This window comes from Erinaceus europaeus, chromosome 18 (genome assembly GCF_950295315.1).
Source record: "Erinaceus europaeus chromosome 18, mEriEur2.1, whole genome shotgun sequence".
Classification (NCBI taxonomy): Eukaryota; Metazoa; Chordata; class Mammalia; order Eulipotyphla; family Erinaceidae; genus Erinaceus; species Erinaceus europaeus.
In genome coordinates, this window is record NC_080179.1 from 47,999,150 (window position 1) to 48,071,238 (window position 72,089).

A 72,089-nucleotide genomic window follows, 5' to 3' on the forward strand; every position below is an offset into this window, starting at 1 on the left:
AATTTAAAAGAAAAATATTTTTTCCCTTTCTTTTTACTCTATTTTCTAATCCAAATTGAGTTATAGTCACCTCCTTTGTGCTACCTCTAGGACCCCTTATAGACTGGCCTACTAATGGCAAAAAATCCTACCGTTTCTAGTAGATGTGTTTGGAGCTCAAAACACCACTAGCAGCTTCTCATTCTGCCATCTTTTGGAATCCCCCATACCTCTCCTTGGTTCAGTTTTGAAAGGGCATATGCTTCTAGGAATTCTTCTTTTCTTCCAGATTTTCTACCTTGGTGGTGTATAGTTCTTCACAGAAGTTTTGCATGATTTTCTGGATTTCTGTGTTGTCAGTTGTGATATCTCCTCTATCATTTACAATTCTATGAATTTCAGTCTTCTCCCTTTTTTGTTTAGTGAGTCTTGCTAGAGGTTTGTCAATTTTGTTTAATTTTTCAAGGAACCAACATTTGGCTTCATTGTTCTTCTGTATGGTTCTCTTCTTTTCGATGTTGTTTATTTCTGCTCTAATTTTAGTGATTTCTGTCCTTCAGGTTGCTTTAGGCTTCCGTTGTTCCTCTTCCTCTAAGTCCTTGAGGTGTGCAGTACGGTCGTTCATTTGAGCTTTTTCTTGTTGTTTAATATGTGATTGTATGACTATAAGTTTCCCTCTCAGTACTGCTTTTGCTGTGTCCCAAATATATATATTTATTATTATTTTTTTTATTTAATAAAGGATAATTTAACAAAACCATAGGGTAGGAGTGATACAAGTCCACACAATTCCCACCACCCAATCTCCATATCCCATCCCCTCCCCTGATAGCTTTCCCATTCTCTATCCCTCTGGGAGCACGGACCCAGGGTCTTTGTGGGTTGCAGAAGGTAGAAGGTCTGGCTTCTGTAATTGCTTCCCCGCTGAACATGGGCATTGACTTGTCAGTCTATACTCCCAGTCTGCCTCTCTCTTTCCCTAGTAGGGTGGGTCTCTGGGGAAGCAGAGCTCCAGGACGCATTGGTGGGGTCTTCAGTCCAGGGAAGCCTGGCCGGCATCCTGATGACATCTGGAACCTGGTGACTGAAAAGAGAGTTAACTACAAAGCCAAACAAATTGTTGAACAATCATTGACCCAAAGTTTGGAATAGTGGAGAGGAAGTGTTAGGGGGGTACTCACTACTAACTCTAGTGTACTTCTGCTTTCAGGTATATATTTTGCAGTAGTCTATGGATACATGTGAACATATGCTCTCTCTCACAGAAACTGGTGTAAATCTAGGTTTTGAAATTTTGTTAGAAAGTGAACCACCTGGAATGGAATTAGAGTATACTATGAAAGGAAAGGTCTCACCCGAGTAATGAAGCTGAAGGGTTGTCATTCCACACGTGAAGTCTCTGGACACAGTCTGAAGTGAAGCATGTTGAGGTGGCAATTGTTGTGTTGATTAGGTTGCGATCAGCAGATGCAACATTATTTGATATGGATTGGGAGAGGCATATGGGATAGTGGGCCCTATCCAAGGGTTCCAGGACTGGGGGAAATAGAGGCTCTTTTTGGTTTGGTGAGTCTGGCTAGTGGTTTGTCAATTTTGTTTAATCTTTCAAAGAACCAACATTTGGCTTCATTGATCTTTTGTATGGTTCTTTTATTTTCAATGTTGTTTATTTCTGCTCTAATTTTAGTGATTTCTGTCCTTCTGGTTGCTTATATTTTTACATTTTAATTTCATGACCCTAATAAATAGTTGTCTGTCATTCTGAAAATACAAACAGCATTTTTAATTGATTTAGTAATGATCAACAAGACTTACGTCGACAGACTCATGTTCTATCAAAAATTGGTCACTGCAAACAGTGGAGTCATTAAGGCAGAAGCTTCAGCAGTAACCCTGTTGTCAGATAAAAAATAAACAGAAAGAAATAAAGCAAGGAAGGAAAGAAGGAACAAACAAAGGAAGGGAGGAAGGAAGAAAGATAAGAAGGAAGAAAGAAAGAGAAAAAGAATAAGAAAGCTCTTCCAATTTGCAGTTTCTTGGTGCAAGGCAACATTTTTTCATCTCCCCTTGCTGGGAACATCTTTCTGTGTTCTTCCTGGTTTCATACTGACCAGTTGTCTCTTCCTGTGGAAATTTCTTTTCTTTTTTTTTATGTCCGTTTTTCTATGCAGGTATTTCCATATACTGACGTAAATTTTGATGTTGGAGTAGGAGGAAAACACAGATCCTCTATTATTATTATTAGTGGGAGTTATTGCTTTATACTGCAGTCACTGATATATGTGTACAGTTTCATTATATACCATGCCCCCCAAATTTTCTTTTACTCTTCTCACTGCCCTACTCCCCAGAGCCCTTTGCTTTGGTTCCATACACCATGTCCATTCCATGTTTTACTTTGTGTTCTCTTTCTTCTGCTCCTTTAATATCCATCTTAATGTGAGATTTTTGACTTGAAAATTTATTTTGACTTTTATTCATTCATCATCCATCATATAGTTATCACTATGAAGACACTAAGTAACAGAACTAGCTAGGCATGCATTCAGAAGCAGCAGACTTTATATCAAACCACATAGGAATTCACACCTCACAACAACTCCTCCATGGAAATTGCTGACATTGTAGCTTTTTCATCTTGAAAATTTAAATATGTTGAGAACATCTCATTCTCTGCATATAAAGCAACCACAGAATCACTGAAATTATCAAGAGATTATCTTGCTTTTTTCTCACAGTATACCTCTACGATAGTAGATACCACCTCATTAACCCAAATATCATCATCGGGAGTTAGTCCTTACTATATTAGAAAATGATGCAGTTAGCTTAACATTGCTAGCATGGTTCTAAGGAAACATATGCTTCACTAAAACACAGTGCTTATGAGAACTAACAAGTATTAAAATTAGGACAGAGTTTTAAAATAATGACTTTTACTTCATCATTTTATAATTGGGAAGAGTGAATGAATGTTCAGACATGATGAAAAAGAGTTTAGCTCAATGGCTAAACTTTTGACAGCAGATATGATAAAATAACTTATTCAGGATTCTGTAATCGTTTAATAGCAGGGAAAGTGTCGGGCAGCCCCCCTGCTCTGCTCCATTGGTGATACAATAGTCTATTTACATAATCACTTTTTTGCCTGAGACCCGCCCTGCCTGCAGGGTATTAATTAATCTTACAGGTTAAAGCCTTCGCAACAGTTGCTATGAAAGCTTTCTATCTTCTACTCTTTCTTTTTCTCCACACCCTTTCCTAGCCATTTCATTTTCCAACTTGCCACTTCTGTTTCAAAAGCTATAAAGACGTTGTCTCTGATCAATAAAGATACATTGCATTCCTGCTCCGCCATGAATTCCTGGTTCCTCTCCCACATTGCTGAGTAAACAGCAGCCCAAATTGGCTCCGGTTGAGTTCTCTCCAACACCGAGAGCACTTGCCCAGGAAGAAACACCCTCATGCTAGCCTGGCAGGAAAGGAATAGCATTTTAATACACAGAACTTAATAAATCAAACATATTCCTCTCTATCCTACTCAAGGTGATGATTAGGTGGGGAGTGAGATGTACTGATGCCTATTGTGGAGGAATGTGAGAATATTCCCTTGTGACACCAAAAGTCTTGTAAGCCAGCATTTCTGTAATAAAATAATATTGAAGTTGAAGTAAAAAAAAAAGTTCTAATAGCCACAACACTATGTTAATTTTCTTTCAATGTCATTTTTCCTGTTCCCATTTTTCAGTTTTTCCTTGTCTTTTGTTTCTTTAAGTAATTAAGTTTTGATAAAGGCAGGAAAAAAATGAGAAGAAGAAGGAGACAGAAAGGGGTAAAACGGAATGCCAGCAGTATTTTTTTGCTGCTGGTAATACTCCCCCTCACCCCATAAGTGAGGGCTAAGTCCTTTAACCTTGGTTCTTGCTAACTCAACCTAGTGTGCCACCACCTGGTCCATTGCCCTCACAGATTTGCAAATAACTTTGTATATTAAGCATTTTAAGGAGATTTGATCTTGAAAATTAAATAAATTTTAAAAATTCAGAATACAGAAGTTACAAAATGAATTTACAAAAGATGTCATTGAAAAAATATTTCAGATAAACAAAAAAGTAAAAAATGTAAAATCTTGAGTGTGGGGGTAGGTAGCATAATGGTTATACAAAGACACTCATGCCTGAGGCTCCAAAGTCCCAGGTTCAATCCCCCCAAACAGCCATAAGCCAGAACTGAGTAGTGCTCTGGTATTAACAATAAAATAAAATAAATCTTAGGTGTAATAAATCCAAAACAGCAGCTTAATTCATCCTTTATGGTAGAAAAATAAAATGATGAAGAATACTCAAGTGACAGATAAAAGGGAAAGTTGATCAGAAGGACTTTTGGAATCTCACACTCTACCTGTCCACCTCCTATAAAAGAATAGATTAAGGTGAATACTGCTTTGGTTATTGCTCATATGGGCTTTCTTACTTTCATTCATTCTCTCTCTCTCTCTCTCTTTCTGTGTGTGTGTGTGTGTGTGTCCAAAGCCTCATACAAAGTTGGTTTCACTACTTTAGGTTACATTTTCATTAATTTGGATAGATGATAAAGAGACTAGATAGGTAGATAGGTAGATAGATAGATAGATAGATAGATAGATAGATAGATACCTTCTATTACCAGAGTTTAAATTTGTGCTGTGTGCACAACTATGTAGGCACACTACTGGGTGAAATATCTCTTTTGCCTTAGTATGTGGTTTCTACTATAGTCTAGATAAAAACAGTAGTGAAATAAAACTTTGCCTTTGGACTTAGTGCGTGAAGTGCAGAGAAACTGAGCCCCTAGCCCTGTCATCCTGTCTAAAAGTTTAATGTGGAAGCAAATGAGCAAAGTCTAGTTGACAAAGCTCAAAAGCACATGAATATAAAGGAAATACAAGTGGTTTGTTTTCAGAATTCTGCTATACTCATGATAACTTGGGGACACTTTTTATCACTCTGAATTATTGCTGATGGTTATAGCAAAGGGAAAATAAAACTATCAAACCAAATGACAACAATAATAAATGTAGCTGCTAGAAAGCTAGGTATATTTTGCTTTAGTTTCAACTAGGTTTTTATAGGTTGGTATATAGTATGTGGACATTAGTATGAGTTTAGGTCTGTATTTTTCCCCTGAAATATTGCATAAGTTAAAGTTTTTTTTTCTGTCTAAGAAAATAAATCTTGAGAAATATGACCAACCAATTTCACATTACAAAAATGAGAAGGAAACAGATCACTGACCTTGTTGGAATATTATGATTGTTTCAAGAGAGTAAGAATCTGTAATGCAGAGATGTCCTTGAAAAAATTTTTGATAAATAATTGGAGAGGTTTAGGTAATTAGAAATCGTTGCTACTGAATAATTAAACCATATGCCAGAAAATAGTTAAGACCGTGCCCTAGAATTCAATAATAATATTAAGACTGCCCTAGAACTTAATAGTATGTTTTATCAGTAATTGAATTTCCCATAAGTCACTGGTTATATTCCATGGCTGTATGTCTATGTTAGAGAACATCTGTGATGATTTTAAAAGAGGAAACTTACCCAAGATGACACTTCTCAAGGTGGCAGCATGTTTTATGCCTGAAATTGGGAACCATCTGGACTTCTTAATTAGAGTACTGATTCTAGCAACTTTTACTTAATTAAACTGTAAGTTATGAATTTCCTGTTTGCATATATCTTTGTCATCAGATATTAAATGTTAGCAGCATATTCAAATTGAACGAAGATTGACACTTCTGTGTTAAAATATATTGTTTGGGATTTAATGAATTTTAGTGACTTTAGTGCTAATAATGAAGGTAGTCTTCAAACCGTTTAAGTAATTTTATTTTTCTCGCTTGATTTTCGGTTGCTTCATAGACAGCTTCTTTGTAGATTTCTCAACTAAGATAACACTAAATTATGGAATATAGAGAACTGAAATACATGAACTTGCAACACATACACACACATACATACACTCACACACACACACACACACACACACACACACACACACACACACACACACAAATAGATGTAAACAAGCTGCCTCTAAGACTTGTAAGAACTATGATGGTTCTCATATAGGGAGTGTGGGAGTACAGAATTATGGTGGTGGGTGAAATATGGAACTGTACCCCATAGTTTTATAATCTTGTAAAGCACTATTAATCACAAATGAAAAAAACATCTGGTAAAATAAATAAGGAAAAAAAAAGGGAGTCGGGCCATAGTGCAGAGGGTTAAGTGCACTTGGTGTGAAGTGCAAGGACCAGAGGAAGGATCCTGGCTCAAGCCCGGGCTCCTCATCTGCAGGGGAGTCAGTTCACAGTAGGTCAAGTAGTTCTGCAGGTGTCTTTCTCTCCCCTTCTCTGTCTTTCCCTCCTCTTTCCATTTCTCTCTGTCCTAACAACAACAACATCAGTAACAATAATAACTACAACAACAATAAAAAACAACAAGGACAACAAAAGGGAAAATAAATAGATCTATAAAAATTTAAAAGAAAAAAAGATAACCTGAAATTAGGTTGAATAATTCTTATTGTTTTTAGTCCCTATATTTATTATATTATAATTGATTCTGTATACATAATCAAGTAAATGATTTAAATACCTACCTAAAAAGAAGTCTTCTATAAGTAAATTTTGTTGGTTGACCTAATATTTTATCTTTGCAATAAAAGAATATATTCAGAAAGAATAGAGAATCTCTAGGAGAAACCACCCAATTAAATTATATTCTCTGGTTAACTTCTTGTATTCACAACTGTTATATGTATGTGTGTATAATACATATATATTAAAAACAAGGTTAAGGGATTTATGCTGATGTAAATTCTTCCCCTTTTTAATTTAACTTAATTACTACTGGTCAGAGACAGAGAGAAATTGAAAGTGCAGGGGAAGACAGAGGGAAAGATATAGAGAGACACCTGTAGCCCTACTTCACCACTCGTAAAGCTTTATCCCTACAGGTGGGGAGCAGAGACTTTCAACCTGGGTCCTTGTACGTTGTAGTGTGTGCACTTAACCAGGAGTAACTACCACCTGGCCTCCAACTGCCAATAAATTTAAAATAACACCAAGGTGACAAATTTAAATATGTATATATGTACATATTATATACATTTAGTAAAGGTAATCATTTTCATTACAATATGTTGATTTATTTATGTTTACAAAATCTACAGTTCATTTGAATTGCTCACAGATTAGCTAAAAGTGATGTAAATTTGTTTGAATGGATGCATAGATTTAAAAGTATTTGGGCAAGTGACCCTTGTCATACTATCTGTGTAGAATCCATTATTCTGATCCAAATAATAGTGTTTATATGTATCCAATATTTCTTAAAGTGAGCAAAACTTTACCTTTACTAGAATTCTAAATTCTTGTAAATTTCTGGAGAATATTAATGACTACTGGATTTCCAACTCAGCAACTCAGATTTAGAACATTTTGTAGAATATTTTGTATTGTAATGATGAGAACTCTAACTTGAAAAGCATCATCAAGGCATTTCATCACCCTGGCAATTAGAATGTGGTATATAAAAACTAAATTATATACTTAGAAACAAAGTGAATACATTGGTTGGGGAATTCTAAAAATGCCTACATATATATCGTTCCTGAATCAACCCTTTCTTTTCTTTTGAATATTCATTCAAATACTTTCCCACGTATTGGAAGTGTTTTACAGTTCTAACATGAGACACCAAAAGGTGTCTGATTACTTCACAAATAGAGTAGATTAGAAATCATTTTACTTGCCATTATTTCTTTAAAATTATATATCTTACCTCTTCCCTATACTTATATATCTTACCTCTTCCCTATACTTTTTAAAAACTATACAAATATATAATGTAGTTCTCTAAAGATTATTATGTTCTGGGGAATCTGTTGAGAATTTGTGGTAATTCCAATTAATAATTTCTGTCTTTAAGTCATCAGTTTTTATCAGAATTTTTGCCACAGATAAAATGTTTTCACATCTGAAGAATGGAGTCACAGGCCTTTTACAAATATAGCATAGGATAAATGTAAAAAGATTTTTGGGATAGAGCTATAGTGACATAGTCAAGAATTTGGCTCTCCTCCAGGAAACAAATAATGAGTCAACACATTTTATCAGAGAATAGGAATTTCTGGTAAAGAAAGAGACATCACTACCTGAAGGTTGGTGATTGTGTGTGGACAGTGGAAATAGGAGAAGAGGGGAGAGTAGGATACAAGTAGAAACATGACACTGCATTGCCAGGAGATACCATACTTGCAACTGTTTCAAATATATATGATATAGCAGGTTTAAAGGGGTCTCACGACACCATTTAGTCACAGAGTGGCTTATTAAAAAGGAGCTTGGGACTGTTGTTTAGAACCGTAGAAATCGCAGACCTCAGAGCAAAACTCAGGGAGCTATTCGGTGAATCGGGGAACTGAAAGTTTTTCTTTCTATTTTTTTTTTCTTTGAACTGAACATTTTACACTTGTCACAGCAAGGAAACCAACCAAACTAAAGTGTCCAGGGGCCTTTAAGACCCCTGTGATAGAGATTAGTCAGACTACCTTGTAGATCTCTTTTTATACTTTCAGGAAATAGTATAGGAAGAAAAGGAGAATTGGAATCACCCCATCCCCAAACTAGGGCTCTGTTTAAAGGACAACGGGTGTCATAATACTACTACATCCTTTTTTTTTTTGTCTTTTGAGAGTATTTATTTTTATTTTTTTATATTTATTTTCTCTTTTGTTGCCCTTATTATTATTGTTGTTGTTGTTGTTGTTATTGATGTTGTCATTGTTAGGACAGAGAAATGGAGAGAGGAGGGTAAGACAGAGGGGGGAGAGAAAGACACCTTCAGACCGGCTTCACTGCCTATGAAGCAACCCACCTGCAGGTGGAGAGCTGGGGGCTGGAACCCGGATCCTCATGCTTTACGACACCTGCACTTAACCCACTGCGCCACTGCCGGACTCCCTTGAGAGTCTTTAAAAGACAGTGTGTACACCAAGATCCACATGTGTATATAAATCACCGCAGTTTGTGGTCAGGGAAGTGGCGCAGTGGATAAAGCATTGGACTCTCAACCTTGAGGTCTTAAATTCAATCCCCGGCAGCACATGTACCAGAATGATGTCTGATTCTTGCTCTCTCCTCCTATATTTCTCATGAACAAATAAATTCTTAAAAAAAAAAAAACTATGTTCTTACATATAATTTAGGTTAAAAAAACTATTAGGAGGGGGTCAGGAAGTGGCACATATTAGTACTGGAGTCGGGCGGTGGCGCAGCTGCGGATTAAGTGCATCTGTCGCAAAGCACAAGGACCCACGTTGGGATCCCTGTTCGCGCTCCCGGCTCCCCACCTGCAGGGGAGTCGCTTCACAGGCGGTGAAGCAGGGCTGCAGGTGTCTATCTTTCTCTCCCCCTCTCTGTCTTCCCCTTCTCTCTCCATTTCTCTCTGTTGTATCTAGAAGCGACCACATCAATAACAACAACAATAATAACTACAACAAGGGCAACAAGAGGGGAAAAAAAAGAACATATAGTACTAAGCACAAGCATCCAGGTTCCAGCCCCCTGCTCCCACGTGCAGGGAGAACACTTCACAAGCAGTGAAGCAGGTCTGCAGGTGTTTCTCTCCCTTACCCCTCAATTTCTCTGTCCTATCCAATAAAATGGGAATAAACAAAAAGGTGGGTAAAGTGTGGTCAAGCAGGAAGTCGGGTGTTATTTTACAGAGCCTTGGTGATGGCACATACAATGGGGTTTGTGACCTCTCCCTGAATAGTTTATCTGAGGATCCCTGTCTTTTGATATCTAAATGATTTTATTTTGAAGTATCCAAGGTATGTCACAACAATTTCCAACTGTTAGCAGGTCTGTAGACAGCATCAAGATATGTGATAGGGGCTGGGCGGGTTAAGTGCACATGGTGCAAAGCGCAAGGATTGGAGTAAGGATCCGGTTTCCAGCCCCCAACTCCCCACCCGAACGGGGGGGGGGGTCCCTTCACAGGCGGTGAAGCAGGTGTCTATCTTCCTCTCCTCCTCTATCTTCCCTTCCTCTCTCCATTTGTTTCTATCCTATCTAACAACGACGACATCAGTAACAATAATTACCATACAATGAAAAACAAGGGCAACAAAAGGGAAAAAAATATATATGAATATTCTCTCCCTCTTAATTTCTCTCTGTATCTATCTTAAATAAGATAATTACAATAAAAAGTTGTGGGGGGGGTCAGGAGGTGATGTACCAGGTTAAGCACACATCGTATGAATCACAAGGACCTGCCAAGGATCCCGATTGAGCCCTGGCTCCCCACCTGCAGAAAGGGGTCACTTCACAAGTGATGAAGCAGGTCTGCAGGTGTTTGTCTTTCTCTCCCCCTCCTCTCAAAATTTATCTGTCCTATCCAATAAAAGTAAAAGATAAGAGATTCAGCTTTTTTTTTATTAGATAAAGACAGAGAGAAATTGAGAAGGGCAGGAGACAGAGAGGGAGACACTATAGCCCTGCTTCACTATCTGTGAAGCTTTTCCCCCCTGCAGGTGGGGAACAGGGACTTGAACCTGGAGGGATCTTGGAGCACTGTAACACATGCACTCAACCAGATGTGCCACTGCCTGCCCCCTCAAACACTGAATTTTTCAAATTCCTTGCATCCATTTCATTTTACAACTGACTATGACTTCTCTCAAGCAACACTGAGCATGGAAACAGCCACCTGCTGAGCTGCTGGTCACGGCAGGAAGCTGGCCTTGATGGCCACCCCTGTTGGTCTCACTGTGCTGGCTTTTAACTTTCCCTCCAGCACCACCAGGAGATCCAGATCCTCCTGATTCACCACAGTCTTACTGCTGGTGACAAATGTGACCACAACGTGCCCTCTCAGAGCAGGTCCACATGAGAACCGCAAGACAGACTCGGATATGTTCTGGTGCAGAGGCCCAAAGGTGTGCATGGGATACAGGGCAGACTGCAGGCGAGGACGAAGGTTGTTCTGTCAGGTTCTGTCTGAGTTGGACAGTGAAGGAAGGTTGCTACCCAGTGCGCAGACTGCCAAGTGCAGAGCAAACAGTCCTGGGGCCTGGATCCCAAGGCCCCCTCAGGAAAAGTGGCTTGCTGGCTAGGGGAGAGAGGAGTGGTTTTTCAGCAATCAGATACATAAGGGAGGCTGGGCCTTAGTACTGAGTGGGCTGGCCTGGGTTTTACTCTAGCTACTGAAAGCCACAGAAGTGTTTAGACAAAGGCACAGTGATACTTGAGAAATAGCTTGACTGGGGCCTAAGGAGCTCCAGGATGCCTGCCAGGAGAACAGGCAGGGCGGGCAGGCCAGGGAGCAGCAGCTCAGGGGCTTCTGGGGGTGGGGGAAGGCAAAGCTGCCCTGCCTGAGCTCCTGTGTGCTTCTGGGGAGGATGAGGAGGGGGAGGAAGAAAGCCTTGAAGGAGGCTGGCAAGCAGCAAACACTGCAGAAGGACCAGCGCCCATGAGGCCCCAGGGTGTGAAGAGTGTGAGCATGACCATGCCTTCTCTACGCACCCCACTTGACCCAGGAAGCATCAGGCAGCCAGGATGGCAAAGTGTCCCCCAGCAGTAACTCTGAGAAAGAGGCAGAGCTCTCCAGGTGCCTGCAGAGGGACTTTGAGCAGAGCACAAACAGGCGACAGTCCTTGAAGAGGGCCACCAAGAAGTCTCAAGGCTGGAGCCAGGGCACCCAGCCTTCCCGGGGAACACGCACCGCAAGGAGGGGCACCGGAAGCCGTGGAGGCAGGCTTCCAAGGGGCAAAGGCAGTGACCACAGGCACGTCATCCCCTGCTGGGCTGGTGACTCCGAGGCCTGGTGGCTTCTTGTGGACAACCCCCAGGCCAGACCTGGGTTTCAGATTCTGTTTGCTTCTGGGGCCTGGCCAAGCGCACAGGTGCTCTGCTACTACATCCTTTATTCACAACTCCTACCCTCTGCCTGCAGCTGACAGAGAGCAGAACCTGGTGTCATTTACAGACACAAAACAGAAGAGTAAAATTAGGAAAACTCCAATACCATGAAATCAAGATGACAATGCATTTAATGATGTGAAATTGAAAGAGAAAGAGTTTAGGAATTACAGTGTCAAGAAATTTGAAGAACTACAAAGTTCTTGATTTAATATGGAGAAATTAATTAAGAAGAAGTCCATGATCTTGAAATCTCATAGGATAGGAAAATGGAAAGCAGAACAGAGAATGTGAAGGACATTTTAAATACATTTCAGTATTAAATAACAAACCAAAGAAGTAGACTTACCCATGTAGAAGAGAGAACATCAAAAACAGAAGACAAAATAAAGTAGGAGAAAAAAAGGTTTAGGAAAATTAAGCAAACCTTTGAGAGTTTGAAGACCCCAGTAGAAAAAGCAAATGTCAGAATTATAGAGGTCTTATAAATAAAGGGAAAAAAAGAAACAATGTCATATTTAAAAAAATAATTCTGTAACACAAATGGGCCTATAAAATGATACATCACTGTGAAATTATGAAAAGTCAAGGACTGCCAGGAACAGTGACAGTGCAAGCATGGAGCTCTGCTGATAAACCTGGTGGGAAAAAAAAAAAAAAAAACAACCACAAGAAAAAAAGAAACAGGCAAAAATAAACAAACAAATAGCATATTTGAAAATAAAAATCAAGGACTGTGGACTGGACCACCAAGTTGAACCACACTGTGACTCAAAGCCCAGATAAAAGCCTTAGCTTCTGGATGTAGCCATAGCTCAGGACCTGTGAATTGTTAGCTCAACACCTGTATTCCAGCCGGCACTTTTTGCACTCATCACACATATTTTATGTAATGCTGGCATGGCACATCACATGCAGTGACTCAACTCACTACTGAACATGTCTAAGCTGATTGTATCAGTGGACATGAAGAAAGGTTCTACTAGAAACAACTGCATTTACACTGCTTGCTCCACTGACATCAGTTCCAAGTGCTTTCTTCCAGCTAGAGCTCTCACTTTATCCAACCCCCTTTCAGTTAATGAAGGCTGACATTTGACAAGGACAAAGAAAAAAAATTTACAAGGTGCCAAAAAATGAGAAAGTGATTACAAAGCCTGCATAGTCATACTCATGCCAGACTTTTCTGTCTTTCTTTCTTTTTTATTGTTACCAGGGTTATCGCTGGAGCTCACTGCCTGAGCTACAAATCCACTTTTTAAAAATTATTCTTTCTGTTACACTTGGTAGGACAGAGAGACATTGGGAGAGGAGAGGAGAGGAGAGGAGAGGAGAGGAGAGGAGAGGAGAGGAGAGGAGAGGAGAGGAGAAGAGAGGAGAAGAGAGGAGAAGAGAGGAGAAGAGAGGAGAAGAGAGGAGAGGAGAGGAGAAGAGAGGAGAGGAGAGGAGAGGAGAGGAGAGGAGAGCAGAGGAGAGGAGAGGAGAGGAGAGGAGAGGAGAGGAGAGGAGAGGGGAGAATAAGATAGACATCTGAAGATCTGCTTCCACTCTTAGGAAGATCCCCATGGAGAGAGGAAGTTTAATCCCAAATCCTTGTGCATGGTTATGTGTGCTTAAACAGGTGTGTCACCACCCCACCATCACATCAGATTTTTCTATGGGAACCAAGGAGGCCAGGAAAGAGCTGAATGATACATTCAATTTTTTAAAAGAAAGCAATAGCCAGCCACCCATACTTTACCCAAAAAGTCTACCATTCAACTATGAAGCAGAAATCAAATTATAACACAAACCAAAGAAGTTTGCCACTATCAGACCAGTTTATCAAGAATTCCTGAAAGGAGTGTGTGCCACAGAGAAAGAGACAAGAAACATTTAACTCTCAATAAGGTGATACACAAAAGCCATAGAAACAGGAGACAAATTTAAGAAAGAAAAGGAATAAAGGATTCAATAAAGACTGGTGAGACAGGAACAATTTAAGAACTCTCTTACATGGGTTTATATAATTATATATAAATTATATGTGTATCATTTTTATGTATAACCCATTTACATACGTATAGTCCTTTATGTCTTGTTAAATGATATCATATTCTATCTAGTAATTTTTCCTACATCTTTCTTTGTGTTTCTTATCCTTATTATTACATATAATATCTTGTAGTTCTTTAAAATTCAAAGCACAGTATCAAATTTCAAATTCATAGAATATAATTTTTGATTTCTAGACATCTACTTTTATGTTCTAGTATATTCATTTTCCCCCTCTTTTTCTATCATTTTATGTGACTAAACTTTTGGAGTCAGGGGATGTTGATATCGGACTTCTTGGTTCATTGGAGTTCATGCAGGGGTGCTGATAACGATGTGTGCTGTCATACATGGTCAAAGATAACTAAAAAGTGTGATATGTGCTGTCATGGTAATTCATTCAAAATTTAGGTTTGTGTGATCATAAGACCTCATATCTGAGTAATGTTTAGAACTACAAATGGTATAAACCGCATTTCAGATCCAAATTGCTCCGAAAATAAATTTCAGCTATATCAACACAATTCACTATATGCACTAGTTTGCCTTCCTTATGTTGCCTTATTGCACTTTTCCTCCTTTGTAAGATGTTTATCAAACTTTTTATTTTGTTTTGCTAAGGGAATTTTTACAGTAGAAAGCTTTCAGCCCAGATATGGTTTACCAGTTCAAGTGTATTCCTTATAAATCATGACTATCAAGGTTCAAGCCATGACACCAAGTGGGAAAACTCTATGGATGGGTGCATTGGTATTATTTATTCTTCCTTTCTGTCTTTCTCTCTGTCTTCTCTCTATTTATTTCTCTGAACTAATGAAAATAAAATTGGCTCAGTGTAGTGGTGCCCCAGATCATATAAAAAGATACTTTCAGAAATTAGGTCAACTACCCAAATTCACCCATACACTAGTTATGGAACAAACATATAATCCAAGAAAAATTGGCTCTCCATTCTTGTTTTGTAACCACAGCATGAAAATTGAACACACTCAGAGCTTCCCTCCTAGCCATATTTGAGATAACTCTTAGTTAATTTAGGGCTATTTAAGTTGTGTCTACAAACTATTTTTTTAGTTTTCCCTCCAGGGTTATTGCTGGGCCTCAGTGCCCACACCACGAATCCACTGCTCCTGGAGGCCATTTTTTTTTCCCTTTTGTTACCCTGGTTGTTTTACCATTGTTGTGGTTATTATTATTGTTGTTATTTATGTCATTGTTGTTGGATAGGACAGAGAGAAATCGAGAGAGGAGGGGAAGACAGAGAGGGGAGAGAAAGACAGACACCTGCAGACCTGCTTTACCGCCTGTGAAGTGACTACCCTGCAGGTGGGGAGCCGGGGGCTCGAAACAGGACCCTCCCTCTGGTTCTTGCACTTTGGCGCCCAACCCACTGCACTACCGCCAGACCCCCTACAAACTATTTTATTTAGAGATGATTTTCAAAAACTCATGAGTGACTTCCGAAGACAAATTCAAACTGCTTTAGTCTTTACTATTCTTTGGTGATCAGAACAGACTCAGCCTGAAAAAAGACACTTCAGATAAAGAATAACTTCTGGATGGAAGAATGTATTTCTTCATTTAGATCTATAAGCTTTTTTTTTTTTTTTACTATGATCTAGGAATGCACTAGTCAATAAGAACTTTAAGACCCCACACTTTTTTTTATTGCTTCAGTACCAAGACACATCAATTGTAGCAATGCAAATAAATGATTCTCAGACAATTACATTCTTTATATTTTTTTATTAATCTTGTTTCTTGATTGAGTGACATTTATGATATAATAAGCATATTGAATTTATTGACTGCCTATTATTAAATTATAATATGAATATATAGATGTATAAAATATTTAATGAATATATAAAGTGAACACATGTATAAATCCTTAAGTTATTAATGAACTGAGAAGGGTATATCAACAGAAAAACTGCAGATCCAAGAAATCCAATAGCAAAATTTTGGTCTGGACCTAAATACTTTAAAATCAGGAAAGCAGAAAGTCTAAGTTGTTATGAAGTCTCAAGGTCATCAAACTAAGAAATGACAGGTGTTGGAGAGGTTGTGGAAAAAAGGGAAATCTGCTATGTTGCTGGTGGGAATGCAAACTGGTACAGCTCCATTTGGAAGACTGCATAGACAGTCTTTAAGCAAATAAATATGGAAGCACTTTATGACCCAGCAATACATTAGGCATTTATCCAGTAGACACTCAAGCACCCATTTGCAAGGACATAGGCATGCCTATGTTTACAGTTGTGTTTTGCATAATAGCCAGTGTGGAGACAGCCTAAAAGCCCACCAACAGATAACTGGTTAAAGATTTATGGGTTACTCTGGGATCAAAAAAGATGGTGTGTCTTTTAGGACACAATAGATGGAACTGGTGGTGATTATGCTTAGCAAAATAAGTAAAGAGATGAAAGACAACTACCAGATGGCTTCACTCCTGTATGGAATCTAGACATGCCCTTGTCAAAAAAAAAAAAAATCCAAAGAAAAAAGAAACAAGCAAACTGTAAGATTTGTGAAAACTCCGGTGGTTATCTTAGGGAGGTTGGGGGGTTGGGATAGAGAACTTCTGTCGTGGGTGTGGTGTGGGTCTATAGATTATAATCTCACAATCTTATAACCTAGTATTAATAACAAGTAATATTACAAGTAAAGAAAGAAAGCAAAAATAAAACATTAGATTTATCTTAAAAAGATAAAATATTAAGATTGAAAATTATCTTAGTTTAGATAAAAGATAAAAGATCATTACTATATAATTTGGAAATCCAAGTTAGAAATTGTTTTCAGTTGATGTTAGTTTTTTTCCAGAACCTCATATAGTAACAAGTAAAACCTTGGAAGTTTGCCCATTTTAAATATTTATTTATTTTCCCTTTTGTTGCCCTTGATTTTTTTAGTTATTACTGTTGTTATTGATGTCATCACTGTTAGATAGGACAGAGAGAAATGGAGAGGAGGGGAAAATAGAGAGGAGGAGAGAAAGACAGACACCTGCAGACCTGCTTCACAACTTGTGAAGTGACTCCCCTGCAGGTGGGGAGGCCAGGGGCTCAAACATGGATCCTTACTCAGGTCTTTGTGCTTCGCGCCATGTGCGCTTAACCCGCTGTGCTACCACCCGACTCCCTCTAGGGAGTCTAATCACACAGACTTTTCCACCAAAGAATATTAAAGGGACTTGATGACCCCCTCACTAGTAAATTTTATGTTTTAATGTCTTAGTGAAAAGGATGTTTTCCTGAAATTTTCACAGAAAGTTCCATTCCAGCATTGTCAAATTTGCAATTCAGTTTACATAGTATGACTACTAAGTTGAAGCATATTGACTCCATTAACTAAATAGGTCATCAATCATTCTAGTTTATTATTTCAAACTATTTTAATAATACGGTTGAAGAACGGGGAGATAACCTAATAGTTATGCAAAAAGACATTCATTCCTGAGTCACCAAAATCCCAAGTATCCCTAGCACCATCATAAGTCAGGGATTAGCAAGCACTCAGATAAAATAGGTAAATAATGAATAAAACAAATAATTAAATAAATAAATTCACTTTGACTGCTATAACAAAAATGTAAACTGGGTTGAATAAATAAAAATATTTTTCACAGATGGGAGGTTGAAACGTCTTTGACTGGGGCTCCATCTTTGTATTATTCTGATAAACTCTTTGTTCTAGACTGCAAAATTCCAGCTTCTCTCTGTGTCTTCATATGACAGAGCAAAGAAACTCTCTCCTGGGATTCTTTAAGAAGGACACTAGCTAATTAATAAAGACTTGACTCTTATGACCTAATTGCTTAATCCTAATTACCTCCTAAAAGCTTTAACTTTCTGATAATATCCCATTAAAAGAAAGAATTTCAACAAGCATTTAAAGGCTATGCAAACATTTAGTCTTCAGCATAACCTAGTATTGCTATAATCAGTAGACCAACTCAATGCTTTTTAAATACTTGGCAAGGATACAATATAAATAAATGTGATTTTAGCCCCATAGTGTTTTATACTTTCTCTTTCTTGATGTAATGCTCACAGAATCTATTTCAGAAATTTATGACAAAACTGATCAGTAGGCTGATTTTTAACTCTTTGTTATATAAAGTACATACTTCCAAATAGATCTGCAGGTAAAAAGGAATTGTAAGTCCTAAGTCTGGAAAAGCATCTTCAATAATTTATGTCATTTAAAAATGCTCTTAGTAGTGCAAGGGTCTGAGTAAGGATCCCGGTTCAAGCCCCCAGCTCCTCACCTGCAGGGGGTTGCTTCACAAGTGGTGAAGCAGGTCTGCATGTGTCTGTCTTTCTCTCCTCCCCTTTCTCTTCCCCTCCTCTCTCCATTTTTCTCTGTCCTATCCAACAACAACTATGACAATAATAGCAATAACAACTACAACAAGGGCAACAAAAAAATGGGGGGGGGGGAAATGGCCTCCAGAAGCTGTGGATTCATGGTGCAGGCACCGAGCCCCAGTGATAACCCTGGAGGCAAAAAAAAAAAAAAAAAACCTACCTTCATAGAGAAAGCATATTTTGAGATGCAAGGTTTCAGCCTTGTTCACATACATCTGAAATTCTATTGAGTGTTGTTCCATTTCTTACTCACTGGTCCTCTCCCTTTAGCCTGTTATAGTTGAGTATTGAAAGAGCTCTGCATGTCTGCATATCTTCCAAGCAGATCTAGGACCTGGGAATCAGCCATATTTGTCTAGCAATTACAGAAAATGATTTGAAAATGCCATAGTAACTTTTTGGTTTTTTTCCCAGTGTATTCTTAACTCTTGTATTATGTCTTCCTTATGTGCATTTTTAAGATATAAGAGGGGCATTCAGGTGATTTCATAATCATTGCTGTTGTGGTAACAACCGAGTGACTTGGAACTTTGATTTCCCACAGGCTTTACATTCTATCTGCATTTCATAACATAAGCGGTAATAATTCCAGAAATCACAATGCCATCACATACCTTAAATTTCTTTCATCCCACCTATGTCCCATTTACACCCTCCTTCACCCAAGGAGACTATCCTGCATTACTCAGATATATGACTAACATAACAACAAGAATTCGAATCTGAGGGCTTCTTTCCTGGGGCTATTTCAGTACAAATTGCTGTATCAGTCAAGGAGCCAGCAGGAAGCAGATGGTACATTCAAATTAGTATAATATGAGGAGAATTTATTTACCAAGTGACTAATTGCAAAGGTATGGGCAAAGAATAGGGAAATCGCAAGAGATAGTTCAAGAATCTGGAGGTAGCTGCAGCAGAATTGCTGTCACCATTAGCTATGAAGAGATAAAGAGAGGCAATAGCTTCAGCCGGCCTAAGGTGGTATCAATTAGAGAGAAACAGAAGGATAAATCCCTTAACTCCATTCTCATCTAGCCAGTGAGTTCCTTCTGGCTGATTCTTTTCAAATATCAGCTCAGAAACTCATCTCCTCATCTCATGAAATACATTTTAATTTTTGGTGTTTCCTGAAAGAATAAACAAGAACTGACAGCTTATGTGAATAGTGAACCTGCTTTGCCAAACACATTATCTAGGTTCTAACCTGACCCATACCACATGGGGGAATCTTTGCTGCTGGTGCTGTCTTTTTCTCTCTCTGTCTTCCCTACCTATTGATATCCCTGTCTGCCTGCTTATCTATCTATCTATCTATCTATCTATCTATCTATCTATCTATCTATCTATCTACCTATCTATCTGTATATTATCTAATTATCTGGGAAAAAGTCAGCCTGGAGTGGAGAAGTCCTGGTGATGAACAATATCATACAAACATAAATAAATAAATAAATAAACCAAGAGAAGCCCAAGAGTTGATATATACTCCTTGTAATTCTTTTATTTACTTGTAATGGGGCCTCAAACATGCATAATTTCACTACTCCAGGCAGACTTTTTTCAAACAGACACACACGCACACACACACACACACACACACACACACACTATGTCACTAGAACTCCTCTAGTTCCCTAGTACACACGTGTCCCAAGATTTCAAACTTTAGCATGACAAGGAGTCAATTTTAGGCACCTGTCACTCTATATTTTTTTCAATTTCTATTTATAAAAAGGAAACATTTACTAAACCATAGGATAAGAGGGGTAAAACTCCACACAGTTACCACCACCAGAAGTCCATATCCCATCCCCTCCCCTGATAGCTTTCCTATTCTTTATCCCTTTGGGAGTACGGACCCAGGGTCATTATGGGGTGCAGAAGCTGGAAGGTCTGGCTTCTGTAATTGCTTCCCCACTGAACATGGGCATTGACAAGTCAATCTATATTCCTAGCCTGTCTCTCCCTTTCCCTAGTGGGGCAGGGATCTGGGAAAGCTGGGCTCCAGGACACATTAGTGGGGTCATCTGCCCAGGGAAGTCTGGTTGGCATCATGCTAGCATCTGGAACCTGGTGGTTGAAAAAAGAGTTAGTATACAAAGCCAAACAAATTGTTGACTAATCATTAACCTAAAGGCTGGAATATGCAGATCTGGTGCCCATATTCAGCTTATGAGCCTATGTAACCTCTGCATCACTGTAGGTTTCAGCTCACATTCTGTGGTCATGAGTAGGAATATTCCAAGATGCCCCAATTTCAGGACCCATCTTCCTCAGGTGGTACATAGAGTATGTTACTCAGCCTCCCTATGGAGGATGGCACATTCTCTACTGTTGTGATCCACATTGAGTGCAGGGTCCCACAAAGGGGTCTATTGTGTTCTTCCTGATGGAGATGACCAGTAACAATGGAGAGAGTGATTTATTTGAGGTCTAGGTCCATCTTATCTGTTTGGGAATCTCAAGACTTCCCAACTAGGGTCCCAGCTCATGGGGCGCCTGATAGTGACTAAAGTGTCATCATTAAAGTATGCCAGTCTCTTTCCCCTATTCAGCTTTATAATCCTTTATAGTCCTTGCTTTGATAAGGTTATCTTTGGAGTGACTGAGGGAAGTGTATTAGGAAGTAGGTGAGGAGGGTAAGTCTAAGCAGAAACTATTTCATTAGGAACTTTATGGTGTCTCTTTAGGCCTTTCTACTTGCTTTATTTATTGACTCATTGAAAACTATTGTGCAATTTTGCTTTCAGGTATATATTTTCCCCTAATTTATGGATACAGCTGTATATCTACCCTATATCATGGGACCTGGTCCACCTCTAGGTTTTGGGACTTTGCTACAAAGTGAACCACCAGAAATGGTATTAGAGAATCCTATTCGAAAGAAAAGGTCTCATCCTAGTAATGAGGCTGAAGGGTTGATAATCTACACCTGATGTCTCTAGACAATGCACACTGAAGCATGTCGAAGTGGTATGCATTGCATTGATTAGGTTGGTTGATTAATATCATTTGGAATTAATTTATTGATTAGTATTTATTGATTGACGTTACTCTTGATCGCACCCTGTCATTTCACAAACATCTCATAAAAGCTGCAGCAAAGGTGGGCGCGAGGAATAATATTATTGCAAGACTGGCCAGCTCCTCATGGGGTGCGAGCGCTTCCACACTACGATCATCATCTCTGGCATTATGCTATTCCACTGGAGAATACTGTGCCCCAGTATGGTTCCGTAGCCCCCATGTCCACTTGGTCGATTACAAATTATATTCCTCCATGAGGATAATTTCTGGAACCATCCATTCCACCCTGGTTCCATGGCTGCCAGTTCTTAACAACATCACCCCGACAGATATTCGTCGGGATGCAGCATCATCTAAGTTCATTTCCCACGTCTACGCTCGACCGGACCTGCCAATATATGCGGATATCTTCGCCCACCCTGTCCAACACTTGATGTCTTGTCACCCAATCTGGTCCCCTATGCCTACACTGAACTTCTCTCTTCCAGATTCTTGGAAACAGAGTTGGCAGTCAGCTGAGGTCAAGAACAAACACCTCATCACCTCATCACAGACCCCTGCAAGCGTCAACCCGGCTTTGACCTAGCACGTCATGATTGGGCCCTCCTCAATCGGTATCGAATCAGGCTATGGCCGGTGCGCCGCTATGTTCCATCGCTGGGGAGCCAGAGATGACCCAATCTGCCCCTGTGGCTACAGACAGACTATGACCCACATAGTCAACGACTGCCACCTCTCCAGATTCAAAGGAGGTCTCGAAACTTTACATCAGGCTCAACCTGACGCTGTTGACTGGCTATGGAAGAAGGGCAAATGCTAGAAGAAGAAGAAGAAGAAGAAGAAGAAGAAGAAGAAGAAGAAGAAGAAGAAGAAGAAGAAGAAGAAGAAGAAGAAGAAGAAGAAGAAGAAGAAGAAGAAGAAGAAGAATTGATTGACTGATTAATTGGTTGGTTGATTAGTATAATTTGGAATTAATTGAGAGAAGCATGCAGGAAAGTGACCCCCACCTTAGAGTTTGCAGGACAGGGGGAAATATGGGCTTTATAGAGGAAGCAGAAGGTTCCTGCTATCTTAGGGTTTAAGAATGCAATAGATAGTTATTGCTATAATCAAATTATTTGGCAATTCAGTTAACTTTGAAGATCTCACTGTTAGGATTTGCTGTATAATACACAACCTCACCATAATTTATGTCCTTTGATTATATATATATATATATATATATATATATATATGTCTTATAAAGTAATGCTGCTGGTTGCTTCTGTTCTCCTTGGTCTAAGCTTTTATTTTATTTTATTTTTTTATTTTTATTTATTTTTAATTTTTTATTTAAGAAAGGATTAATAAACAAAAAACATAAAGTAGGAGGGGTACAACTCCACACAATTCCCACCACCCAATCCCCATAACCCACCCCCTCCCATGATAGCTTTCCCATTCTCTAGCCCTCTGGGAGCATGGACCCAGGGTCGTTGAGGGTTGCAGAAGGTAGAAGGTCTGGCTCCTGTAATTGCTTCCCCACTGAACATGGGCGTTGACTGGTCGGTCCATACTCCCAGTCTGCCTCTCTCTTTCCCAACCAAAAAGAGGTGTGTACTCCTATGTTCATAGCAGCACAATTCATAATAGCTAAAACCTGGAAGCAACCCAGGTTCCCAACAACAGATGAGTGGCTGAGAAAGCTGTGGTATATATACACAATGGAATACTATGCAGCTATCAAAAACAATGAACCCACCTTCTCTGACCCATCTTGGACAGAGCTAGAAGGAATTATGTTAAGTGAACTAGGTCTAAGCTTTTAGAAGAGTCAGCATTTCAAAGGATAACTCATTATTAGAAATGTATTAACAGTTTGAGATCACTATTAAAATTCTGTCTGATTCTATGTTTGAAGTCTTAAGTGCTTAGACTAAAGGAACATATACTCAGCCATAGCTGAATGTCTATTTACACCCTCCACCAAGAGATTTTTATTTTGGTGCCCTACTCCAAACTCATTCAGATAGTGCTTTGAGTTTCCCTTTCTGCTCTTCTTTCTCAACTTCTGTTTATGAGTGCAGACATTCCATACTTGTCTTTGTCTTTCTGACTTAGCTCACTTAACATAATTGCTTCTAGCTCTATCCAAGATGGGTCAGTGAAGGTGGGTTCATTGTTCTTAATAGCTGCATAGAATTCCATTGTGTGAATATACCATAGCTTGCATAACCATTCATCGGTAGTTGGGCACCTGGTTTGCTTCCAGGTTTTAGCTATTACAAATTGTGCTGCTATGAACATAGGTGTACACATATCTTTTTGATTGGGTGTTAAGGTGTCCTAGGGGTATAACCCTAGGAGAGGAATTACTGGTTCATATGGGAGGTCCATGTCTTGTGAGGGTCTTCCAGACTACTCTCCACAGAGGATGGAACAATTTATATTCCCATCAGCAGTGCAGAAGGGTTTCTTTGTCCACACAACCTCTCCAGCATTTGTTGCTGCTATCCTTTTTGATGTATGCCCTTCTCATAGGGGTGAGGTCATATTTTAATGTTTTATTTCCATTTCTCTGACAATATGTGACCTGGAGCAATTTTTATTGTGTTTGTTAGCATTTTGGATCTCTTCTGTAGTCAATGTTCTGTTCTTATCTTCTCTCCATTTTTGGATGGGGTCATTTTTTTGTTGTTGTTGTTGCTAAGTTTGGTGAGCTCTTTATATATTTTAGTTATTAGTCCCTTGTCGGATATATGGCATATGAAAATCTTCTCTCATTCTCTGAGGGGTCTCTTTGTTTGTGTGATGGTTTCTTTGGCTGTGCAGAAGCTTTTCAATTTGATGTAGTCCCAATGATTTGTTTTTGTTTGAGTCTTCCTTGCAATTGGGTTTGTATCATTAAAGATGTCCTTGAGGTGTAGGTGGGAAAGTGTTCCACCAATGTTTTCCTCTAAGTATTTGATAGTTTCTGGTCAAACATCAAAGTCCTTGCTCCATTTGGAGTTGACTTTTGTTTCTGGTGAGATAAAGTGGTTCAGTTTCATTTTTCTGCATGTTTCAACCCAGTTTTCACAGCACCATTTATTGAAGAGAGCCTCCTTTCTGCATTTAATATTTTGGGCCCCCTTATCAAAGATGAGATGTCCATAGATGTGGGGTTTAGTTGTGGGTTTTCGATTATGTTCCACTGGTCAGTGTACCTATTTTTGTTCCAGTACCAGGCTATTTTGATGATGATGGCCTTATATTATAGTTTGAGATCTGGGAGTGTCATGACTCCATTTCTGTTTCATTACCTCAAGATTGTTTTGGTTATTCTAGGTGTTTTATGGTTCCAGATAAATGATTGTAATTTTTGTTCTATTCTCTTAAAGAAGCTTGGTGAAACTTTGATAGGTATCACATTAAATTTGGATATAGTCTATAGCCATTCCAGCCTGAACACACCTGATCTGGTCTGAACTCGGAAGATAATTTATATATAACTCTGGGGAGAATATTCACTTTGATGATATTTATTCTTCCAATCCATGAGCATGGGATGTCTTTCCATTTCTTGGTATAATTTTCTGTTTCTCTGAATAGTGGCTCATAATTTTCAGTATATGGGTCTTTCTCTTTTTTGGTCAGGTTTATAACTACATATTTTATTGATTTTGCTGTGACAGTAAATGGCAGTGAATTCTGGATATCCTCTTCTTTGAATTTAGTATTTGCATAGTGAAATGCCACTGATTTTTGTACATTGATTTTGTAACTGATACCTTGTTATATTGCCTAATAACTTCCAGTAGTTTTCTGCTGGATTCTTTAGATTTTTTTTCTGTGTATACTATCATATCATTTACAAATAGTTACAAATATCATTTACAAATTTACAATATTTCAGCACCTATGTTCATCAGAAATATGGGTCTGTAGTTTTCCTTTTTTGTTGTGTCCCTATCTGCTTTTAGTATCAGGGTGATTTTGGCTTCATAGAATGTGGAAGGGAGTGTTCCTGTTTCTTTGATCTTTTGGAAAAGCTTTAGAAGAAGTATAGGTATTAATCGTTTCCTGAAGGTTTGTAGAATTCGTTTGTAAAGCCATCTGGTCCAGGACTTTTGTTGTTGGGAAGATTCTTAAAAACTGTTGAGATTTTTTTGTCTGTGATTGGTGCATCTGAGTTTTATAGTTCTTCTTTGTTCATTTTTGGAAGTGTATGTTTATAGAAGTTCTTCCATTTCTTCCAGATTCTCTAGCTTGGTGGCATATAGTTGTTCATAAAAGCTTGGCAATATTTTCTGGATTTCTGTGGTTTCAGTTGTGATATCTTCTTTATCATTTACAATTCTATTTATTTGAGTCATCTCCCCTTTTTTAGTGAGTCTGGCTAGGGGTTTATCAATCTTATTTAATTTTTCAAAGAACCAACATTTGTCTTCATTGATCTTTTGTATGGTTCTCTTATTTTCGATGTTGTTTATTTCTGCTCTAGTTTTAGTGAATTCTGTCCTTCTGCTTGCTTTAGGGTTCCATTGTTCCTCTTTTTCTCTGTCCTTAAGGCATACAGTAAGGTCATATATTTGAGCTTTTTCTTGTTTTCTAATATGTGTGTTTTTATGGTTATAAGTTTCCCTCTTAATAATGCTTTAGCTGTGTTCCAAATATTTTGATGGGTGACAAATAGACTGAGTCTTGAAGAATGATTAATATTTTTTCAGAAAGAATAGAGTGGGGAAGTTTAAGGGAAAGATAAAGGAATGGCAGTATATGCAATAAAGTAAGATTGATCTCTTTGTAGGTGGAAAACGTCAGAGAATTATTGTAAAAGTTACAATTTCTGTTTCAAGTGGCCTCATAAATATGACTTTGATTACAAAATAATAATCCAGTTACATAATATATTGGATTGTCAATAAAGTCATGATGTATTTTTTTCTGGTTTTCTTTTATTTATTTTATTTTATTATTTTATTTTTTATTTAAGAAAGGATTAATTAACAAAACCATAGGGTAGGAGGGGTACAATTCCACACAATTCCCACCACCCAATCTCCATATCCCACCCCCTCCCCTGATAGCTTTCCCATTCTCTATCCCTCTGGCAGTATGGACCCAGGGTCATTGTGGGTTGCAGAAGGTAGAAGGTCTGGCTTCTGTAATTGCTTCCCCACTGAACATGGGCATTGTCTGGTCGGTCCATACTCCCACTTTGCCTCTCTCTTTCCCTAGTAGGGTGGGTCTCTGGGGAAGCAGAGCTCCAGGACACAATGGTGGGGTCTAGAGTCTAGGGAAGCCTGGCCAGCATTCTGATGACATCTGGAACCTGGTGACTGAAAACAGAGTTAACATACAAAGCCAAACAAATTGTTGAGCAATCATGGACCCAAATCTTGGAATAGTGGAGAGGAAGTGTTAGGGGGGTTCTCACTGCAAACTCTAGTGTACTTCTGTTTTCAGGTATATATTTTTGCAGTAGTTTACGGATACGTGTGAACATATGCTCTCTCTCACAGAAACTGGTGTATATCTAGGTTTTGGAACTTTGTTAGAAAGTGAACCACCTGAGATGGAATTAGAGGATACTATGAAAGGAAAGGTCTCACCCTAGTAATGAAGCTGAAGGGTTGTCATTCCACACGTGAAGTCTCTGGACACAGTCTGAAATGAAGCATGTTGAGGTGGCAATCATTGTGTTTCTTAGGTTGTGATCGGCAGATGCAATATTATTTGATAAAGATTGGGAGAGGCATACGGGAAAGTGGGCCCTATCCAAGGGTTCCAGGACTAGGGGAAGTAGAGGCTCTATAGTGGAGATGTGAGGTTCCTGCTGTCTTAGGGTTCAAAAAGACAATCTATAGTTAATGTTATCATCACATTATTTGGTAATTGGGTTAACTTTGAAAAGTCCTTTTGTTAGGGTTTGCTGTATAGTACCCAGTATCTTGTATATAGCTGTGCTATTGGTTGCTTCTGATCTGCTTGGTCTAGGCTTTTGAGAGAGTCTGCATATCAATTACACAGCCTATATATTGAAAAGATTCAGTTTGTGTTTTGAAAAACTTCGAGACATACAATTAATTGTCCCACTCTCATATTAATTAACTAGTGATTTATATGACTACATTTTACTAGGAGTGTACATAAATACCATTCCCACAATCAAAAGACTGTGACCCATCCCTCCCACCCACTCCTACCCCCCTCTGTCCCAGGAAGCTGAATGTCCACCCCTCACCACAGCTTTTTTACTTTGGTGCCCTACTTACAATTTGGTCAGGTCCTGTATTTAGTTTCCCTTTCAGATCTTCTTCCTCAACTTCTGTTGATGAGTGGGATCATCCCATACTAATCTTTATCTTTCTGACTTAGCTTACTTAACATAATTCCTTCTAGCTCTGTCCAAGATGGGTCAGAGAAGGTGGGTTCATTGTTCTTGATAGCTGCATAGTATTCCATTGTGTATATATACCACAGCTTTCTCAGCCACTCATCTGTTGTTGGGCACCTGGGTTGCTTCCAGGTTTTAGCTATTATAAATTGTGCTGCTATGAACATAAGAGTACACACTTATTTTTGGTTGGGTGTTATGGAGTCCTTGGGGTATAACCCCAGGAGAGGAATTACTGGATCATATGGAAGGTCCATGTCTAGCCTTGTGAGAGTTTTCCAGACTGCTCTCCACAGAGGCTGTACCAATTTACATTCCCACCAGCAATGTAAAAGGGTTCCTCTGTCCCCACTTCCTCTCCAGCATTTGTTGCTGCTGTCCTTTTTGATGTATGCCATTCTTACAGGAGTGAGGTGGTATCTTAGTGTTGCCTTAATTTGCATTTCTCTGACAATCAGTGACCTAGAGTAGTTTTTCATGTGTTTGTTAGCCTTTTGGATCTCCTCTGAGATGAATGTTTTGTTCATATACTCTGCCCATTTTTGGATGGGGTCATTTGCTTTTTTGGTGCTAAGTTTGCTGAGCTCTTTATATATTTTGATGATTAGTTTCTTGTCTGATATATGGCATGTGAAGATCTTCTCCCATTCTGTGAGGGGTCTCTTTGTTTGTTTAATAGTTTCTTTGGCTGTGCTGAAGCTTTTCAATTTGATGTAGTCCCATTGGTTTGTTTCTGCTTTAGTCTTCCTTGTAATTGGGTTTGATTTATCAAAGATGTCCTTGAGGTTTAGGTGGGAAAGTGTTTTACCAATGTTTTCCTCTAAGTATTTGATTGTTTCTGGTCTGACATCTAGATCTTTGATCCATTTGGAGTTAATTTTTGTTTCTGGTGAGATAAAGTGGTTCAATTTTATTCTTCTGCATGTTACAACCCAGTTTTCCCAGCACCATTTATTGAAGAGAGCCTCCTTTTTCCATTTAATCCTTTGGGCCCCCTTATGAAAGAGTAGATGTCTATAGGTGTGGAGATTTATTTCTGGGCTTTGAATTCTGTCCCACTGGTCTGTGTGCCTATTTTTGTTCCAGTACCATGCTGTTTTGATGATGATGGCTTTATAATATAGTTTAAGGTCTGGGAGTGTGATGCCTCCATTTCTGTTTCTTTTCCTCAAGATGGTTTTGGCAATTTAGGTGTTTTCAGGTTCCAGATAAATGATTGTAGTGTTTGTTCTATTCTCTTCAAGAAGCTTGGTGGAACTTTGAATGGTATTGTGTTAAATTTGTATATGGCTCTGGGGAGAATATTCATTTTGATGATATTTATTCTTCCAATCCATGAGCATGGGATATCTTTCCATTTCTTGGTATCAGTTTCTATTTCCTTGAGTAGCGACTCATAGTTTTCAGTATATAAGTCTTTCACTTCTTTGGTCCACTTTATTCCTAGGTATTTGATTGATTTTGTTGAAACAGTAAATGGGAGTGATTTCTGGATGTCTTCTTCTTCAGATTTAGTGTTTTCATAAAGAAATGCCACTGATTTTTATACATTGATTTTGTAGCCTGATACCTTGCTTATATTGCCTAATAACTTCCAGTAGTTTTCTACTGGATTCTTTAGGTCTTTCTATGTATACTATTATATCATCTGCAAATAGTGAGAGCTTGACTTCTTCCCTTCCAATCTGTATTCCTTTGATTTCTTTCTCTTGACTGATTGCTATGGCAAGAACTTCCAATACTATGTTGAAGAGTAACGGTGACAGTGGGCAGCCCTGTCTAGTCCCTGATCTGAGGGGGAATGCTTTCAGCTTCTGTCCATTGAGTGAGATGTTGGCTGTAGGTTTGCTATATATAGACTCTACTATTTTGAGGAATTTCCCATCTAGTCCCATTTTTTGTAGAGTTTTGATCATGAATGGGTGTTGGATTTTGTCAAAGGTTTTCTCTGCATCTATTGAGATAATTATGTGATTTATGGATTTGCTTTTATTGATGTGGTGAATGACATTGATTGACTTACAGATGTTGAACCAGCCTTGCATTCCTGGGACGAATCCCACTTGGTCGTGATGAACAATCTTTTTGATATGTTGCTTTTTTTCTAGTTTTCTATGCAAAAATGCAGCATAACTTATTAGACAACTCAATATTATAGAAGGTACAAATATTAACTTTTTTAAAAATCAATATATTACTTATATTTTGATATGTGAAGTGGTTGGGACAGGGAGATAACATAATGATTATGCAAAAATATTTTTATGACTGAGAGACTCCAGGAGCCAAGGTTCAATACCCTGTAGCACCTTAAGTCAGAACTGAGCAGTAATTAAATAAGTCATCTCCTTTGCTGCATCTTGAATGGAGCTTGAAGAAATCATGTTAAGTGAAATAAGCCAAAATGAGAAGGATAAGTACTGGATGATCTCTCTCATAGGCGGAGCTAAAGAAACAAATAAAGGGAAAACACAAGGTGAAATTTGGACTTGACTTGATATATTGCAGATCATTTCAATTTAGAGGTGAAGGGAGGAGGCTGGGGACTTTGGAGTCCTAGTGTATGATGGTGGAAAAAATTTCCCAGTTGGGGTTGAAACTGTTTTGCAGACAGCTATCACAGGATGCTGACAGGGTATACCCATGAGTCAACAACTGTAATATCATCTATTAACCCTCACAAAAGTAATCATTTAATTTGAAAAGAAATGTGACATAGTTAAGTTTTTACTTCATATTATAGTCAGTTACATTTGACTTTTTTTTTCCCCTCCCTGAAAAAGTTAAAATTGTATTCAGGTTAAAATTCTTTTCACCTAGTTCTGAAAATGCGACTTCTGCTTCAAGAACTCTAGAAGGATAAAGATCCTTTGAAACAAGAAAATTGCACTGATTTGCAATACAACCATTGTTGACTTGATTCACTTCTGTTCTCTTTCCACTCATTCCTTTATGGAATGGCAGTTTCCAATGTCATGGAAAATGAGCTGTCTTCTTGTGGGATCTTATTACACTGCCTTTACTGTAAATACATTATGATATCACTGATTCTCTTCCTGATTTGCTATTGCTCTTGCTGCTCATAACTCCCCGTGTAATGTCAATTTGAGTACACTTAATGTTGCAAACACACCGGTGTGTGGAGATGATAGAATGTGTGCAGATAAAAAAATGGTTTTCTTTTATGTAAACTCCCACTGACATGCATTACTTTTATGTATTTTATTATTATTTTTTCCTGTTGTACTGTTTAGGAATCTGGCTCTTGTGGCTAGTAAATATAAAAGTTTATAACTTGTTTTCCAGAAACCTAATAACAGCAACAACAAAAAGGAATTTCACTATGGAAGATTTTGGTTGTATTTTTTCTGGGGTGTTTGTATCTTATCAGTTCTATTTGGTACTTTGTGATCTAAAGCAGAACTCAATATTGTAGTAGTTTTCACATGATTATAAAGGATGTGGATAGGAAAATAAATTGATGCAGTAGTTAAGCTTAGTTGACATATACTTTGAGCTGCAGAGAAGCATGTTTTACCTTTTCTGGATGTAACACCATTTTAGGAACATTTCTTTCTTTCTCTCTTCCTTCCTTCCTTCCTTCTTTTCTTCCTTCCTTCCTTCCTTCCTTCCTTCCTTCCTTCCTTCCTTTCTTCTTTTTTTTTTTTTCAATTTCTTTCTTGAGGGATTAATGGTTTATAGTAGACAATAGCTTGTACATGCATAACATTACCCAGTTTTCCACATAACAATACAACCCTCTCTAGGTTCTCCTCTGTCATCATGTTCCAGAACATGAACCCTCACCCCAAACTCAGAGTCTTTTACTTTGGTGCAATACACCAGCTGCAGTCCAAGTTCTGCTTTGTGTTTTCTTGTTTTTCAACTTCTGCCTGTGCATGAGATCATCCCATATTCATACTTCTGTTTCTTTGTTTTAAATTTTTTAAATATTTATTTATTTTCCCTTTGTTGCCCTTGTTTTTTATTGTTGTAGTTGTTACTGTTGTTGTTATTGATGTCATCATTGTTGGATAGGACAGAGAGAAATGGAGAGAGAAGGGGAAGACAGAGAGGAGAGAGAAAGACAGACATCTACAAACCTGCTTCACCACCTGTAAAGCAACTCCCCTGCAGGTGGGGAGCTGGGGACTGAAACTGGGATCCTTACGCTGGTCCTTGAGCTTGGTGCCACATGAGCCTAACTCGCTGTGCTACCGCCTGACTCCCCATCCTTCTGTTTCTGACTTATTTCACTTAACATTTTTTTCAAGCTCCATCCAAGAGTGGCTGGAAATGGTGAATTTACCATTTTTAATAGCTGAGTAGTATACCATTGTGTATTTATACCATGACTTACTCAGCCACTCATCTGTTTTTGGACACCTGGGTTGCTGCCAGGTTTTGGCTACTACAAATTGTGCTACTGTGAACATAGCTATACACAAATCTTTTTGGGTGGGTGTGTTGGGTTCCTTAGGATATATCCCCAGAAGAGGAATTGAAGTATCATAGGGAAGGTCCACTTCTAGCCTTCTGAAAGTTCTCCAACTGCTCTCCACAGGGTTTGGACCAATTTACATTCTCATTAGAAGTGCAGGAGGGTTCCTTTGACCCCACAACCTCTCCAGCATTTGTTGCTGCTATTTAGGAATATTTCTTTAACAACTTGCTTATCTAATTTCTCATTTCCTTCACCAACCAGTTTTCACTGTTCTTGTTTTCATGTTAGTACATAGTTAAAATTTGAATAGCCAACTGGGAATGTATAAGGTGATAACAATCAAATTAAATATTCCAACAATAATTATTCAAATAATGGGGCCAGGTGGTGGTGCAGTGGTACACCTGGTTGGATGGACATGTTAGTCACAATGAGCAAGGAACTGGATTCGAGCCCTTTCACCCCCACGCCCAACTCCCACCCTCACCTGCAAGGAGAAAGGGGATATCTGTGCAAGTGGAGAAGCAGGGCTGCAGATTCTCTCTGTCTCTCTCCCTATCTCCCCCTTCCCTCTTAATTTCTGGCTGTCTCTATGTTATAAATAAATAATTAAATAAAAATAATAAAAATAAATATTCAAATTGTCACATAATTTTGTTCATCATTTCAATCTAATTATACAAGTATAACTAGTTCAATCATTCAAAATGATTGTTTCATGCTGCAGATAATCTGTTAAAAACTTTATGGCTTTTATGTGATTTAATTTTCACAATAGCCCCTTGAAGGAGTATTATTATTCTTACTTCATGGATGAGTCTCCTGAGACCAAGAAAGTATGATTAATAATATATAGCTACCAAATGACAGGTAAAGGAAATAATTAATTTGAAGCCTTTATATTCTGTCTAGTGTATGTTGTCTTTAATTGGAGGTTCAGTTTCAGTATCACAGATGATCACTTCCGGTAATCAATATGACAATAGCCAGGAGACTCAGCCATGCACGCCTGTGTCTCAGACATCTTTTACAAAGTGGATATTAAATTAGGGCTAGAATCATACTAGTAAACTGCTTTTCATACTGACTGAAAAATCCGCTTGGTTAAAACCTAGCACACATATAACAACACAGGGAGTTACTAACCACCTTGAGAAGTAACTCAGCTTAAAAAATTATTTGAAGATAAGTGACGATGTGATAAACATGTCCTAATTCAAATACTTAGGTTGTGTGAAATGTCACTGAAGAAAGGTGTAGCAAAATGAATTTTTTTTTTTTTTTACAAAAATGAAGACTTCATTTGACCTAAAATGGTCTATAAGACTTTTAGAAATTGGGGAGTCAAAGGAGAATTTAAAAAAAATGTTAAGAGACTCCCATGGTGGTGTACCAGGCTAAGTGCACATAGTATGAAACACAGGGACCCACGTAAAAATCCTGCCTGGCTCCCCACCTGAAGGGGGGGTGGCCTCACAAACAGTGAAGCAGGTCTGCTGGTGTCTATATTTTTCTTTCCTTCTCTGTATTCCCCTGCCCTCTCTGTTTCTATCCTATTCAGTCGGGGGGAAAAATAACATCAGGAGTAGTGGATTGATAGTGCAGGCAGAAAACCTTAGCGATAACCTTGGAGGAAAAAAAATGTTAAGAGCATGTAATTATTTCTTTTTTTTAATCAATGTGCTCTTCAGCCACAAAACTTTTTAGACTAGATTTAGCATAAGTGCTTAATGTAGCTAAAACACAACCTTCTTTTTTAAACAATATAACAATTTTTATATACAAATAATATATATTTTTTAAAATGACTGTTTTAAATTGCTGAGACCTCACTCTTTTTTGTTTGTTTGTTTGTTTTTGTTTTATTTTTGCCTGTAAAGAGACAGGCAGTGAGAAACAGAGAAGGCGAGGGAGGAATATCCCAGTACTGAAGCTTTCCTAAGTGATCCTGTGTGGGGGATTGGAGCTCAAACCTGAATTGCACACCTGGCAAAAAGGTCACACATCAAGATGGGCTAGTTTTCTGAACTCTCAAGTAATTTTTTTCAAAATAATATGAGAGATGAGATGAGAGATGAGAGGTGGCACAGTGACTAGAACTTTGGATTTACAGGCATGAGGTCCCATGTCTATCCCTGGATCACATATGCCCAAGAGGTACTCTGATTCTCTTTTCTCTTTTTCTAATGCTAATAAATAAATAAACTTTGTAAAAAAGGAAGTGAAAAAATAATTGGAAATTATTTTAAATTAAATGGGTTTAGAAAACATGAAGACATGTAAAGTTTAATATAAAATAGTCACAGGTAATGTGCACATATATTCACTTGAAATAATATTCTCCATGATTTTGTTTATCATTTTCAGTCTTTTATATATTTATATATTATCTTACTCTTTCCATATGACTATTTCTCTAAAATCATGATTATAATGAGACATAGTCTTTCTTTAGTTACATTTTCACATATAAAACTGCCCAAAATATCTTATTACTTGACCAGTAAGTATTTATAATTTTTGTTTTTGTATATGACTAAGAATAATGAAGTGGGGGCCAGGTGGTGGTGCACCTGGTTGAGAGCACACATTACAGTGTGCAAGGACCTTGGTTCAATTCCATGGTCCCCACCTGCAGGAGGGAAGCTTCACAAATGATGAAACAGTTCTGCAGGTCTGTATCTCTCCCTTTCTGTCTCTCCCTCTTCCACCCCCAATATCCTCCTTCTCTTTCAGTTTTTCTTTGTCTCTACCCAAAATAAAAAATAAATAAAATTTTAAAAAGAATAATTGTGTAAAATATTGTTCTAAAGTAATTTTACATATTTCATTATTCCAAGAGAAACTGAAGAATTACTGGGTAAAGGTATATACATCTTGAAGACTTTTTAATAAATTTTGTCAAGTCAATTTTCATCAAATTAGTGGTATTCTTTTTCCCCATATTATCCCTATAGTACTGAGAACTCCAAAACTTTAAATGACTTAAGAATCCTCCAAATAAGAATGACACTACATTCAAAGCTTTGTGACTAGCATCTAGGTCATCTACATTTTAAATTGCATCACTAGCACATATGGTCTTTTTTATATATATTAACTCTAAAATAAATTACTTTTTGTGTAGGCCATTGTTTATGAGCTATTCAGAAAAGTTAATTTTTAGTTCATATATGAAGGAAGGAGGCCTTCTTAATTTATGTTGTCTTTTGTTATAAATTATCATAGCAACAGAGAGCACCTGAATTAGTAATATTCTAATCATAACAGTAAGATAATAATACTTTAATATGATTTTTGACAATACACAAGACTGAATGCTTTGACATATGAAATAACCATTTGTATATTTATTATATGATTTTCTTGTTAATTTATTTTACTTGCTCCTGTCATTATTTTCCCTTTTACACAGTTGTTTTTTTTTTTTTTTTTTTTTTTTTAGAAAATGTACTTATTTATTTTCATGAGCACTGGAGAGAATTAGAGTTGGAGACAGAACAGAGCTTCAGTCTAGCATCTGTAGAACAGCAGATCAATTTTGGACCTAGTTCATCCCAGTCCTGTGCTCTACAGCTGAGACAGATGTTTTTCTTTCTTTTTTCAAATGTTATTTTAATGGCTTACAGTAGAGCATTTGACACACAGGTGTACAACCTCTCATCTCCTCTTGACTGTTGTCTAGGAGACACAATGGGATCCCAGTGTCTCTTCATCTTTGTCCTTCTCCCTTCTTCCCCTGAGTCCTTTGCTTTGGTGAAATATGTCTCACCCAGTACAAGTTTTACCTTATGTTCTCTCTCTCTCTAATTAATTAATTATTATTATTATTATTATTCAGAGCACTGCTCAGCTCTGGCTTATAGTGGTGCAGGGAATCGAACATTAGACTTGGAGTGTCGGTCATGAGAGTCTTTACATAATCATTATGCTATCTACCCCTTATGTTTTCTCTTGCTGCTTTTTGTTCTTAAGTTCCACTTATAGGAGAGATCATTTGTTACTGGTCTTTCTCTTTCTGACTTGTCTCACTCAACATGATGCCTGACTACAATACTGCAAAGGAGATGGCGTCATTATTTTTAATAGCTGCATACTTTTTAGCTACTCATCTGTTGTTGGGCATCTGGGTTGCTTTCAAGTTTGAGCTATTGCAAACTGGGCTGTTATGAACATTGGTGCACATAGATCTTTTCAGAAAGGTGCTTTTGTCGATTTCTTTGTAACTTTTTCTATTTCCTTGAGAAATGTTTCATAATTTTCAGTATAAATTTCCTTCACTTTCTTTGTTAGTTTTAACTTTAAATATTTGACTTTTTTTTCTGCTGTGGTAAATGGAATTGATTTCTGGATTTCTTCTTCTTCAATTTGGTATTCACATAGAGGAATGCCAAAGGCTTTCTTTGGACCAGGGATAGTTATATTTTTCCATTTTAAGCATGCCATCAATTGACCCTACTTATTTTTTGCCTATGGTAATATTTAAAGTATTTTATTATTTTTATTAAAACAGGTGGTTAGATCTATGAGGAATTTTCTTTATGTGATATCCAAGGGTATTTATATTTATAAAAAAATCCTCAGCTTAAGTACAGTTTTATTTGTGTCCCATATGGCTCACTTCCATTTAATTCTTTAGAACTTGTTTGGATGCTGTAGTAGGAAAGTACAGCAACTCAGGTACTCTGTACCAGAAGACAGGACAGTCTTTAGATGTAAAGTCTCCTCTTTGACTCTGCGACAACTTTGAGAGACATGCAGATGGAGAGGTGATCTATCTGCCTAGCCAGATAGATACAGCTGAATTAAATCTGGAGATCAAGGAGGAGACAGATGTCACAGACAAGTTGCCCTTACATCCATAATTCTTTAATTAGTTTAGATCACATTAATTTGTAACAGGTGGTTTGACTTTTGACATATAATAGACTTAAACATGGATACATTAAACTCTTTCTGTGGTCTTCCCTCCATCTATTTTTGTTCCTTTCCATCCAATCTGAACAGCACAAAGAGAATAATTTTGTCTTTAGACAACCATCTAACATTTAGTTTAGCATGTGGTTACAAACCACAATTCCTAGTCTATAATAATTTTACTATAAAGTCCTCATAGTTTAAAATTTTAATGTGAATCTGATTCATAAGCAGTTAAACAAAATTGTAAAATGACAGTTAAAGAAATGCCATATGACTCTGTTTGGTAAATAGTTAATGAGGTTTCTCATCTGTTGTTAAAGTTCGGAGGCTTCAGCAGGCCGGGCTAGCGTTGTGGCAGTAGACAGAGACAGAGACTCGAGAACACACAGCTGGGCTGAGAAGCTGCAGTTTAATCTTTATTCACGAACAGGCAAATCACCACATCATGTGCTTCCCTATCATTCTTCCTCCAGCTGCTGCTGGGACTCTGGACATCCTTAGCATAGGGGGCGGGGAGAAAAAGGGGCGTGAAACTAGCAAGGGCCAAACCAATTCTCTCAGAGTTGGGGGGAAGGGGAACAAACCAATATGAAACATAGAAACAATTTCCCCTTCTGTTTTTAACTAAATGACCACAGTATCAGGGGTGTGGGGTGAACAGAAACCTATACCGTACAGGCATTTTCAAAAAAGGAACTGGCACAAACATGGAGAAACATGTAAGCGAGTAACAAGAACCAGTGTGCTGCCAAGGGAAGGCCTGAGGGGGCCATTTTTTGTCTCTGGGCAAAACTTATCATCTTAAAAAAAATTTCCTGCCTCTGGGGGACGTACTTGCCTCCACAGGCATTTTCTAGCATGGGGGGAGGGTGAGGCCTAGAGTCCCAAAGCATGGCTGTAGTCAGTCTTTGAGAAACCCAGCAGCATAAGGGAAGCTGCTAGTTTTGTGCAAAGTGCCCTAGGTGTACCAGTGAGTCCAATAGAAGTCCAAAGCAGATGTCCACCAGAGGGTGAATTGTTGTATGTCTGTCTTGATGGGGAATGTCAGCCATCGGAATTCTGCTTTTCTGTAGAGAACTTGACAGCTGCAATTCACTTACTTATGAAACAAAACTTGTAGCAGGTTAGGAGTTTACCACAATTGATACCTCTATCACAATTGGAAGTCTCTTCCAGCACGATTCCAAGGCTATTTAAAGTTCAAACAATAAAATGTGGAAAGGCAAATATGAACCATAGAAAGAAAAAGGCCTCAGGCATGAGAATTATTAGCATAACCATAGCGCAATCTAACATTTCTAATTGAGAAGGAATTTGAGACTTTTACATATCAACAACATCTTTTTAACCTTTTGTTACACCCACTGAAGATGGAGACACACCCTAGGTGTGCACAGGTTTTTTGTTTTTTTTTTAGACCAACTTAGTTAAAATATATTGATTGTTAACTAATTTTTATCTCAGACTTTAAATGTAAGTTAATTTTATCTTTATGAGAACTATGTTGAAAACCTTTTTCATTTAACTCTGTCTGGTAAGAATATAGCCTTAAAGTTATATTTTTAACCTTAAAGTTAATGTTACCAAACTTTAAACACACACATAAACATGGTCTTTAATACACAAGGAGAGAAACCTTTGTAATGAAGACATGTCATTTTATTTTTGTGTTTTATTTATTTATTTATTTATTTTTTCCTCCAGGGTTATTGCTGGGTTCGGTGCCTGCACCATGAATCCACCGCTCCTGGAGGCCATTTTTTCCCCTTTTTGTTGCCCTAGTTGTTGCAGCCTCGTTGCGGTTATTATTGCCATTGTTGACGTTGCTTTGTTGTTGGATAGGACAGAGAGAAATGGAGAGAGGAGGGGAAGACAGAGAGAGAGGGGGAGAGAAAGATATACACCTGCAGACCTGCTTCACCGCCCATGAAGCGACTCCCCTGCAGGTGGGGAGCTGGGGGCTCGAACCGGGATCCTTACACCGGTCCCTGTGCTTTGCGCCACATGCGCATAACCCACTGCGCCACAGCCCGACTCCCGAAGACATGTCATTTTAAACACGAATTTAGATCTGTACTGTCTTAGTTGTTGTTGGGGGGTCACCATCCAGAGGTGGGGCCTCCTGCGCAGCTCCACTTCTAGGAATTGCAGGCTGCAATCTCTGCACGAATCTCTGTGTATTCTAGCTTGTCTGCCCTCAGACCCGAGCTGAGGATCTCGGCCAGGGGGCCCAGTTTCGGCAGGGAGCCCACGATCTCCGGGGGGTCTGGGTTCTGTCCAGACTTCATAGCACGAGGGCAGGCGGATCAGCTGTGCAGAAGGCGCAGGCTGAGGTAACCTGGGGTGGCGGCCATGATAGGCCGCCTTGGCTGTGCCCCATGGCCCTGCCATGTCTGCTGCCTGTTCCCAGTGGCCGAGCAGCGTGGAGGGAGCCCTCGCCCAATGTCGAAAGCCGGCTCATGCGGCCTGGCGTTGGGCTCCTGCAGGCTGGCGTTGGGCAGAAACCACAGAGTGGTCCAGAGATTAATGTTCCAGAAACAGCGTAACAGTCTAGTGAAGAAAGGGCAGAGGCCTTTGGAGATCTCTTCACAAGCCTAAGAGAAGGCCATAGTACATAGGTAGCCAAATTGTCTTCACTTATCTGAGAGATGCGCAGGTCAGGTCCACGTGGGCGCCATTTGTTGTTAAAGTTTGGAGGCTTCAGCAGGCCGGGCTAGCGTTGCGGCAGTAGACAGAGACAGAGACTCAAGAACACACGGCTGGGCTGAGAAGCTGCAGTTTAATCTTTATTCACGAACAGGCAAATCACCACACCATGTGCTTCCCTATCATTCTTCCTCCTCGGCTGCTGCTGGGACTCTGGACGTCCTTAGCATAGGGGGCGGGGAGAAAAAGGGGCATGAAACTAGCAAGGGCCAAACCAATTCTCTCAGAGTTGGGGGGAAGGGGAACAAACCAATATGAAATATAGCAACACTCATCAAACATATTGAGGTGTTCTGAAGAAAGTATTTGATAGAATAGGGGTACCATAGAGGAGTCCAATAAGGAAGGATGAACTTCAGATATTGTGGAATAAATAGGACATAGCTGAATCTAGCTAAATTATAACAAAAGGAATGGTGACAAGTAGTAGTGACTAGTGTTAGTAATATTGGTCATATAAGGGGAAAATCTTTTTGCAAATAACTCTTGTTATTGCCACATACTAGTAGAATATAGTAATAGGAGATGCAAATTAATGCCTCTGTTATACTAGAGATTCACTACATGACATATGAAAATCCACTTCTCTGAGTCCCATTTTATTATTATTAAAATGAAAGAGGAGAGTTAATGACTTTCAAAGTGTTGCTAACGTGTAATTTGTGAGTTCATAATTTTATTAATGGTTGCATTCTAGTCACTTTAAAAAAATGAAGAGAATAGAAAGTTTCTATTCTTTCTCTAGACAGGACAAGCAAGTTATTATTATTTTTTTTGCATTAATCTTACATTCTTACTTTCTGCCCTAGTTTCCTAATCTCATCTGAATTTCTGTTTCTGTATGTGTGTTTCTACACCATGACAAGGGATAGTTTTTCACTAGATATTATTTACTAAGTATACAGGAAGTACTCATTTCACTTATCTTGGGATGTCAGAAAAGTCTTGATGTAATTTTTAAAGTTTTTTCTATGCAAAAATGCGTTATAACTTTTCCAACAGCCCAATACACATTACTTGAATGGAAAAATAATTGAAAACTATCAAGTGTTCTTAATCTGAACCCAGTGTGTATGTACTCTGAGACATTTTTTAATCAATAGGATTAAAATGCAGTTTGGAAAACATTTTTTAATAAACTCTGCTGGTTAGAGTAATCTAAATTTTGTATTTTGTTGAATCAATTTTGCTTCCTATACTTCTCACTAAATTATAATGCCAGCCACACAGTTTTTTTTCTTTTTTGACTGGAGCATTGCCCAGCTCTGGTATATGGTGGAGAATGGAATTGGGGATTGAACCTGAAACTTTAAAGCCCTGGGCATGAAGGTAAATTTGCATAAATAACAGACTGTTTCTCTGACCTCCAGTTCTTAATGTGAAGATGGCTAGGTGTTAACCTATATACTTGGAAATAAATGACTTAGAATCAAAAGTTACTTGCTGCTGCCATCAGTCAAATGAATCTAGATAATTTATTTTACCATCTTTGATTTATTTACTTTGGTAAAGAAAGTTTAATATTCCTTTTTCAAATCTCAGTAATCTAATAATAGGATGTAGTAAGGTAAAAGTACATACATATATTTTTTTTTTTTTTCTAACTCTTCAGTAGGATGAACTGAACCTTCAATATCATAAAATATTTTGGTCAAGTTGAAGAAAACTGCCAAAATCCTCAACTCTATAGTTTCTGATAGCAAGGACAAAAATAAAAATTAATTACTAGGTAAAATGATTTGGGTAACTTTTGTGAGGATATCGTGACAGAAACTCTCAAAAATAATGAGGAGAAAGGAATTGGCAGTAGTGATCAATCAAAAACAAATTCAGTGAACCAAACTCCTCACAGCTATAGGAAAGCAGATGGTATTACCATTTTTTATCTGCATGCTTTTAGTTAGACTAACCTGTATTATAGTGAACTTAAATATTTTTGTTAAATAGGTAATACCCAGAAAAGTCCAATCTATAATCAGAATTTAACAAGTTCTGGAAGAATATTGAGAGACTAGTCTCCATCTACAAAAATAACTAGATACTTATATCTTTCCACCTAACATCAATCAAAACTGTTTCTTTGTCAATAGCAATTCTAACACCATTTTCATCTTCTTGCTTCCTGAATAATTATGAGGTGCTGAATCACCTAATTACTTGAGTTTCCTGTCAAGTCCCAATAACAAGATTATTTTTGTCTCCTAAACCATCTACAAAGGAGAAATACACATAAAAGGGACAAGAATCCATAATATATATACTCCTTCCTAAAAGAATCAATTTTTTGAATTGGGAGAATTGAATGAAATTACTTTTTCAGAGACCTCTGAATTTACCAAAATTATGTAATATTCCAAATATCACATATTAAAGAAAATTAACTATGAGTGAAAATAGCAGGTCATATAACATTTTATTTCTCTATATTTTATTTATTTATTGGATAGAGACAGAGAGAAATTGAGAGGAAAAGGGAAAATGAAAGAGTGAGAAAGACACCTGATACACTGTTTCACCATTCACAAAGATTCCCCCTTGTATGTGGGTACCTACAAAGAACCTGGGTCCTTGAATATTATAATATGTGCACACAACCAAGTGGCCTGGCTCCAGTCATGCAGCGTTTGTTGTTGTTAACAGAGTACTGTTCCGCTCTGGCTTATGGTGATGTGGAGGATTGAACCTGGGACTTTGAAGCCTTGTGCATGAGAGTCTGTTTGCATAACCATCATGCAATCTACCCTCAGCCCTCACACAGCATTTTAATTAGCCCTATTGTTCCACCCCTTTTTCGAATTCTTAATATGGAAACCAACAACCTTAGGACAGGTCTGATGTCTCGCTTTTGCCAGGAGCATACCCCTGGTTTCATGCACAGAATGCATTGTGGAAAGCTTGTTGCTGTGGTGTTTTTCCTACTCTCTCTCTATACCTGTCTCTCTCTCTCTCTTTATATCTTTCTATCTGAAAACACCATCCCATATTAGTGAAGTCTAGAAAATAATGAAAGAAAGAAGAGAAAGAAAGGTAAATAACTATAGCATTATAGCTATATACTATAGCTGTAGCATTATAAATATATGAAAACCATCATTGTTGTCACATTGCAGGCACTAGACTGGATCACCAAAGCCCAGGGAATTTTCAGCATTTGGCCTGTATGGAGGCTCCTTATGAATCCTCATTCAAGGTATTTATCTTGATACAAACTGACCTGGAAACTGTTCAGAATAAACAGTCATTTATTCTTTTCTTTTTTTTCCTTCTCGTTTATCTCTGGGGCTTGGTGAATCCAATGCTCCTGGTGGCCCCCTCCCCCCATTTTTTTCTTATTTTATTAGATAGTACAGAGAGAAATTGAGAGAGGAGGGGTAGATAGAAAGGTAGAAAAAGACACCTCTAGACCTGTGTTATCACTTGTAAAGTGTCCCTGGTGTAGGTAGGGAATGAGAGCTTGAACCCAGGCCCTTAAGCTGGTCCTTCTGAATAGAACTATGTACATTTAACCAGGTGCACCACTGCACGCCCCCTCCCCCCAAACAGTCTTTTTTTTCTAGTACATTGGTCAAAACAAAAGCCTGTGGAAGTTATATAATATTATATCTATCAGATGGTACTAACAGCTGTCAGAAACAAGTAGCAGATCAAAAGCTTAAAAGCAGAAGCTGGGACTAGGTTGTCTGTAGAAGATTTTGAAATGATACACATATACCTGAGAACCTAGAATTCCCTACACATGTGAAGGATTGTAGTTAGACCCAACATATATTTTCTAAGGCCCCAATCTTTGCCTGAATATGATCCCTGAAGCCCTAAACAGGGAATCCTTGGATTCCTCAGTAGATAATATAGGTCTAGACCTCTCTCTACCATCACTGGTCACATCCATTAATTAAAGATAGTTGTGCAGAATTTTTATTTAGTTATTTTATTTATTTATTTTGCCACTTGGCAAAGTACAAGATGATGCTACCTTTTCCCTATGGCTTTTTTTATAAGAGAGGGAGAGAGAGAGAGAGAAAGAGAGAGAGAGAGAGAAGGGGAGAGGAGAGGAGAGGAGAGGAGAGGAGAGGAGAGGAGAGGAGAGGAGAGGAGAGGAGAGGAGAGGAGAGGAGAGGAGAGGAGAGGAGAGGAGAGGAGAGGAGAAGGAAAAAGCACAAAAAGGTGAAGGGGGAGAAGAAGAGGAGGAAAGGAGAGAGAGACCTTTAGGACTGCTCCATCATTGGTGAAGTACCCCTTTCCATCAGTGGGGACTGAGGGCTTGAATCAGGGTTCGTATAAATGATAATATATGTACTATATTGCATAGTCACCACATAGCTCCTCTGCTAAAAATTGTCATCTGGCTTTGTCTTGTCTTTATATTTCATTAATGTAGTTGAATTAATGATTAAATAAAGTTTTTTAACCAATTGGTGCCTAATATAAATGTTAATTAGTTGATTATTACTTTTATTTCTGGAAATATTTTTGTTGTTTCATAGACTTTAGAATTTATGTTCTTTAAGTTTATATCTATAGTGAGGGACCTTAAAGCAAGTAGATTTTATAGCTGATAAAGGACATGTTTTTCTATGTGTTTTGCCTTTGATGGAGGAACTTAGCTTAATTTGTTTATCAGTTGGGTTGAGTTTGAGATAGTTTTGCTGTCAATGCCCTAATTAGGGTCTCTCACCATTTAAATTTTGAATCTAAACTGCATCTTTAGTGAGGCAGCTGTTTTGTAAGAGGATTTCCTCTGGATGTTTCTTCCATGTTGATATAGAAATGTATTTTCTCTCTGTCTCAAAGGAGTTGTTTCTGGTCTTTAGCAATATCTCCTACCTTCTCAACATGGCGACAACTTAGTAAATTCATACATATAGATGATGACTACTTATGTCTGTATGACAAAGTAAGGTCCTATTTGCATCACAACCTGAGGCATTATTATTTTTCTTTCATCACACTTTAAAACTATTTTTTGACTAGCTAAAACAGTGAAAATTTAAAAAAATTGAGAATTTGATTCTAATTAAGTTTTATTCACAAACTAATTTGAGGTAGAATTTAAATAGCTCTAAATAGTAAATGTTCTCATAAAACAGTATTTATACATTTAAATCCTTTTTTATGATCTAAGGTGGCACTTTATAATATATAATAGGTTTACTATTATTTCTTGACTTGTTGGTGCCTTCCTTACACAAGGAAATACTTGATAAGTACTCTTATTGAATATAAAGAGGAAAAAACTAATTAAAACATCACACTTGGTACTGAAATGACAGGCCCAAAACAAGTTGAATGAAAATGAATCATTAAATCAAATGACTGGTGATTTAAAATGTCAATTGCTACTCTTAGGAGAAAATTAGTTGCTGTTTTTCTCCCCTGTATTAGATTTTAGTCTAGACTAGAGCAGAATAAAAATGTTAAAAACAGCTAAAATAGTTTAATTCTATAAGACTATAACATACTTATGCTTTCTTTATATAGGAATTTGATGTGTTAAGTATTTATTATTAAAGTAGTCTGTTTGATATAATTACATATTTTATTTTATTTTTTATTTATTTAAGAAAGGAGACATTAACAAAACCATAGGATAAGAGGGGTACAGTTCCACACAATTCCCACCACCCGATCTCCATAACCCACCCCCTCCCCTGATAGCTTTCCCATTCTCTATCCCTCTGGGATTATGGACCCAGGGTCATTGTGGGTTGCAGAAGGTAGAAGGTCTGGCTTCTGTAATTGCTTCCCCCGCTGAACATGGGCATTGACTGGTCGGTCCATACTCCCAGTCTTCCTCTCTCTTTCCCTAGTAGGGTGGGTCTCTGGGGAAGTGGAGCGCCAGTACACATTGGTGGGGTCATCAGTCCAGGGAAGTCTGGTCGGCATCATGGTAGCATCTGGAACCTGGTGGTTGAAATGACAGTTAACATACAAAGCCTAACAAATTGTTGAACAATCATGGACCTAAAGACTGGAATAGTGCAGATGAAATGTTGGGGGGTATTCCCTGCAGGCTCTTGTGTACTTCTGCTTTCAGGTATATATTTTTCCCTAGTTAATGGGCACATGTGAACATATGCTCTAATCTCAGGGGACCTGGATTATATCTAGGTTTGGGGACTTTATTGGGGAGTGGAATGGAATTAGAGAATACTATGAAAGGAAAGGTCTCACCTGAGTGATGAAGCTGAAGGTTTGTCATTCCACACCTGAAATCTCTGGACACAGTCTGAAGTGAAGCATGCTGGGGTGGCACTCGTTGCACTGATTGGGTTGCGATCTGTGGATGCAATATTATTTGATTTGAATTGAGAGAAACATGCAGGGAAGTGGCAATTCTATGTGTTTTCTGTTTCCAGATAAATGATTGTAGTTTTTGTTCTATTTTCTTAAAGAAGCTTGGTGGAACTTTGATGGGTATCACATTAAGTTTGTATATAGCTCTGGGGAGAATATTCATTTTGATGATATTTATTCTTCCGATCCATGAGCATGGGATGTCTATCCATTTCTTGGTATCAGTTTCTATTTCCTTGAATAGTGACTCAGTTTTCAGTGTACAAGTCTTTCACTTCTTTGGTCAGCTTTACTCCTAGGTATTTGATTGATTTTGCTGCAACAGTGAATGGGAGTGATTTCTGGATGTCTTCTTCAGATTTAGTGTTTGCATAAAGAAATGCCACTAATTTTTGTACATTGATTTTGTAGCCTGACACCTTGATATATTGCCTAATAACTTCCAGTAGTTTTCTACTGGATTCTTTAGGTTTTTCTATGTATACTATCATATCATCTGGAAATAGTGAGAGCTTGACTTCTTCCCTTCCAATCTGTATTCCTTTGATTTCTTTTTCTTGCCTGATTGCTATGGCAAGAACTTCCAATACTATGTTGAAGAGTAATGGTGATAGTGGACAAAACCATCTTAAGGAAAAGAAACAGAATTGGAGGCATCACACTCCCTGATCTCAAACTATATAAGTCCATCATCATCAAAACATCCTGGTACTGGAACAAAAATAGGCACACAGACCATTGGAACATAATTGAAAGCCCACATCTAAACCCCCACACCTATGGACATCTAATCTTTGATAAGGGGGCCCAAAGATTTAAATGGAAGAAGAAGGCTCTGTTCAATAGATGGTGCTGGGAAAACTGGGTTATAACATTCAGAAGAATGAAACTGAACCATCTTATCTCACCAGAAACAAAAATCAACTCCAGGATTTCAGTCCTGGATGTCAGACCGGAAACTATCAAATACTTAGAGGAAAACATTGGTGGAACACTTTCCCACCTAAACCTCAAAGGCATCTTTGATGAAACAAACCCAACTGCAAGGAAGACTAAAGCAGAAACAAACCAATGGGACTAAATTAACTTGAAAAGCTTCTGTACAGCCAAAGAAACACAAGCAAAGAGACCCCTCACAGAATTGCCTATTTTATTACATGACAAATTCTACCATAAATTTCTGTTATTCAGAGATTGTGTTGAAGCCCACAACTCTATTATTCGATTTGTTAACTATTTCTACTGGATTTTAAAATCTCATGTGCACATATATGATATAAGCAACTCTATCTGTGGGGACGAGTATCTATGAACCATAGAGAGAGAAGGGGTTTTGAATGTGGATTGAGTTATAGAAACCTATGGGTTAAAGCTGGAATACTTCTGCTTCCAGCACAGCATTTTAAACTACTGACCTGATGGCATAACATGTATATCGTTATGGACCTCTAACTTCAATATGCTCTAATCTTAAATTTTCCTCTCGTAAACTCAAGGTAAACTCTTCTGACTCCCCATTTATAATATTAGCACCATTTTGACATGTAAGAATTGTGTTTAATTAAATCAATAGCAACAAAAGATTTTGGACAAATATTATAATCCTAGAATAGCAATTACAAGTCACTGAGTATTGTTTTTGCAAAAAAAATAATATATTGCTTTTACTTTTGTTCTTTCAACAGATACTATTAAGCACTCTTTATACAAGGTGTCAGGGAAATAGGAAAACATATGACTGATATTCATCCTGAGCTCAAATATTTGAGAGTCTAGTCACAAAGACTAATATACAAAGCATTATGAATCATTGACACCCAAATATATATACATGCTATTTTACTCTATTTGTCTTGAAATAAAACATCAGAAGCTATCCTCTTACTTAGCTCTGCTCCAGTATCCCTAAAGTGGTGGTATAGACGGCCCATACAAAGACAAGCTTTTAGTAAACGTTAAATCACTTAATACTCTTTATCTTATTATAAGTTCATCAAGGAGTGTTCAACAACAGAAAAATGTGGTGGACTTAAATATGTGTGAAGTATTCATATGAAAAAATATTCAAAATCCTTTCTGCTATGTTTCCCAGCTATTTTCATTGTTTTTATTTTTCATTACCAATAAATTATACATTTGTCATACCGACTTATAATTATTCACTAACATTATGTGACACATGCTCCTATGAAGAAAACAATAAAATCAAGAAAGATGCATGGTAAACAAACTAGAAATTACTCCATTTTTTTCCCCGTTTCCTTTGTGAATGCATGAAAAAAAACAGTACATAGATAGGCATAACATACCTAATGCATTCTGATGACTTATTTTCATGGTGTGGATGTGTGAGCACATTTAGAAGGTATTGAAAGATGACTAAAATGTAAATAAGTTGCATAAACATAGCAAGTAAAATTTTAAAGATTAGAACTTCATTATTTGATTCTGATCCTATTCACTGTACTGATATGGAAATTTAAACTATTAGTCAGTGAGTAAATTCTCCCCATAATATGACAGTGTGCTACCATCAAGGGACATTTCCTGTAAGAGACAAAGTGGCAGAGGTAGGACTCTTCTTTTTTGAAAAAGAAGTTAATGAACTGATGCTTGAAATCCCCATATCTCCAAACTGAAAAATAGTTAAGGTGTATTGGTAGACTTCGAGATAGCAAACCTGTTTTTCTTAAAACGGGGTGTGTTGGGGCCAGGAAACAGCTCAGTAGGGGTAACACAGGACTTGCCTGTGGGCAACCCTGGTCTACACTGGATAGGTACTCTGCTCTCTCTGTCTCTCTCATAAGTAAATCAGTATTTCAGTATTTTCTTTTAAAAACTTAGATGTGTGCTAGTGTCACTAGTAACATAAAGAAAATGGACTAGTTGAATTTCTATTTCCATGGATTAAATGATCCATAGTGAACTAAGACAGCATATTTGGGAAGGTTATAATTTTAAATAATCAAGATAGAGTGGCAAAGCAGTTGGTTAGTAAGATGCAGCTAGTGACTTGTATTTTATTCTTGGTTAACTGCTACTGTTTTGCTTTCCTGAATTCATTTAAGTATAAATCGCACTCACTCATTCAAGGGTACCCTTTTTGTTCACTAACGTCTTTGTTATTGTTGTCAGGATTTTATCACTCCAAACTGGTTTTGAAAGATTGAAAGAGAGACAGGGAGAGAGGGAAAGATACTACAGCACAGAAGTGTCTTCCAGTGTGGTGAGGTCCAGGCTGCAGCCTTGCCCTTTGTGTATGACAAAGCAAGTACAATATTCAGGTGATCTATCTTGTTGACCTTCATTGAGGTCTTAAAATTTGAACAAGCACATATGTGTCTACCAATATGAAAGTTCATAAATAAAGCTTTACTATTCCTCTACTAAACTTTTTTTTTTTTTTTTTGCTACCAAGGCTCAGTGCGAATCAACCACTCCCAGTGAACTTTTTTTTTTTGACAGGAAAGAGAGATATTGAGAGGGGATGGGAGAGATAGAGAGGGAGAAAGATAGACACCTGTTACCCTGCTTCACCACTCATGAAGCGTCCTCTCTGAAGCTGGGGAGCTGGGGCCCAATCCTGGGTCCTTATGCATGGTGATAAGTGCACTTAACCAGATGTGTGTCACCACCTGGCCTCTCCTCTAGTAAACTTTCAATGCTTAGCATTTAACCAATTTACTAAATGACAATTAAGCAAGTTAACTAGATTGACCAAACTTTCACTATGTGCCCATGTAGAAGGAATATTTCAACAAAAATTAACCAAAGTTTGCCCTTAGAATGATATTTGAAATCATGTTTTCTGCTGCCCTTTTAGTCAGAGTCTGGTCAGCACTAGTGAACTTGAGAGATACAGAGACTTCAGCGTGGAGACACAGTGTTTTCTGCCCTGGATAATTAGCATATGTATTGGGATGCATTGGATCGACCTTCTCGTGGTGCATCCCGTGAGTACCCATTCATTGGGAAAACTGACGATCCTTCCTAGCCGACTGAATCCACATGGATCCCAGTCACTTTCAAAGCCAGCAACAAGCAGCTCCTGACAGCTTTCAACCTGACGCTGTTGACTGGCTACGGAAGAAGGGCAAACGCTAGAAGAAGAAGCATATGTATCTTGATCATATCTGCTTGAAGTAGTCAGGGTTTGTCTTTAAATTGTCCTTGACTTGTTTGAATCATTTAACAAAGTCAGTTTAGCAATATTTTCAGTGTATATCAGTGAATAGAGGAGCACTCAGGGGCTGGGGGAATAGCATAATGGTTATGTCACCTATATGTATTAAGACTAGAAAAAGTATCTAACTGGAAATTGATAAATTAGCCAAAACATTTTATTTTATTATTTATTTTGTCACCAGGGTTATCACTGTGGCTTGGTACCAGCACTATGAGTCCACTGCTCCAGGTGACCATAGTCCCTTTTATGTATTTAATTATTTTATTTTTATATTTTATTTTTCTTTCTATTTTTATTTTACAAGACAGAGATAAAATGAGAAAAGAAGAGATAGGGAGAGATAAAGACACCTGCAGACCTGCTTCATTGCTCCTGAAGTGCCCCCACACCATCCCTGCAAGTGGCCAGCCTCAGCAGGTTACTAGGGTCCCCAAATGAGGAGGAGGGGTGTCAGCGCAAATGAGCTGAGAGACATGTTAACTGCTTCAACAGCAGTAGATAGGCATCTCTGCTTTCTCTCTGCAGAGTTCTATTTTTACATGTTTTTCACCCCATACAACATGCATCAGTTCATTATTTTTGCAGAATTCTTTGCACAACTGTTTACCATAAAATTTGTTTCTTTATTTTAGCAGTTAATAATATAAACTCTTATCGTTACTTATTGATCTATAAATTATAACTTATTTTTCTTGACTAAGCTTCTTGGAATATCATGAGTTTTCTAAAAAGCATCTATTGTTTCTAAAAAATCAATTTCTACAAAGAAAATTATCTTGTTTATAGCATCTCGATTAATATCTCGGTCTATTTATGAACTCTTCTTTTCAGGTAAGCGATAGATGTCACGTCCCTGCCTTTCATAGTATTTATTAACCTGCTTAATGATAGCAATTTTCTGTTCCAGGAAAGCAAACATCAAGGGGGGTGGAACCTTGCTAGTCTATTCATAAATGACAGCTTATTAACCTCAACCCATTTGCCCTTAGCGTTTAACCACATGACTACAGTATTTACCATAGATGCTTGTAAACGGAAGAGGGGGGTCAGTAGGTGGGGGTAATAGCTATGGGCCTTTATACTTAAGGGGGAAACCACACTCTACCACCTATTCTATAAGCTACCCAAGGTGGCCCTTGTGCTGTGGGAAGAACCCAGCGCTCTCTGTATTTTCCCCTGATTTTTTCTGCCCAGGGTGTAGTTACTGGGGTGACAAGGGGGGCAAGCAATTCCTTCACAGTAAGATTATCTGATAATTGGCAAATTATTATGTTTTGAACCTCTTTAGTAAAATTACATATCTTTGTACAGTTCTCTGTGTCCATACTTGGTGAGTCCCTGGGTTTTCTGTGACAGCAGTCCTCCCCCAGGGAATTTTTCTCAGGGCCCCCAGGTGAAATTTGGAATGATCCAGTTAATCCAGTGATTAGCAGAAGTACAAGCAAAAAGCTGAGTGGCTATGGTTCAGTCCAGGGACACTCGGGTTTTGGAGTTGCCTACCATGCTCGGACTTTGCCAGACAGTAGGTGTGACATTGCCTTCACTAATATATGTTAACTGGGTGGGTACACCACCGCCCCATCCCCATAACATTTTATCTTCAAGTGTGAGACTAGTAGAATCAATACAAGGAGAATTGAATATGCAAGAGTTAATGATTTTCTTAGTTTGTTGCCAAAGAAATAAGAACACTAGCTCTAAAATGAAAATGAAATGTGATATGTAGTGTTCTAAAGGAAAAGCATGGCAAAAGATCAATATTCAATGGATATCTATATGTCATTTTGTTTTTTGTATTTTTTTGGAATGGATCTACTGAGTAGGCAAATTTCTTTCCAGTTTTCAAGTAAAGCCCTGATTCTGTTGTGGGTGGGAGATGAGAGAAATAGTATGGAAACCCAGTAAGGCATCACAGGTGAGAGCCATGAAGTGGGAACATCACAGGTTTCCTGAGAGTGGGGAGATATTGAAAGCACTAGGAACATCCAAGGGCACAGAACAAGAAGTAAGTTAGTCTTGATCTGCAGGTACAGGTCAAGTGGCATCTTCGAGCTTTTGTTTATTACAGGAATGGAGATCAGGGGTGGAGGAAGATGACTACAAAATATGCAAGACCTAGTGTAATTCTTTGGCATCCCAAGACTGAAAGAAAAGTGTTCAACCCAACACGGACCATGATTTGTGCAGGGCTCTATACAGCCAAACATACAAAGGGACCCTGGGGGACAGGAGAAGGCAAAGTCTCCTTATGAAGGAGTTCTTTCATCTTTATGAGAATAAGCTACAGCAACCATGTTATTGATTGACATTATTACATCGAAGTTATATAGATAGGCTTTATATAAGTCACAAGCTCTAGTGCCATATGGTAAGAAAATGCACAGGTAACATTACCTCATGTAACCAGGTTGAACTGTCTTCGAGTAATTGTTGAGTGCAAATGAGTGCTTTCACAATACATTTTATTTTATTTATGATATAGCCCTTACTTTGTCCTCTAACTTGTAGTCTGTTTTAATCCTCAGTTTGTCTAGTAATGAAAAGGATGCTTTCATTCAAATTTAGGGTCACAGTGATATTTTAAGCAGTGATTAGATTGTGTTATTATCATGCACATGACTGTCAGTGAATCAATTGAATAGTATCTATATTAAAAATTAACAATATGCACATGACTGTAAATTAATCAAGCTTAATTAAAGATAATGCAAATGTACCTACTTATAATAAACTGTCATTAAAGTGTGTGCCTGTGTGAGTTCCTAAGTTTTAAAGAAATTTGTCAAGGGTAGAGAAATCAGGCACTGGACCTTATTTTCTACAAATGCTATTTGTTAAGTAAGTGAAGGAGAAAAAAATTCAACTATCAACGAGGAACAAAAAGCAGGAAAAAAAATCTAATTTATAATTTTCTAATTCCAAGGCTATTAAACCATGTTTGGCAGCTAGATACTTATATGTTTTCAAAATGAATAAAGGTCTTCCCTGGGGTTAATTACAAAGAAATGAAAAAAGGTATCTGTTCTGATCACATCGTAGTTGTCATTTCTCTAACACCATCACATTCCCAAGTAGAGGGGCCAAAGCACAACAGAATTATTGAGGGTCCAGAACCTTTTCAGATTACACTTTCTGTGCCCAGGAAATGACTGTTACGGAAATGTACTCACGAGTTTTGAGATTTAATTTATGCACACATTTTTTCCTTCAAAATGCATTAATAAAACATGTGAATTTGAAAGTCTGTAGCTATATCTCTTCACCCCAGACAGGCATGGTAACACTATAGGGACATTTTTACAAGGACAGATATATAGCTCAGAGATTATCTATCTGCCCAGAAACTGTATTTATTTCAGGAGAGGGTGAGAGAGAGAAAGAGAGAGAGATGGAGAGAGATAGAGAGAGAGATAGATGGAGAGAGAGATGGATATATTATATATATATATATATAATCAGGGCATACTCTAGCACGTTCACTATCCAGTATCGACTCCAGGGCCTGTGCCTAAGTATTCTGAGCTCTACCCACTAAATAAATCCATTGAATGTTCTAGAAATCTTGGCTAACTAATATGAATTTGGGACCACTTTCTGAAATTACTGTTTAGTTTCCTCAAATAATCTCAATGTTCAAAGAAGTTCTTGATGGAGATGATGATAGGAAAGAGAGAAATTGGGAGGAGAAGGGTGAAATAGAGAGAAAGAGATACCTCTATCATTGCTTCATTAATTATGAAGTGAATCCCCCCCTTAGGTGGCCCCTGGGGTCTTGAACTCATGTCTTTGTGCTCTGCAATGTGTACACTGAAATTGGAGTAACCCCCCCCCCCCACAGAGTAGTTCTGAGAACTCATTCTAGCTCTAGATGTGTTTGATTTATATTGTATATTGTCCATTACATAGTAGAGAGAAACTCTGGTGTTCTGATAAGAAGAAAGTGTTTCAAACTCATAAGTTTGACACTACTTCCTGTGTATTTTCTAATATTCTGAACCTAGGGACTGTAGAGGTGGAGAATTGAACCTTCCCATTTGCATTTATTTTGCAGTGGCAAAACCTTATAGGAGTTTAGTCCTGTTATGGGTTCTGGGAGATGTATTATGGAACCTTGGTGAGAGATTCTACCCAGTAAACCTGAACTAAGTAGACAAGAAGTCACTAACAGGGTTACCTGAAAGTATCCAGGAGCTGTACCTTGAGACAGGTTATGGAAAGTCAGAACTTTGCATGGTAACTGTCTCTTGAGTCTGTGCATATTTGAAGTAGAAATAAGAACCCAAGAGGACAGCTTCTGTCTTCTGTGTATGCGACTTACCCTGGTGAGGAGCAAAGTTAACTAAACTGGGTCCCAATTTTAAGATCCAAAAAAATAAAAATAAAAGGAAATTTGGTAGGAGGGGTAAAAGGAAACACTACTGTAAATATCTGCATACAATTGAATAGCACTAAAACGCTGTGTTTATTTTATGATCCTAGTAGCAATAACCACAGATGTGGAGACCCAAAGAACTTGACTTCAAACTTGTACATGAGCTGTGCAACCTTTTTTTTTTTTAAACTTGAATCTTTTCCTCATGATAAACAGCTTGCTACCTGAGAACAAGAACTACATCTTATTATATAGTATAGTATCGAATGCCAGCCTACCTAAGTATACCATAATTGCTTGTGGAAAGATAATGAAGAGACAGTACATCTCTGTCCTATAGCAACAATATATGGCATTCTCTCCTGTTATTGTCATAGCACTGAATTATTCTGAAATGAATACTGGTCAGAAAACATAATTATTTTTCCACTAGGCAAACTATAGTGCATCAAGTTAAAATACATAGGAAAAACATAAGTAACCTGTGAAGAAGTATTTTAAGTAGTTGGTTGCTAAAAAATGAAGTGAAAGTCTGAGCTGAGTAATGCTCTAGTTAGAATAATGTCTAGCTAAGGTCATTTCTGATATAGTCAGAACAGGAAAGGTCAATCTTTAAAGATTTTCTATCAAAGAGCCTTTTTAAAAAAATTTTTTTCTTTATTGAGGGATTAATGATTTAAAGTTGACAGTAAAATGCAAATAGTTTGTACATACACACAATTTCCCAGTTTTCCACAAAACAATTCAACCTCCAGTAGGTCCTCTTCTGCCATCATTACCAGAACCTTGACCCTTCCTCCCACCCCAGAGTATTTTACTTTGGTACAGTACACCAGAGTGTACAATTTTTGACAAGCCACTGTAAGTTTTGTTTGTTTGGTTGGTTGTTGTCTGGGCACTTCTCAGCTCTGGGTTACGTTGTCCAGGAGATTAAACCTGGGACCTCAGGGCCTCAGGCATGAGAGTCTTTTTGCACAACCACTATGCTATCTTCCCCTCCTTTGGCAAGTCACTGATTTCCTACATTCAATTCCCTCACCTGTAAAATGGGGATATTAAAATTACTTAATCCAAGGAGTTATTTGGATGCTTCATTAAGTGAAAATGGGTAAACCTGAGGCCTCATGCATGCAAATCCACATTCTAATATCAGATAGCCTTTGACTTTTCGTAGATTTGTCAGTTCAGTGAAATTAAGGTTGGCTAAAGTAAATATAAAAGAAAACAAGATCTTGCCATTTGTCTAATCCTCTGAGGAACCATTTCTTCAGAACATGCAGTAAACAGCTTTCCCATTATATAATTAGCATTTGAGTTACCAAACTAAACTCAAGACAGATCTTGTTACCCAATAAAAAAATCTTTCTGCTTCACATTCTATAATTTTCCCTGATACTTAAATTTCACATCTGGTAGCAGATTCTATGCTTTTCAGTACATTCACAATTTTCACTTTTTCTGGAAATGAAGACTATTAACCACCTAATTCATACTAATATTATCGCTTTTTGCAGAATTAATGAGATGCTATAATTGCCGACACTGTTTACCTGCTACTCTGGGAGTATATTTCAAAGGCACATGAATTAGCCATCATCGGCTTTATAATCAGAGTGTGACAACTTTAATTCCAATGGCATGTTTAATCAACAGCAACAGATGGAAATGTGACTAGTGCTAAGTCATCCCCTTCACAGCTCCTGATAGCGAGTTTGTCCCCTGGCTCTGAGTTATAAGCTATTTAGCATAGTAAGTGCAAAATTACCAATATTCTTCTCAGTAGTTTTGGACCTTCAGAGCTTCAAAACACAAAAATAATTATGATAGCTAACATGTTGCATCCTTACTTCAGACTAAATACTACACCTGTTTTCACTTAATGAAGCCTCCAAATAACTCCTTGGATTAAGTAATTTTAATATCCCCATCTTAAAGGTGAGGGAATTGAAACATATATATATATATATATAGCAATGGAAGACCAGGTGGTGGCACATCTGGTAGAGTGCTCATGTTAAAATGTACAAGGACCCAGGTTTGAATCCCCAGTTGTCACCTGCAAAAGAAAAGCTTTTAAAGTGGTGAGCAGTGCAGCAGGGGTTTGATGCTCTTCACAGTGCTCCCATATGGTGCTGGGTAACCTTAAAGATAATACCACACACCACACAGATATGTTATCAGATGCCATACTTCCTAGATAATAGAAGACTCTGATCTAATTTTACAGTGAAATAAATGACCCCACTTCATGAATGTATTTGTGTACATAAACCAAGATGAAAGTTTGTGAACAGGGGACCAGGAATTTGAACCCAGGTCCTTACACACTGTAATGTGTGTGCTTAACCAGTTGTGCCACAGCCTGGCCCCAATTTTTATGGGGTGCAGAAGGTGGAAGGTCTGGCTTCTGTAATTGCTTCCCTGGTCAACATGGGAGTTGACAGGTGGATCCATATGCCCAGCCTGCCTGCCTCTCTCTCTTTCCCTGGTGGGGCGGGCCTCTGGGGAAGCAGGGCTCCAGGACACATTGGTAGGGTTGTCTGTCCAGGGAAGTCAGGTTGGCATCACAGTAGCATAAACTTCTGAATTTATGCCTTTTTTTTTTTGTCTCCTTTAGTTTTGCTTGGGTTAGTTTATGAATTTCTATTCTCGTTTTTTTTTTTTTTATTTATTTAAGAAAGGAGACATTAACAAAACTGTAGGATAGGAGGGGTACAACTCCACACAATTCCTGCCACCCAATCTCCATATCCCATCCCCTCCCTAATAGCTTTCCCATTCTCTATCCCTCTGAGAGCATGGACCCAAAGTCATTGTGGGTTGCAGAAGGTGGAAGGTCTGGCTTCTGTAATTGCTTCCCAGATAAACTTACAATTTCTCACCAGGTCGCACCTGCAGGGGCTAAAGCTTTTTGTTTGAGGAGGCAGGTCACACCCTGTTTGTTTGCCTTAGGCCTATATGCAATTCAAGACCAATTACGGAAAGGCTGTCCATATTTGCCCTGTTTTCAGACTCTGGTGTAAGACCAGCATGAACACAGGATAACCTTTTGGAAGGTTCCTGTACACTGCAACTGAGGCTCTTCTGTGTTATCAGTAGGCCTGCTTGGTTGGTTTACTCTGATATCTCAGTCTAGGCACAACACCGAGATTAGAGTAATGCAGGAAATTGTGTTTCATTTACAATAGCCACAAGCAACTCACTGGATTTCACTTCAGTGGAACCTACTATTCACTCCCCCAAATATTCTCTAGGGAGCAAAACTTTTTTTTTTGATGGTCATTTCTCACTCTATCATCCAATCTGAGGTCACACAAAAGTATCGGTCCCCTTATGTATGTATCTCGGTGCACTGCAGCGTTAGTACATCTGTGACTCCCTTTTCTGGTTCAGGCAGTCAAACCAATTTGACAGCTGAATCTGAGGTCTGAATGTCATTTTGCAAGCTTTCTCAGTAGGGGGTGTGGGGATCTGAGGTTTGAAATGTAATGCAAACTTTGTCAGTAAGGGAATACAGCCTCCACAGGCTTGAGTCCTTGTCTTCAAGTATTAGGGCCTGGGTAGAGATGGGAGGAAAAAAAGCCTCATAAATATCCTGTGTTTTCCTTCAGTTTTGTTTTGTTTTCTAAGTCCTCCTGTACAAATATGCCACAGGTTTCTTTCATGGCATTTTTTTTTTTAAATTTCATTTCTATTTCTAAAGCTCCTGGTGTTCTCTGTGATCTTTCTGGACAGATTGACCAGGATTCTAAGATATTTCCCTAGGTGAAGTTCCATAGGCTTGGCTTCTGGTCACCATCTTGGCTCATTAGACAGTTTCATTAAGGTCTTTTTTTTTTTTTTTTTTTTTAAATAAATCCAGTGTCTGAATTTCCTTGGGCACAATTTCTCTTAGTTTCATGAGTGAATAAGCTACACTTTCATAATTTAACATATAAATATTTTAAAAGTTTTCATTGAAAAATAGACATTTTACATTTTGACATGGTAAAGAGGTAAAATGTTTCCTCTTCCTCTTTCTTGTTTTGTTGCTTAGTGACTTTAAAAAAATATTTTATTAAATTCAGCATTTTGTCCTGTCTCTGTTCCTTTAACTTTTGTTCTGCTCCTACTTCTATAGATTTCTTGAATACCAAGAAAAAGAGACAGAAGGCAAAAAATACATTTACTTGGTTACAGTAAACCTTGAATTGTTCTAGGATTCTGAACAAAGTTGTAACAAAAAAGTTATGTTTTGCTTTTTTATTATTCACTGTTTCTGTGGAAGAACATGATACTAAAGCTATCATTTTTATTAGATTCATAACCTTTCCTACTTTTAAATCATGATTGTTTTAAATCTAGATTGCATGCATTTTTAAGTGAACCTGACAAAAACTGGATTCTTTATATATATTCAAAGGAGATTTTAACATTTTATATTTATATTTTTTAATCCTTTTTTTTTTGCCTCCAGGGTTATTGCTGGGGTAGGGTGTCTACACTAGGAAACCACTGCTCCTGGAGGCCATTTTTTCTCATTTTGTTGCCCTTGTTGTTGTTGCATAGAAAATACATTCCCAGAGAGTCAGGCGGGTTAAGCACAGGTGGCGCTAAGCAAAAGGACCCACCTGCGGGGAGTTGCTTCACAGGCAATAAAGCAGTTCTGCAGGTGTCTGTCTTTCTCTCCCCCTCTCTGTCTTCCCCTCCTCTCTGCATTTCTCTGTCCTATCCAACAACAATGGCAATAACTACAACAATAAAACAAGGGCAACAAAAGGAAATAATTAAATAAATATTAATTTTTTAAATTCATTATTGATTTATTACTGTATAGAATGTAATAGAAAGTTCCCTAATATAGCTCAAAAGTAACCAAAGAATGAGACCTGAAGCTGCATGGAGGTCAGGGAGTTATGTTCATTTTATTTTAATGGGTCACAGGCCGATTCCCACCAGACCTGGACTCGCTTATCCTGCAGCACCCAGCTTTTATCAGTTTCAAACTGGGCACAGCACAAGCATATTGGTTACAACTATTGTCTGTCAAGGTGCTGACAATAAAGGTAAGAACCAGTTGGCTACCATCAGAGATCACCACCCACATGCTGGAATGTAGAAGTGGGCGTCCACCAGGTACCTGTAGATTTTTCACTTCAAGAGAAGGGAGAGATATTGACAAGGGAGGATGGACAGAGATAAGGCAATATACAGAGAAATACCTTCAACCCTGTTTCACCACTCATGAAGCTTTCTTCCTGCAGGTTGGGATTAGGGGCTTGAACCTGGGTCCTAGGGCCATTGACCAATGTGTGTGCTTAACCAGGTATGCCACTGCTTGGTTGCTGTGTTGAGTCTCCTGTACCCACCTCTCAGTCACTTGAGTGTTCAGATGATTCTGTCAGTGAAGTCATGGATAGAGGGAGTCTATGTCTATGCTCCAAATCTCCGTCACAGAATCAGTGCATATCATAAAATGATGGCCAATATAACCAATAAATTAAGATAACTTGCTGCTTAGTGAATTGGATTGGCAGACTAGCAATATGGGCATCATCTCATACAATTTAAGAGTTGATTAAGGAAATTAGGATAAAAATACTGCCATAATTTCTGGTAAATAATGAATACTCAACAGTATTAGACTGTTATCCATTAGGTCCAGGAGTTTTTACTCAAATTAATCCTTCAAGGTACATTTCACATCCAATTAGAAAGTAAGAATCACAATTTACCTAGATCATGTAGGTAGAATTTCACCAAGCCTCTTCCAAAAGCCTAAATTTCTGTGATTGTCTTCATATAATAGGTTTAATATAGCAAACCTACTATTAAAAAGTGATTTCTGTAGCTATGTTTCCAACACATCCTTCTGTGTGGTAAACAGGTTGGTCATACAGAAAAGAAAAAAGACACATTTACTATGAATGCATCCATTATGGACTTATTTTGAATAATATTTATTTTAAGTTTAAGAGAAATGCGAGTCTACTTGTGGAAAATACCAGTCTTTTACACATTTCATACACTCAAAGAAAAAAAAGCCTTTGATAATAATTTCACAGTTTATAACCACTTTGCTTCTCCCAGAATAGTAACAATGTAAGAGGTCTATCAGAATATTTCTCTGATGGCCCTTAATCATGCGGTTTATGGAAAGGAAGAATATAATTTTATGAGGTCTGAACTTTCAGGTGCTTGTTACTACTTAATGTGGACATAAGAACTGAAATATAGATAAAGTTTGAAAGATACGGTTTTGTTAAAGTTCACTTCCATATTATGTCCTGAAAAAAGCACTTTGGGAAATAGAATAAGTAATTGAGTCACCGGTATTCACTGGAAGACTATAGTATCCCTCCCAAACAGAACTATATATGAAACAAAATACATCTCATTGAAGTGACTCTGTCTACTAATCATTGAACATTTTCCAGGTGAATTAAGTATGTTAAAGTCAAAGGAGGCAAGCAAGTTCTCTGTGTATTCTGTTTTCTAAAATCTTCTAATCAAATTGTGGAGAAAAGGTGGATATAATAGTGTCAGATTTAATGTGTCATAGAAATAAATGTGAGTTTCTGTAGGAGCTATGTTAGAATTTGGGGAAAAGGACTTTTGAAGAAAGGAATTAGCTATGCACAAAGTAACAGTCACATAGATTTCATGGTGAAAGTTGAACTGTGTATGCATTTTACAGATGGAAAACACTTATATTGTAATTGAAAAGTGTAGAGAAATATCATTCTATTAAGAACTGCACTTGTGAAAAATATCTTAGGAAAAAGCCTTTGCCACCCTTTGCACCTCCAATGTGTCCTAATACCTATACATATGTTAGAACTTAATTATATTAAGATTCATTTATGTGTTTTTCTCTTTCATTGCATCATACATCCTTTGAAAGCAAGAACTAAATCTGATTAGTATTTGTGTATGTGTTACCTTCCATGGACTAAAATGTGCTGCTGCCAGAGACATATTAAAACCTATGGATAATGAAAATTACCTGCCTAAGCTTTTATCCTTAATAGACTACGTACTTTTTATATATTTCTCTAGAAATGCAGCAAAATGATAACTGACCTAAATTACTGCCCTAGTAGAAATCCAAGGATGACTGAATGAAGCAGTACATAGACAGAGACAAGAGACACAGAAATGTTATGTCTTCTTGAAAAAGTGGATAACACAAAATGGTGATAGAAGTTATAGAAGCCGATTGTTCAAAACTCATTCTGAGTTGTACAAAAGAAGGCCAGTATCACAGAAATCATAAGACAGCAGTGCAACACATCTCTGTTGGCTGAATAAAGCAGATAGTGACACCTACTTTCAAAGTTATTCCTAATCCTTGAACAATTTAATAATATTAATAATGATAATTAATATTTTAGCATTTCTTTCTCAGAGCCGTGAGAGAATAACAGTTTGACTCTGGAGCCTACTGTGAGGATAATATCATCAAATATACTCCTCTTCTGCCAGCATTCTCATTCTAGGATTTTTCTGTGCTATTTCTTAGATCCAAATAATTAGTAGTATGGAATCAAGCCAAAGGAGGTCACTTGGTTTGCTTTCCATGTCTAAAAATACTTATTTATGAATTCCTGTAATTGAACAATTTAAATTCAGACACAGGATGTGAGTATACCAGGTCTTCTTCTACTTCCTGAACCCAACCAGTTTTTATAAGGAGATGAACTTGGAAGGGCTATTTTTTTCATGGCTGGTAGAGAATCTAGGAGACATAGTGGTGATTGATTCCTAAGTCATAAATATGAATTCTTCTAAATCCTCCAGTTGTTAATGGTTGATTTTTATTTATTTTATTTATTTTAAATTTTTTTAAATTTTATTTATTTTATTTATTTATTCCCTTTTGTTGCCCTTGTTGTTTTTTTATTGTTGTAGTTATTATTGTTGTTGTCATTGTTGGATAGGACAGAGAGAAATGGAGAGAGGAGGGGAAGACAGAGAGGAGGAGAGAAAGATAGACACCTGCAGACCTGCTTCACCGCCTGTAAAGCGACTCCCCTGCAGGTGGGGAGCTGGGGTTCTAACCGGGATCCTTACGCCAGTCCTTGTGCTTGAATGGTTGATTTTTATAGCTTGGTTCATATAGACTGAAAGATTTGTTATTTTTGACTTTGAAAAAACAAATTGGGAAGGAGAGATAGCATAAAAGTTATGAAAAAGACTTGCATGCCTGAAACTCTAAGGTCCCATTTCAGAGTCCTTAGCACCACCATAAAGCAGTGTTCTAAACACTCTCTGTATCACTCTTTCATAAATAAATATTTCAAAAGAACAAATTTAGATGTTGTGAGATAGCTGACCTGGCAAAACAGTTCTTATACTATCCACTTGACCCACATTTGAGAACAGCTTCTATATTACTGGAGGAAGAGGCTCTTCACTCTGTTTCTCTTTTTCTGTCCGAAAAAAATCAGTGCAGAGAGGTGAAGACCCAATGAGGATGAAAAGCAGATATAAGATATAATGCCCAAAGTCAATGATAACACAAATATAAGAACAATAAGAAACCACTTTACACCCTGAGAATTTCATTTATTATTAGAAAGTACAGTAACAACAAGTTCTTTGCACAACTAATGGGAACATAAATTGGTCCAATCCCTGTGGAAAATAGTTTGGAGAACTCTCAGAAGGCTAGAAATAGATTTATCCTATGACCTGACAACTCCATTTTGCAGACATACTCAAAGGAAAAAATAGAGCCATATGAAGAGTTCTCTGTATATCTATGTTCATAGCAGCACAATTTGTTATAACCCAAACATAGAAGCAGCCTAGATGCCCAATGGCAGATGAGTGACTATGAAAGTTGTGGCATATATACAAAATGGAATATTTGGAATACTATGCAGTTGTTAAAAGGTGATGAAATAATATTCTTTGCCTCATTTTGGAAGCAGGTCAGCAGATGTCTTTCTCTCTTCCTTTCTGTGTTTTCCTCCTCTCTCCATTTCTCTCTGTCCTACCCAACAACAGCATCAGCAACAACAACAATAGAAAATATGGCCTCCAGGAGCAGTGGATTAATAGTGCAAGCAATGAGCCCCAGCAACAACCCTGGAGGCAAAAAAAAAAAGGAAAGAAAAGAAAAGAAAACTTTAGTGTTGTGGGGTCTCTCTCTCTCTCGCTCTCTCTCTCTCTTTCCACTCTGTCTTAATCAAAATTGAAAACAAAAACATTCAAATTCAGTGGCCTAACCTCTTGATATGAAAATAAAATTAATTAGGTTTTTAAAATTACAAAAAGAAAGTATACCTCACTATAAAAAAACCTGTGTTCATGTTTGGGTAGCTAAGCCTGGGGACACACATGCTGTTTCCCAATTAATCACAAGACATGACTTAAATGATTAGTAACTATGACCAGAGAGTCACAGCTTGTTGTTCTTTAATCAGTATAGTCAAACCTCAAGTTTAATGCCATTGAATTGAAACCCATGCCATGAGCTGGTGAGAGAGCTCACCTGGGAAGACACCTGCCTTGCCATGAGTACAAATCATATTTGAGAACCCAGCCCCTATAGTACTTGTGGAAACTTTGAACCTCTGGGTTCTCTCTCTTTCTGTGTAAAAGTGCTGACCCAAAGTATTGAATATTTTGATGAGGAAAAGGAAGGAAGGAAGGAAGGAAGGAAGGAAGGAAGGAAGGAAGGAAGGAAGGAAGGAAGGAAGGAAGGAAATTTGAAGGAGGAAAGGAAGGAAGCAAGAAAGGGGAAGGAAGAGAGGGAGGGAGGAAGGGAGGGAGGGAAATAGGGAAGAATGGATAGAAAAAAAGAGTAGCACGCCAGTCATTCCAACATGACACCCTGATATGACTGTTCTTCAACAGGAATTTTTCAATTTGTCTCCTTGTCTGTTGCAATGTGCAGTATAAGAAAACACATAGGTATATGTCATTAAAGAGATAAAGAGACCGTCATCATTTTCTTGTTACAGATGTTAGGGAAGATGGGTTCATCATATGTGGCCTTTACTGTGGTGAGGTACATTTCTATTACCATTTTAATAAGGATCATTTTAATTTTAAATGGATGTTGAATTTTGGTGAATGCTTTTGAAGCATCCATTTAATACACACACACACACACACACACACACACACACCCAATAGTGTTATCACCAGGGATCAGTGCCTGCACTATGAACCCACTATTCTTGCTAACCATTTTTTTTCTTTTTGGTCTTTATATTTTTATTTGATAGGACAGATAGAAGTTGAGAGAGAAGGAAGAGATAGAGAAGGAAAGAAAAAGAGAGACATTTGTGAAGGATCCCCCCTTGCAGGTGGTGAATGGGGGGCTTGAACCCAGGTCCTTGTGCTTCATAACTGGTACACTCAACTGGGTGTGCCACTGGCCCCCCTCTTAATTTTGATATAACAGAGAATTTTTCTATTGTTGTACTTTATTATTGTTGTTGTTATTAATGTAGTTGTTGGATAGGACAGGGAGAAATAGAGAGAGGAGGGGAAAACAGAGAGGGAGACAGGAAGACAGACACCTGCAGACCTGCTTCACCACTTGTGAAGTGACTCCCCTGCAGGTGGGGAGCTGGGGGCTCGAACCGGGATCATTATGCCGGTCCTTGCACTTTGCACCACCTGCACTTAACCTGCTGTGTTACCGCCTGACTCCCAGAACAGAGAAAATTTAAGAGGGTGGGAAAGTTAGGGAGAAATAGAAACACCTTCAGCATTGTTTCATCTACCATAAAGAGTCTCTTTCTGCAGGTTGGGAGCAGGGGCTTGAACCTGTGTCTTTGAGCATGGTAATGTAATATGTGAACTCAGACAGATGTGCCACTGCCTGGCCCTTACTCGTGTGTTTTTTGTCTTCTTCTTGATGATGTAGTATGCTCAGTTGATTGAGTTAATATGTTTAAATATCTCTGTATCCCTGAATGCACTTGGTCATGGTAAATAATTCTCTTTATGTATTGTCGGATTGTCTGTCAAGATTTTGTTAATAATTTCTGCATTAATGTTTATGAAGGATATAGGTTAATACTACTCTTGGTGTATATTCTGTTATTGTTTTTTAATTTGGAGATCAGTAGCAATGATCTCATAGAATGTGTTCAGAATGTGCCTGCTCCCTTTTGTATGTTGGCAATATTTGAGTAGGATTTGTATTAATACTTCCTTAAAAGTTTTATATTACGGGAGTTGGACGGTAGCACAGAGAGTTAAGCGCAGGTGGTGCAAAGTGCAAGGACTAGCCTGGTTCAAGCCCCTGGCTCCCCACCTGCAGTGGAGTTGCTTCACAGGCGGTGAAGCAGGTCTGCAGGTGTCTCTCTTTCTCTCCCCCTCTCTGTCTTCCCCTCCTCTCTCCATTTCTCTCTGTTCTATCTAACAACAAGGACATCAGTTACAACAACAATGATAACTAAAAAAACAACAAGGGCAACAAAAGGGAAAATAAATAAATATAAAAAATTTTTTAAAATCTTATATTAGATGTTTAAGGGGTCTTTTAGTTTTTCTTTACTTTATACTTTGCCCTATTACTATCTGTCAATTTTTTAATGTGTCCTAGACGGAATCTATCAATTTTGCATATGCAAGTTGGCAGCTCTGTGTGTACATATAAACATCATTTGACAATATCCAGTAATTTTGTTTTTATTTTCTAATGGACCCGGTGTTTGATTTAATCATTATTTCTGGAAAAAAATGATTTCTGTGTAAAAGAATAAATGTGACTGATCAAATAGTAAAAAAGGGAAAAAATGAAACATTGAAGAGTGGTAGGCTCAGATAATCACCAAACTTGTATTAAATCTGCCTTTAGTGGCCAGGACGATAGGTCAGCAAACAGAAAACATGCTTTGCAAGCCTGAGACTATGTAGATATAACAATGTATTAATATATGTAATTTCTGTGGCTTTATAATGCTCAACTGACTTTAACACATACACACACACACACACACACACACACACCTAGAGAAATTAAAAGATACCACAAAATTGAAACTACCTTCAAACACCACAAAACTGAAACTCCTGGTGCAGTAGGTAAGGGTTAAGCTCAAATATAGCTCTGTATATGGAAAAGAAGGCTCATTAGCCAATGAGCTATCTTTTCCAACCCAGACCAAGTTTGTTTTCTGGCACCACAGATGCCTACCTCTTATATTAAACAAAAAAATTTGTATAAAAAATATTTGAATTCATGCTCCCAGAGGGATAGAGAATGGGAAAGCTATCAGGGGAGGGGATGGGATATGGAGATTGGGTGGTGGGAATTGTGTGGAGTTGTACCCCTTCTACCCTATGGTTTTGTTAATTTATCCTTTCTTAAATAAAAAATAAATTTAAAAAATTTGAATTCAACATTAACAAGATGAATTCAGTTTTTGTACCTGACTTGATCTCAAAAGCATATATCTTCAGCTTCAAATAAGGATTGTTAACACACATGTAGTAGAGTTGTTAAGTGAGAAACATATAAAATGTCTAGCACAATTCATGGAGAAGTAAATGGAAGCTATTAAACTATTATGCAGGGTCCATTAGAGGCTCATGGATGATAAGTATCTGTGGGCAATAGATTTGATACCAACTCTCAGCATGAAATAAAGCAAAGGAAAAGAAGTCTTAACTATAAAAGGAGCAAACACATTCAAATATTGAAATATCCTAAGGAAAATCACATTGATTCATTCCCTGAAAGTGTCATTTACATGCCCATTAATAAAGTCACTCATTCAAATACATATTATACAGCAGAATGAAATGCATCTGGGAACAAAACTTAAGGAAGGTCACTATTTTAGTGTTTAGACAGAGTATAAATCTTCAAAGTAAACTAAGAAGGTACAGTTATTAAAAAGGAATAAAATGAAACAAAATGGTTTTTAAAATGAAATGTTTTTCTTTATTTTTCTTTTTCTTTTTTTTTTTTTTTTTTTTTTATTTAAATTTTTAGTTTAAGAAAGGATTAGTGAACAAAAGCATAAGGTAGGAGGGGTACAACTCCACACAATTCCCACCACCCAATCCCCATAACCCACCCTCTCCCATGATAGCCTTCCCATTCTCTAGCCCTCTGGGAGCATGGACCCAGGGTCGTTGAGGGTTGCAGAAGGTAGAGGGTCTGGCTTCTGTAATTGCTTCCCCGCTGAACATGGGCGTTGACTGGTCGGTCCATACTCCCAGTCTGCCTCTCTCTTTCCCTAGTAAGGTGTGTCTCTGGGGAAGCTGAGCTCCAGGACACATTGGTGGGGTCTTCAATCCAGGGAAGCCTAGCCAGCATCCTGGTGGCATCTGGAACCTGGTGATTGAAAAGAGAGTTAACATACAAAGCCAAACAATTTGTTGAGCAAACATGGATCCCAAGATTGGAATAGTGGAGAGGAAGTGTTGGGGAGGTACTCACTGCAAACTCTAGTGTAATCCTGCTTTCAGGTATATATTTTGCAGTAGTTTATGGATACGTGTGCTCATACGCTCTCTCTCACAGAAACTGGTGTATGTCTAGGTTATGGGACTTTGTTAGAAAGTGAACTACCTGAGATGAAATTAGAGTGTACTATAAAAGGAAAGGTCTCACCCGAGTAATGAAGCTGAAGGGTTGTCATTCCACACGTGAAGTCTCTGGATACACTCTGAGGTGAAGCATGTTGAGATGGCAATCGTTGCTTTGGTTAGGTTGTGATCGGCGGATGCAATATTATTTGGTATGGATTGGGAGAAGCATACGGGAAAGTGAGCCCTATCCATGGGTGCCAGGACTGGGGGAAGTAGGGGCTCTATAGTGAAGATGTGAGGTTCCTGCTGTCTTAGGGTTCAAAAAGACAATCAATAGTTAATATTATCATCACATTATTTGTTAATTGGGTTAACTTTGAAAAGTCCCTTTGTTATGGTTTGCTGTACAGTACCCAGTATCTTGTATATAGCTGTGCTATTGGAAGCCTCCAATCTACTTGGTCTAGGCTTTTGAGAGAGTCCGCATATCAAATACGTAGCCTATCTATTAAAAAGATTCAGTTTGTCTCCTGAGAACCTTTGAGACATACAATTGATTTCCCCCTCTCATATTAATTAACTACTGATTTATATGTCTACATTTTGCTAGGAGTGTACATAAACACCATTCCCATCACCAAAGGACCGTGACCCATCCCTCCCGCCCATTCCCACCCCCCACTGGCCCAGAAAGCTACATGTCTACCCCTCACCACTGGGTTTTTTCTTTGGTGCCCTACTTACAATTTGATCAGGTCCTGCTTTTAGTTTCCCTTTCAGATCTTCTAAGTCAGCTTCTGTTGATGAGTGGGATCATCCCATACTCATCTTTAACTTTCTGACTCAGTTCACTTAACATAATTCCTTCTAGCTCTGTCCAAGATGGGTCAGAGAAGGTGGGTTCATTGTTCTTGATAGCTGCATAGTATTCCATTGTGTATATATACCACAGCTTTCTCAGCCATTCATCTGTTGTTGGGCACCTGGGTTGCTTCCAGGTTTTAGCTATTATGAATTGTGCTGCTATGAACATAGGAGTACACACCTCTTTTTGGTTGGGTGTTATGGAGTCCTTGGGGTATAACCCCAGGAGAGGAATTATTGGGTCATATGGAAGGTCCATGTCTAGCCTTCTGAGGGTTTTCCAGACTGCTCTCCACAGAGGCTGTACCAATTTACATTCCCACCAGCAATGTAAAAGGGTTCCTCTGTCCCCACATCCTCTCCAGCATTTGTTGCTGCTGTCCTTTTTGATGTATGCCATTCTTACAGGAGTGAGGTGGTATCTTAGTGTTGTCTTAATTTGCATTTCTCTGACAATCAGTGACCTAGAGCAGTTTTTCATATGTTTGTTAGCCTTTTGGATCTCCTCTGTGGTGAGTGTTTTGTTCATTTCCTCTGCCCATTTTTGGATGGGGTCATTTGCTTTTTTGCGGCTAAGTTTGCTGAGCTCTTTATATATTTTGGTGATTAGTTTCTTGTCTGATGTCTGGCATGTGAAGATCTTCTCCCATTCTGTGAGGGGTCTCTCTGTTTGTTTAATTGTTTCTTTGGATGTGCAGAAGCTTTTCAATTTGATGTAGTCCCATTGGTTTGTTTCTACTTTGGTCTTCCTTGCAATTGGGTTTGATATCAAAGATATCCTTGAGGTGTAGATGGGAAAGTGTTTTACCAATGTTTTCCTCTAAGTATTTGATTGTTTCTGGTCTGACATCTAGGTCTTTGATCCATTTGGAGTTGATTTTTGTTTCTGGTGAGATAAAGTGGTTCAATTTCATTCTTCTGCATGTTTCAACCCAGTTTTCCCAGCACCATTTATTGAAGAGAGCCTCCTTCTTCCATTTAATCCTTTGGGCCCCCTTATCAAAGATTAGATGCCCATAGGTGTTGGGATTTACTTCTGGGCTTTCAATTCTGTTCCACTGGTCTGTGTGCCTATTTTTGTTCCAGTACCATGCTGTTTTGATGATGATGGCTTTATAATATAGTTTAAGGTCTGGGAGTGTGATGCCTCCATTTCTGTTTCTTTTCCTCAAGATGGTTTTGGCAATTCTAGGTGTTTTCAGGTTCCAGATAAATGATTGTAGTGTTTGTTCTATTCTCTTAAAGAAGCTTGGTGGAACTTTGATGGGTATTGCATTAAATTTGTATATGGCTCTGGGGAGAATGTTCATTTTGATGATATTTATTCTTCCAATCCATGAGCATGGGATATCTTTCCATTTCTTGGTATCAGTTTCTATCTCCTTGAGTAGCGACTCATAGTTTTCAGCATACAAGTCTTTCACTTCTTTGGTCAACTTTATTCCTAGGTATTTGATTGATTTTGCTGAAACAGTGAATGGGAGTGATTTCTGGATGTCTTCTTCTTCAGATTTAGTGTTTGCATAAAGAAATGCCACTGATTTTTGTACATTGATTTTGTAGCCTGATACCTTGCTATATTGCCTAACAACTTCCAGTAATTTTCTACTGGATTCTTTAGGTCTTTCTATGTATACTATCATATCATCTGCAAATAGTGAGAGCTTGACTTCTTCCCTTCCAATCTGTATCCCTTTGATTTCTTTCTCTTGCCTGATTGCTATGGCAAGAACTTCCAATACTATGTTGAAGAGTAACGGTGACAGTGGGCAGCCCTGTCTAGTCCCTGATCTGAGGGGGAATGCTTTCAGCTTCTCTCCATTGAGTATGATGTTGGCTGTAGGTTTGCTATATATAGACTCCACTATCTTGAGGAATTTCCCATCTATTCCCATTTTTTGTAGAGTTTTGAGCATGAATGGGTGTTGGATTTTGTCAAAGGCTTTCTCTGCATCTATTGAGATAATCATGTGGTTTTTGGCTTTGCTTTTATTGATGTGATGAATGACATTGATTGATTTACGGATGTTGAACCAGCCTTGCATTCCTGGGATGAATCCCACTTGGTCATGATGAACAATCTTTTTGATGTGTTGCTGTATCCGGTTGGCCAAGATCTTGTTTAATATTTTGGCATCTATGTTCATCAGAGATATTGGTCTGTAGTTTTCCTTTTTTGTTCTGTCCCTATCAGCTTTTGGTATCAGGGTGATGTTGGCTTCATAAAAGGTGGAAGGGAGTATTCCTGTTTCTTCAATCTTATGGAATAGCTTAAGAAGTATGGGTATTAACTGTTTCCTGAAAGTTTTGTAGAATTCGTTTGTGAAGCCATCTGGTCCAGGACTTTTGTTGTTGGGGAGATTCTTAATAACGGTTTCAATTTCTTTGTCTGTGATTGGTGCATTTAGATTTTGTAGTTCTTCTTGGTTCAGTTTTGGAAGTGCATAGGTTTCTAGGAATTGTTCCATTTCTTCCAGATTCTCTAGCTTGGTGGCATATAGTTCTTTATAGAAGTTTCGCAGAATTCTCTGGATTTCTGTGGTGTCAGTTGTGATATCTCCTGTATCGTTGACAATTCTATTAATTTGAGTCTTCTCTCTTTTTTGTTTGGTGAGTCTGGCTAGGGGTTTGTCAATTTTGTTTAATCTTTCAAAGAACCAACATTTGGCTTCATTGATCTTTTGTATGGTTCTTTTATTTTCGATGTTGTTTATTTCTGCTCTAACTTTAGTGATTTCTGTCCTTCTGGTTGCTTTAGGGTTCCTTTGTTCCTCTTCCTCTAAGTCCTTGAGGTGTGTAGTAAGTTCGTTCATTTGGGCTTCTTCTTGGTGTTTAATATGTGATTGTATAGCTATAAGTTTCCCTCTCAGTACTGCTTTAGCTGTGTCCCAAATATTTTGATAGGTTGTGTCTTCATTTTCATTAGTTTCCAGGAACATTTGAATTTCCTGTTTGAGTGAGTGTCTGACCCAGTGGTTCTTAAGGAGCATGTTGTTTAGTTTCCAAATTCTATGTCTTTTAATAATTTTCTGTTTGTTGTTAAAAGTTAGTTTTACTCCACTGTGGTCTGAGAA